Source organism: Pieris rapae, chromosome 17, assembly GCF_905147795.1.
Source record: "Pieris rapae chromosome 17, ilPieRapa1.1, whole genome shotgun sequence".
NCBI lineage: Eukaryota > Metazoa > Arthropoda > Insecta > Lepidoptera > Pieridae > Pieris > Pieris rapae.
This window is the reverse complement of record NC_059525.1, coordinates 7774199-7831279: the sequence shown is the minus strand read 5'-3', so window position 1 is coordinate 7831279 and position 57081 is coordinate 7774199. Positions and strand designations below refer to the sequence as shown.

Sequence of the window (57081 nt, the reverse complement as noted above, 5' to 3'; positions counted from 1 at the left end):
AATACCGAACTAGCACGCCAATGGGCAACGTTGCTACTTTTGGCTGTCGGGTTAGTTGTTTATGAATTTGCTACGTTGTTAAATTTTCGACAAATCTTAGTAGGATTTTTCGTATGGAAAAACAAGACTTTTATTACTTATACCTTTGTATAAGCAAACATAATATAGTCAAACTAGTGACGTAAATATTTTTTTTAGGTTCCTGACACCTGGGCGTGTACGAAGATACTGTATGTTCCGCGATTTTTAATGCTTCAATGATTCTAGCCTATCCACCTTAAAAGGCCGATTACAACAAACAAAAACCAATTGAGTACCATTTGTTTTCTATGATTTTGGTAGCAAGCTAACTTTGCCAGAAGCTATGGAAACGTCTTTTTGTATTTATAAATTGAAGTCGAATGTTTGCGCAAATCCAGCTAAAAAACTAAACTCCTAACTTTAAAAATTTTTTGAATAGCTTTAACTAATTTTAGGAAGCTGAGTTTTTTTTGTTTCAACATCATTTAAGAAAGTTATTTCATAGAAAAAAATTCGCAAAAAATATAAGGTTTTAAAACCTCGCAGAAAACATTCTATAAAACACTATAAAATATAACTCGAAAACTAGAAGAAATCATGGAAGATACATGTCAAGTCAAAATTTATTTATTCATATAGATAACATAATGTACACTCCTCAACTTTAAAAAAAGAAATATTAAATGAATCTAATTTTACATTTACTGCCAGTTCTCAAATCAAGGGCGTAGAACGGAAGAGAAGAACTGGCAATAATCTCTCCGCCACTCTTTTTCTTTTCACTTTCATTCACGCCCAGGTGTGAGGAATCTAAAAGAAAATATTGACGTCACTAGTTGGACCACTCTGTATATTCCTAATACAATTTTTTGAAAATATTCATATACCTACTCGAGGATAGGCAGGGATTGAATGCTTGAACTCAGGGTCATGAGTCACAACCTGGCTTTAGCCTAGTTGGATAAACTGATCCGAACATTTGGGAACAGTTGGGAAACTTTTGTCGAAATACTAAATTGGCAAATAACCTCAACTCCCCAGGGATAATATAATAATATAAACATAAAATTGATATGAAAATTATGTTTTGTATTTGCTTTGAGTTTGTTGAATCTATGTTTGGCTGAATTAATTCACTTCACAATAATGATATTCAAACATAAATACAAATGGAGCGTTCGTTATCTTTCGTCGGCACCCAATGTAATTAATACTGCGTAATTTAAATATACAATTGTATACATAGTCTTTATATCAATATTATATTAGATAGTCTCTAGGTTCTGTCCGTAGATGCACGTCTTGATGAACGCACCAAATCATACTCGTAGGTCGCGTTGGATGCGAATCATATAGAAATGTCAGCACTATAGAATCTTTATTTCTGCTATTTTTATTTAAGTATAAGAAACATTTTAACTTGTAACTGTAGTACTACATAAACTGTATATAACAAAAGGTTTACAACATTAAGGTCCTGTTTCACAATGTATGGATAAAGTGCCAAATAGCTATGCAACACATAAATTATTCGAAAGATAAAGGTTCTAAATAAGATACTTCGAATTTCATGATGTATAGCGCTATCTAACAGTCGTGAAACGCAAAAATACTATTTATTTTACCAATAAGTAACAAATAGCTTATTTGGAACTTATCCGGACATTGTGAAACAGGCCCTAAGTTTAACACTTAAAATTCGATTTTTCTTTAACTTAGCAATGCCCAGTGAAAGGTAGAAGGATACCCGCCCTTGACGCACGTCTTGTTTTAATCATCGACAGTGGTTTGGTCAAAGCACCAGATCATTGCTAAGAAGCACCGTTTCAAAATCATATTGAAACTTTTTAAAGATTTTGTAGCCTGGTTAAGTATTTTTTTGGGACACTTATTTTTAATTGCGTGTAATGTCACTTGTTTTTCAATGTATATATAATATGTTTTTTTCAGTCATCCTTACGGTATTTAGAACATATTTATATAATACACTGGTTTTTAATACCTTTGTTATCTGAGCAAATCACACCGTGAGTTAACTGCCATATATTTCAATATATATTGTTTGGATACGTAGCCAGCGGTCGCCATGGCAATACGGCGAGTAGTTGCCAAGCCTAGTTGTAACTGCGTCGCAGATTTTTTTTATTCATAGAACAGAGGGCGTACAGCCTGGAGGCTTATTGAAGTTCATTGCTACGAGAGCGAATACTGATTAGACTACAAGCACTGATTAACAAAAGTTAATATGAATCATATTGTCGAAAGTTAAACCAGTACTTTGCCGGCCTCTGAAGAATTGATTTGCTTTTCTTGACTCTGTCAATCGTTTTTGGATTTCAATCTTATAAGTATTCTAGTTGTACGTAGTTTTCAGGTGCTCTGATAACGCTATTTTCTAGCAACTTCGTTTCGTCCGTTCGTTCGTTTGGGTATCTCTCCCGTTTAGTAGTATTTTGAGTATTATGGAATGGTGTGTCTGCGCAAATTTTGGTGCACTATATCTATAAAAATAATCTCAACAGAGATTGACTGCTAGCGAATCGCCCTAATGTTATTACTTTTTCAATAATGCGAAGAAAACACTTAACAAATTACAAAAAAGTAAACGGATATTGTAAGCACTTTAAGATAATGATCTGAATATACAAGCTCCCATTTATCTTAATATTGCTGTAATCCAAATATAGTTTTACGTTCAACCTTGTTATTACATGTTTTATGTAAATAACTAATGTCCCAGAAATAAATTTCAAGCCGAAGTCAACAGAATTTAGGTAACTTATCAACATTGCGTAGTGCATTTTTTATAATGTACAAGGCAACGTGCCTACATGACAATCATAAAAAGCAATCACCGCAGCCCATGTTTATCTCTTTTAATACAGCATCGATCGGCCTTTGAGGAAGGAGAAAGACCTATACCAGAGTTCGTAACTTTGCTAAGGAAAATGTCTTTGTTAAGAAAAATCCTTGAATTAAATTATAATTTAGGGCGTGGGAATATCTTCTCCTATTTACTCGGTATCTTCTTGGATTCGTTACAGAGTGCTCCCTCATGTATTGCTGTTTCCTTCTGTAATCAGTATGGCCGCTTAATTTAAAAGCTTATACATAGCAAATATTACTATATATAAATGAAATTAATAAAAAAATAACTGACTTCAGATGTTTTTTAATTAGAAATACTCTTTCTACCACCGATGGGTTATTTATATTGTACTTGATGTTTGTGTCTTTTTTTCTGATAATTATTTTTTCGTTTGTATGTTTAAATAATGATAACTAATGTTGCTGGGTTTATTCAATGGTTTTATATATTACAAAAATCAAAATGGTTGTTTGATTGAATTTCTTTTTGTACTTGTTTTGATTGTATTGTCAAGTGTTTGTGTTTCCTAATTTCTTTACCGGACTCCGGAAGTCCGGTTAAAAAGTGTTTTCTTTTAATTACGTTCTCATCATAACTAGTACGTCAAATTGTCCACGTTTTGTTTTGTAAGGATTTATCGAGTTAAAATCAACTTTAGTAGTCTGTCTTAAATTAAAGGCTCGTTACATATATACCGATAGTTTGGTTTTGTACACATTAGTATAATTTAAATGTAAAATGAATTAAAGTGACCCTGTTTACTTGATCTAGCTTTATGACCAAACTTATTATTATTAGCAAACCAAATTCGGCATGTTTCGGCACATAGTACATAGAATACTAATTTGTGAAAAGTATTTTTAAATTCTGAAGAGTTTGAACTTTAATTTTGTACAAATTGATGAGATTTCTTTTTATGAGCGCAATAAGCACATCAAAAAGCAACAAATGTCTAAGTCCAAGAATAAATTATTACCATATTTTTTTTAAATTTCGTATCGGTTTAGTATTTTTTAAATTATACCTAATACCTTTAAATTCTGCTTGACGGAAGCTTAAGTCAATATGTAGTTTTTTTATATTATTATAATGGTTTTAAGTATTTTTAGAAAAGAACTAAACCTTTTTCAAATAAAGCACAAAATAATCTATGACGTTAGTGATTTTTTATAGAGGCTTACTTGGTGTTAAATAACTCATTGGAAAAAATACAATAAAATTTATTCTAGTATAAATTCGTGCCAGACAGATGTAGAAATGTTTCTAAACTTTCTCTACTTAAGGATTTACAAATTCGAGTGTTAAAACGGAGCTTAAAGCTCTGACGACTCGCATAAAAAGGGTTGGTCAGTCATAATTATTGAGTCAATGAACTTTGGTGCTTTGAACTGCAATGCACCAATGCTATGATAAATATGACATGGCACCTAAAAGTTTTTTGTAAGATTAAATTTTAGAAAAAAATATAATATTGTCAAGTCTAATACAAAAATCATTTGAATTATATACGACTTTTTTTAACTTTTGCGAATCAATGTTATATGAAGTTACATAGTTTATATTTCAATATTTGCAGACCAACTAATATTTGTATTTTATACAGCTTATTTTTTAATAATTTGATAACCTTAAATTCGAATTTTCTAACCAACCTATTTCCTAGGAATTACGTGGTTTGGAGAAACGATATAATAATAGAGACGTAGCACCTTCGTATGAAGACTTCAAACAGTATATGAACTACGCAAGCACGTACATCCTTAAAATGGAGTTAGTGTAGAAAATTAACGAACTATATTATCGTTTAAAAGTTTAAGAATTCTTGAGTATCACTAATGGTAGGTATAAAGAATCAAACGAGTTTTTTAAATTACCCAATCAGTACTTAACACTTTGTTTTGTATTTTTAAAAACATTAAAGTCAGTAAAGTATTTTTCGTAATACTTGTGGTAATAAATTAATTTTAATAATAAAAGGCTTGTATTAAAAGGTGAACCTTAACTTTTGACTACAGCAGCCCCAAATTCGCGTCTTCAATACTCAGTTTCATTTAGCAATAACGAGTTCTCTCACTCAATTATAATTAATTAAAATTGTAATTGAGTGAGAATAATGCTTTATATATAATATTATTAACACGGGGTACTTTTTATATAGTTTTTAATTCAAAGAAAATATAATGGAAATGACAGATGTGTACACGTAGTTTTAATCTCTAAGGAATGACAGTTAACGCAGGCAATCTTAGAGAATAAAGAAACTGTAGCCATTTTTCTTATGAAACAGAAGCCCATTGATCTTCTTTTGTTTATGCGTCGCTTAGATTATAAAATTTGCATATAAGCTACTTATATCACTATGACAATGTGAAGCAAACTGAATTCCTAAATTAAATATCGCTGCAAGAAGCGCGGAACTTAATTATGAACACTATCACAGAGTTGCGCGTGTTGAAATGAAGTGTGTAATAATGTGGGTATGTTGAAGCGCAAAAAAATTGCATTCAACGGACTGTCCAAAACTCGGAGGAAGATTTAAAAAAATATTTTTCGTATGTCGATTTGCCGGAAACGTGACTGTTACGAACAGTATACACACATTTCATTTCAAAAATAAAATAATTGTAGTTAATTCTAATAAACCTAATAACTAATCTTCAAATTTAATAATTAAAATATATTATTAAAGGAGTCCCTTTAGGCAAGGTTCCGAAGATATTGGCAGCGTTCCCCCTTTGAATAGTTAGACTAATTCTTTGTCCGAGGTAGCTGCCAGCTGTTCGGTCTCCTGTGATGTTGACTGTTGTTGTTTGTTGTAACCTTTTTGATATTTCCCTAAAAAGCCTTATAGCGCTAAGAAATAATATAATATTAAGTCCATACATGTGAAATTAGCATTTTGTATGGGAGGAACAAAAAATTGTTTTTTTAAAATAGAATATATTTAATTATTCAAAGTAAATATGAACCATTGCTAACTTTGCACTTTTGCGATTTTATATAGTTCATTAATTACAAAAAAAAATATTCGAACAAGAATAAATAAATTATTTGAAGGCAGTTTCGATTGGCCCATCAGAGTTGAATTTTGAAGTTGCAAGAAGTTATGCAAATTTCAAAAACATGGTTATCCGTCGGACCAAGCATAAGGGGAGTAACGTGGATGTCTTGGACATTCCAATTGAAGCTCCTATAATTTCGTAGCAGTTTGTTGTGCAGTGTGTAGTCTAGCTTTGTCGTGAAGCAGCAGTGGCCTAAAGCTAATATTTAAAGGACCGAGTTTGGACCGCTAACGAACCGTGAACGATATTATAGTGTCCAACCAGCCTTACACTTTCATGTTTGATATTTTTTGTGTAACTATAACTCTTCACTCCGTGGTCTGACACGTCCGTTGATTAAAAATGTCGAATAATTTCACTCAGCTACAAATTAATCCCAGAAATAATATGTTTGACCGCTACAATCACTGTGATGACGTCATACCTTGATACCTGCCAACAAACTTATTCCAACTGCTAATCTATATATATAACACAGCCACTGGGGGGCAGGTGGCTTATCTGATTTCAAGGGGTACCGATATAGGCTCGCACTTGCGGTTATTAAAACCCGGCAACCGGTACCAATTTTACTACTTACTACTACTACTTATTATTGGTACCACTCTTTATAGCATTATCTCAAAAGCTTCATCGTATCTTCTGTCATTTGCTTTACAATGAACAAGAAACTCTCATTGAAACGTGTGCTGTGGTTACTTATCTCTAACTACGAGTTTAGAGTATTATGTTCCACAATTGTCAGTATTGCAGTACAATCAATTTGCAGTTCAGGTGAAGTTGTGACCCGACACTTCATGCTCGTTTGTCAGAGCCCCCAACACGTAATGGTCAAAGGCAAGTACCGAGAAGCAATCATGCAAACTAATGTCATAAAACTTGATTATTATCTTGTCAATTGCAAGTACTTCGGAATTTAAATTTGGAACTTCCGTTATAGCAAGAGAGAGATAGAGAGATACATTATTAAGTGCTATATTGTTTCTGTAATAAGAATTTTAAAAATAGAATCACATAATATAATATTTGGCCTAGTGAATTCCTTCATTTGTTTCTGTCCTCGGCAATCTCTGACCAAACATTGAGGTTTCCAGATCTTTCTTCTATCGTTTGACTACCTCTTTTTCTTATATGAAAAGATTTCAGAAATCTTATCATGCACAATTTTCATATAATTTAGAACATTACATTGATTTAAAATAAATCATTGGCATGACCTTTTTAAGTCAGGGTCTTAGTTTCCTGTATCTGTTGCTTGATGGTTTGTCAATCTAATGGACAAGTAGGTAATTCGCGTTCCAGCGAATGTTCATACATATAATAAATTGCAACTATATGTTTTTGTAACACAATGGGACCATATTATCTTAGAGTAAGAGTTTCAACACTAGGCATAATTAGCAATGTAATTATAAACATCAACCACCAAAACAACCGACGAAAATTCTAAAAGGTATCCTTGCATTTTATCTTGAAAGACGTTTTGGATGTCGCAGATAGCTGGTAGCGGGTTGTTCCAGCGTTCAGTAAGCAATATTATATGAGTGTTAAAAGCATTAATAAAATTACGAATTCTAAAAAAACAAAAGAATAAAAGAGATAAACATATATATGTATGCAACGATATATTAAGAAGTCTTAGAACAATCTTCACCCAGTGTCTTCGGAATGGACACTCTACTGTATTTACACCGATTTATACGCAAAAGCATTGTAAATTATATTAATAAGATTTTTACGCACATTCGCTAAAGCTTGAGACATTTTCTTGACAACATATCCCCTGCGGCATTTCAGGTACGGTGTCAGGACACTTGTTCCATTTGAGGAAGCTGAAAAGTATTTTTTTTTAAATCCGCAATACTTGTGTTGGTCTAATTTATTGTGTGATTCTCAACTCCGTTGTTGTGAGTTCGAGATCTGGTTGTCAAATTCTTAGCTCGTGTAACATGTGTTCACATAAAAGATCGCGAGGAAATCTACATGTTTTACTACATAGACATGTGAGACAGAAAAGATCCATGATTTACAAGCTTCTGTAGAAGAAAATATCAAAACACAAACACCTAAAGACAAACCCCTCCAACAGTTTTATAGTAGTTGCATAATTATATTAATCCTAATGTTGATTCTGATATTAAAATAAAGTATCAAAAGAATTAAATAAAATAACTCTTAATTATAGAGAATTTACATTATTAAAATAAACTTCTCAGTTTTTCTTTGACTTGTATTAGAATTCTAAACACGCGTTTAGTTTTCAAAGGCTACTTTGTTCAATGTATAAACTTCAAGTCAATTCTAAATTAAATTAACCCAGAACATTTTGAATATTCATAACTTTAAAATGTTAAATGATCCGATAATCCATTTACTAACGAAACAATAATTACAAGTCCTTAAGCTGTCCGACTAGCATACGTTTTAATTACAAGAGAAACTTCTTAATTTCCCTCTGGGGAAGTGTGGAGCTTCCATTGAACGTCAGGCTAAATTGATGGGCTCGCCTTGTGACCAGTTGAAAGCTAAGCCCGCGTCAGTTGAACGTCCGAACTCATAGTAGCCACACGCTCCTATTTTTCGGGGACTGATTGCCACGCGGTCGGGCATGCTTTGCCGCCTGCGCACACAATAACATTTTTAAACAATAGAATATTTTGCTTTTAAATTTATTTTGAAGTGTTTGGTTTGAGTTCGTCATTATGTTGATTGCAAATGGGTTAATTAGAGTGATTTACCGGAAGTGATGTTTGCCAATATGAGAGCTGCGATAATACTTGTTTATATATTTATGGTACTTCCGGGACCTTCGTACACTGCGGATAGTTTAGGTTTGTTAAATTATACACTATGTTTATTAGTTTTAAGCCTTTTAATACAAAAGTACTGTTAATAATCTACTGAACGTATTGTGATTTTAGCGTATAAATATTGTCATTTTGCAAAGATTTTTTTTAAACTAAGCAGACAAAGTCGTGAGATAGGACGTATTTAATATAAGAGTTAGTGATAGAAGGATTCAATATTATGTATTTATTTATATTTGACGCAATGCTGTTATGATTACGTAGATTTTTTGATGTATGGCTCTCAAAGGTTTTCTAAAAAGAATTTTTCGTTTATGCAGCGTGTGTTATTTGATTCAATTCAATTTTATATTTCACAACTTTCCGTTTAGTTGGAGCGTTGTTTGCCAGAGCATAATGGTACTTATGCATTGTTTTTAAGCTTATGTTTTGACCTAATTTTAGTTATGATAGTGCATTATTATAATAATATGTACGTCTTTGTTGATTTAATTGGGATAAGAATTTTATATCTGCGTTAAAATATTATTCAGCTGTGTTACTCTATGGTATGAATAAACATTTAGAATTAGTTTTATATTTTTTTCTCCTATAGATCCATTACAATTAGAAGACAAGGAGTTTTTTTTTAATTTCTCAAATGGAACCTTTTTATATAGTAACCGTTGCTATGGTAACGAAGCGTTTTAGAGAAAACGTATTAATTTATCGATTAAAATTAATTTACTTTTTAAATTATTTGAGTTTTAATTCTTTTCATGTATCTTTTAACCAGAAAGCTTTGATACGCATGAATGTGGATTGCATACACCTATAAAAACTGTATCTTAAAGAAAAAACACATTAAAATTATAATAAATATTGCGAGAAATTAAAAACACAAAGAATACACATTACACACATACACATTCATATTAAGATTTTATTATAATCTGTATAATCTAACTGTCAAAGGTTATTTTATTATAAGAATTTAATAAGCATACATTGGTTGCCATGGCAACAAACCTCAGTCCCTTTGCTCAAATTTCGACCGAAAGACCGGAGTATAGATTGGACCTCTTTCAACAATACACAAAAAGTTCGATGGTTTTGTGGCATTGTTGTCATAAGCATTTCGGAGTTACAATACTTCTAGTATTTGGCATTGTTATCATCAATCAACATGAATATTCCTATGCTTATATATGACCATGCACCTAAATTTGTGCTGCGATGCAGAGCTTTTTGTATAAAAATGTAATTATATAGAATAGATAATTTTATTTTTCAGGTTACGAAACAATATTTTTATATCATTGTTTCGGAGATTAAACTAAGAAAATTATATAATATACACACTTCAACTGTATTTTTGTAAGTTAACATAATAAATCATAAGAAAAAAAAATATAACGAAGATTTACATTTTTACTGTGTTACATCGAAGTAATGAAATACATAGAAATAAGTACATAGAAATTTCTCAAACTCAGAACTCCAGCGTAAATAAATAAGAACGTTGCCGTAACAACTAATATTAGCTGAAACAATTTACTCAATTTAATATTATTCCTAGACATAACTATTAGCTTATTCGAATTAGAGCGAATCAATCCTGAAATTTTCGATTTGTTTCCGGCTGAGTAGTTGCGTTAATTAAACCCTAATTCAATTTCGTGTTCATGCCACTGGTATCACTGATATTGCATAAAAGGTAGGAAAATACTTAAATCATCCCTAATTAAATTTTCCTTTCGCGTTTGAAAGGATTTTTTTAAATCTTTTTGGTTTTGTTTTTATAATCTAGTATAAGTCACAGCAGAAACTAATGATAATTGCCAATTATCAAACTTTTGTGGTCTTAGTGTTGGTCAATGTTTACTTTAAATGCTAACTTTAAAGACTATGGTTGATGTTAACGCCAGTGTTAGCGCCACCGTCAACGTCATATTTGGCAGTTTGTATTGCCATAATTGATATTTTCTTTAGGTCCAATGGTCTAGTAATAACCTACATAGTAGGACATACATAAACATACATAAATTATGTGTAAGTAACGTGAAGGTAATTTAAATCTTATAATATCTTGATATGACGAAAACTTTTTACGTGTTTTGATAAATAACCAAGGTTATTTTATTTTAGTAACAGTAGAGAACCAAATGTAAAGAAAGACAGAATGAACAGAAAAAAATCTAAAAATCTTTCATGTTTAAATAAAATTTGGGTTTTTTTAAATACTTCTTAATTGGAATAGATATCGATAATTGAGCGTTTCAAATTCCTTTCAACCAATGTTAACCAACCACAAAATAGTTCCAGACAGATTTATGTATGAAAAATCATGAACGAATACGCAGTACAAGAGCGATTCCTCACAGTTCAACTCAACCGAATAACTAGATCACAGATGGTTGACTGTTCGTTATATCGATAAAGTCTTTTGTCTATGACTTCATATTACATCAAATATTTCGTTTACCTATTGCCGTGTTCAGTTTAGCCTGTGATTTTTAGGGTGAGCCATGGCACCTCAATATCCGTCATTCCGCAACTGTGGCAGAAACGGTCTTAAAAAAACATAATGCAGTTTCAGCCACGCACCTACAGTATATGGAACTAGCTACCTCCTGAAGTATTTCCGAAAAATTTCGCCTTAAGGTCCTTCAAAAGCGTAACATCTCTTAAAAGGCTGACGACGCATTTACGAGCCTTGTACCAATGTGAGTCTATGGGCGGCATCACATTACATAATAAGCCTGCTTTCCCTTTGCCTCCTGTTATATAAAAAATCTATGTACATAATCAAATAAAATTAGACTTCAAACTTAGGCTATATCTATCTATATCTATGTAAGTATAAATTAGTTATATACGCTAATATTTTGCTTTAATGACTGGCACTAATGACGATTATCGACCAATCGGGCAAACCTGCATTCTGTATACCTAATGAAATCCGTTATACAATTAAACCTGATCACTCTATGGCATTGTTGTCAAGGTTAATTTCGTAGTCCCTCGTAGTGTTATCGGCTTTACGGCTGTATCTGAACGCTTGCACAGATGATAGACTATAGTAAAAAAATATTGAACGTATCTTTTTTTAAGAAGGCAATCGGTCAGGAGACTCACCTGATGTTAAGTAAGTACCGTCGTCCATGGACAATCACATTGCCAGAAAACTTGCAAGTGTGTTGCCGGGTTTACAAAGTTTGTTACAAAAGTAATAAATTAATTCTACAGTCCACTAAGCCATGTAGATTTTGAGGTACTTACGCTTAAACTGATGCACCCACATTGTTAAGATGTAAAGTCTTGGAGCTCAATTTCGTTAAGACGCATTATGTCCTGAATGTACTTAAAGCTCCATTATCTTTATTACTACATACATTATACTTTGTCCTAGTCGAGCTTATATAATAGACGTTCGTTGTAAAATAAACTAGGATTAACGATGTTTGTACTAGGTATTTTTATTATTTTTAAGTGGTTAAAATTGCAGTGACATCTACAAAGTACGATCATTTAGTCAGGATATTTTTACCCTTATAAATTGCGTATTTTTAAAGTACGACTTAAAAGTACAAAATATGCATTTATTTTATTTTATACGCTACAGTTGAGATCTAAGTCAAAATGTTTAAGCATTATATTTACGTCTGTTAATTAAAAATTCAATGGAATTTCCAGCAAACTTGGGTTCTTGACAAGTAGAGGTTACGGCATGGCTGCTACGAAATGCTACGGTAGCTCTACGAGGTTAAGGCTGTTTTTCGTAGCGCTATGGTTTTATTAAATTGTATGTTGCAAGTTGTTGAGATTTAAGAAATCTTAAAAGTATATTTGGGAATTGTCATAGTAGACTTATTTTATGGACAAGAATTTTGGATTAAGTATAAAAACAGTAAGAAAATTCTGCCTTTCTTGCTGTTTGACTTGGCTTTTCGCCGATCTCAACAGCAGTTTAAGTTTATTTTGTACTTTTATAGTAAACAATTTTAGATTTTCATTTAAGGATTATTGTTATATTCTTATACTTAGGTAGGAGTAACATTTAATATTATTACGTTATATACAAGTAACGTAGTTAACAATATTTTGTTTATTTATTATCATCTTTATTTCTTTTAAATAAACATAACCTAAACCTTTTCGTTACGAGTAATAGACAATTCATCTTATATAAATTCCATGTCAGTGTTAGGGCCTGTTTCACAATGTCCGGATAAGTTCCAAATAAGCTTTTTATTACTTATTGGTAGGATAAATAGTATTTTTGCGTTTCACGACTGTCAGATAGCGATATACGTCATGAAATTCGAAGTATCTTATTCGGAACTTTTATCTTTCGAATAATTTATGCGTTGCATAGCTATTTGTCACTTTATCTAACTTTTTGGAACTTATCCGGACATTGTGAAACACAGGCCCTTAATCTGTTTATAAAATTGATGTGTAGATTATTATACAAGATGTCTTAAAACAAAGTTAATTTTTTTATTAAAAAAAAATATAAGTCGTGTATCAAAAAAGTGTTAATTCATATATGAAAGTACGTATTTTGGGATTTTTTTCTTAAAAATATTACCCTACAGACGTAGACCCTCGCGTACGCGGCACTCATTTAATCGAACAATAAAATGACGATGGCAGGTGGACTCAGCGATGGCTGCCATTTCGTGACGGATTTTTCTTTCAATTACGCCAGAGCAGTCGGCTAAGAGATAAGAAGAAGAGATTGTTTTGTGCATTTTGCAGTACTTATAAATACGAATTAATTCAAGCTAAATTTAGTTTTTGAACAATTGAAAAACAATTACAAATTTAAAGAATTACTTATATTTAGCATTTCTTTTTTAATTTAATTTGTCATTTTAATAAATTGTACTAAATAACAGTGTCATATTATTTCATGTGTACCTATCGAAAAAAAAATTATCACTAGTTGATAATGCACTATGTACTTTTACGCGGCCCGCGAACGTATTTACACGCTAAAGTTTGACCCTCAAAATGTCAATGGTTGCCCATACCTGGTTTATAGGGTCAGATTTAAGGTAAAGCGGTAGGTAGCTCCCGTACGTCAAATTCCCGTTTTTGACATATAGAAGTCGTAATTATCGACTTGACTTTATTATCCAGTTATCTTGCACATTGAGATTAACGTTTTTATTTATTATTAAGAATATATTCTTATGAAATCGTTCCTTAACAAGGATTAGGAAGTGACAGTGTATTGGAGCAATTTATCTTTATCTCAGGTGACTTAGCCCCGTACACGGAGACACTTTAATATCGGGATATCTAGGGCTTACACAAGGATGATTGTACCTACTATCTTATTATAGTAATTTATAATATAATCGAGTATATAATATAACTTTAAATTTATTTTCACACTTGTTAGCGGCCATATTAGTATTTTTTTTTAATTTAAGAGCCGGGCTTTTGTCTGCGTTATTGCGTCGGTGTCTTGAACTCCTGGTACGTCACGACCTTTTCTTAATCTGATCTTTGTAGGCCAATCGTGCTCTTCCTCTTCCTTCCCCTTCCTCGTACCTTCTATCTTCCCCTCCAAGATGGTGTTAAAGAAGTTGACGTGTCGCGCCAGGTGTCCAATCACCTTCCCTCTCTGGTTTTCAATGGTACTCAGCAGATTCCGTCTTTCTCCGACCATACTCAGCAGCGGTCCAGCTTATCTTCATCATTCTTCTCCAGCACTACATCTCAAATGCTTCAAGTTTTTGTTCTTCTTTTTTGTTAGAGTCCATGTTTCGCTACCGAGCAATACTCCAGACGTATGTCTTGTATATTTCCATGTATATTTTCATTTAAAGTCACGGACGGAAAGTAGGTACTTTGTAATGTAGTCTATATTAAAATAAAAAACCTTCCTTATTTTTCTTGTAATGCTTTTTTTTTAAATTTTCATTCAGACATAATAAATATTTCGGAAATATAAAAATTGTATATATTTATTAAACTTCACATCATATATAATGATATATCTACAGTATATGTTGCTATCTTTTATAAAATATATGATAATTATGGTAAACATAAGTGTTAAAAATCAGTTTCAGTTTTAGATTTTACTTAAGCAAAAAATTACTAGCCAATCAGCGGATTAGGTATCAAATAGTCTTTTCGCTAAATGTTACCAAGCGAGTAAGGAGTGAGGAGTGACGTCACAACTGTCACGTTTTTAATTATAATTTATATAAAGGGTGCGTCCCTTTGTCACTCACGACATTCATCAATTACTGTGAGGTTAAACGGAATAATTTTAACAATGCAGTGCATTTTTATGTAACTTATAAGGTATATATTTTTTGTATTATTTTAGATTAAAGTTGAAGTTTCTTAATTTTTTTGTAAGATTTGTTTATGCACTTCTTGAACTTTACCTATCATATTTCTTGTTACTGTTTTTTTCCTTACTATTTACGGTTGCCTGGAGGAGATCGCTTGTAGACCACCTGTTGCATGCCTTATAATTTGTATGTATTAATGTTATTTGGTTGTATCGCTATATTCGTTATATCGCTTTCCAACAATATTAAATAATTAAATCATATTCTATCAAAAAAACATTTGTCTATGCTAGCTTACGATTCAGGCCACCTTATCAGGTAAAAAAATATTGTAAAGAAATTAGTATGATGAAGTGTGGCTAAGCAACGTACAGAAATCCTCTGAACGATGAGATGGCTCCGTGAAGCCTGTGAAGAGTCCAGACTTCTATGCTCCCTGAGCTAGCTAGGACTTAAGACACTATGAACCAATTATGTATCTTAGTTCGGAAACTGATTCCACCAACCTATAACCTGTAGTATGATAAAGAATGCCTTGCGTAAAGAATAATCAATGTAACGAACGCAAATATGTGTTCCATTTCTTATTGAGTGCTAAGTGGTGATATGTCAACAAGCTCTAATAATCAGTTGACGGGTCTTTATTAACCCGTATATATTAGAAAGATGTCAATGACTCCTAGTGTTAATTTCGTATGCCCAAATCACATGACAATTTATTATTAAAAATTTTAGGACTGTTACGGTAAATCTGCTTAATACGATGAGCTTGGAGAGAATATTTTGAAATAATATAACTAATACATTACGGGTGAAGTCTTTTATTTATTTACACGTTCTAAAACAATGTGTATGTAAAAAAATATCACATCACAAATTTAACACACATACGCTATAACATCAATTATATTAGAACATTAGAAATCTGTGAAAAGGAAAAAATGAAAACAAACAAACAAAAAAATAAAACTAAAAATAAAAAAAATAACTAAAACTAAAAAGATAAAATAATAATAACCTTAACTAAATGAAAATTTTAACCTCATTAAGAGCATGATAAACAAAGTTACAGTAACTTGGCAGGCTATTGGAAAACACATCAAGATTTTTATCGATGTCAGTAATCAAGCTGTAGTATTAGATAAGTACCTACATCAATTCCTTTACAGTAATCGTCCGTAAAATCTTTATGTTAATTATATTATTTTTTCGCTAAAGCTTATCATGTTGGAACTGTCATGTTTGTGTCGGGTATTGTGTCAGTTAAAGTCGATGTTTTTGTTTAATTGCCAATTATTTTTTTAGGTAATTTTTGCATGCGATTGTCCTACTATTTTATTAATCAGTCTTTGCATTTATACTTCTCTCTGGGCCGGTAATTTATGTTTGAGGATCGTGGTCAGCGCGAAAAAATTTTCTTCAGCAATTTCGTCAGTCTTTGATTTGATCAGTCTTGATCGTCGGTGTTGTTAATCACAATGAGCTTCATTAGGTTCTCGTTGGCCCTACGCATTGTATGTAGCAGGGTTGCATAATATTCCTATATAAGTATTATAAATTGAATAAATGTTTACTTTATTCTAATGTTCATAAATATGTGTACTTTTTTTTGCATCAGCACGTGAGTATGCAAATTAGAATTTATGTCTATGGTTAAAGAATCTAACAGAAATTTCTATTAGATTTATTACTTTTAACAAATACATTTATATACTCATAATTCATCTCTTTGCACAATTAGCACATGTAATTTAACAAATAACACACACATCTATAATTACGTAAAAAATTAGCGTATCTTTTCTACAATAAAATACCAATTGCCTCCTATAATAAAGATTACATTAAGTTGTATGTTATTATTGTATTTAATATCAGTACACGACCTTCGACGGAGAGAACGCCTCTTCTAAATTGTTATATTTGTTTCTCATCTTCGCTGAGGGTAGAATGCAATTTTAAAAACAAAACAACACGCTAGCTAAAGTCGCTATTGATCGATCACAAATAAGCGACGTGATCCTTCGTTGCATATTCCATTCAATTGTATTCTAAATCACTATATCTGTATTTTGAAAATATGTAGCTAATATTTTTTTTATAGAACAGGGGGCAAACGGGAAGGAGGCTCACCTACTGCTAAGTGATACCGCCGCCCATGGACACTCTCAATGCCTCAGAGGGCACGCGAGTGCGTTGCCTGCCTTTTAAGACTTATTATGAAACGTTTACATGGTACAGTTTAGCTATATTTAATCTGTTACGCTCACCTGAGGTTAAGTAAAAAAAGACATGGACACTAAGATTGTCCGAAGAGACATAAGTGCATTTTGTTTTTTTACGAAAAAACACAGTGTAGGCACACTGTTTTCTTGTCCCTAATTTGAATTGTTTCGGAAATACATAAGTGGGCAGCTGGTTCCACATAGCGGTGGTGCGTTTAAACTGATTTTAGAAGGAGCTGGTACTGGGGAGCTCCCACCCAGAGGTGAGGCCATGTGGACCAAATTTGCGCTTTATAGAGTTGCAAACGGTAGCCCGGAGTGATGTACTGCTTCGCCTTACTTAGCGCAAATGACCTGAAATCTGTTCAAAGCAAAACTTATTTAGAAGGTTTTTTGCCCTAATCTATATAATCTTTCATTGGGTTTTCACGCGTGGTCTACACAACTTTTTAATGGAATCTCGGTCCATTTACGTAACTTAGAAAACTACTTACTGTTCGTAAACTATTTCTTATTCTTGTCTTTGTTTCGATTAAGATGTTGGAGTAATCTGTCTGATCTTTTTTGTTTTTCTTGAAACAATGTAATGACATTAAAGTTAGTAAATTGTAATCTAAGGGCCTGTTTCACAATGTCCGGATAAGTTATAAATAAGCTATTTGTTACTTATTGGTAGGATAAATAGTGTTTTTGCGTTTCACAACTGTCAGATAGCGCTATACGTCATGAAATTCGAAGTATCTTATTTGGAACTTTTATCTTTCGAATAATTTATGTGTTGCATAGCTATTTGGCACTTTATCCATACATTGTGAAACAGGCCCTAAGTGTATAAATATTAAACTTTGGAGTAGATTCTTTTGCGGAGAGTTCAATTCACAGACGATAATTAAAGACTTAAGTTGGCGACTGGTGGATAGAACCAGTGACCCAGGATCTGATGTTTTCCTCGCTTAACGAATAAGTATCGTAACGAGGAGGTACTACCATCGGTAAAAGTAAACCGCCATAGTCATTTGATTATTTTTATTATTACTGTGTAGGTTAAGAACATTGTAAATACCTACTGTATATTTGATTGCTATGTTTTAAATAATAATAATTTTATTTTGTATTCCTGTTACTAATTGTATTTCATTTATTAGAAATTTTTACTATCTACTACAATCTCTCGCCAACTAACATTGCGCTCTTTTGTTTGACATAGTTTATCTGTTTAACTTACATTTAATTTAATGCGAAGTATTGAATTATGTTTCAAGTAATGTCTAAAGTCCTTATTGTCGGCAGTACTCAACATATGAAATATTGATCTATTAATTGACACGTGAGAAAGAGAAATTCGTGTGTTGTCTGTCTGTGGTGTGTTTAAGTTTGAAAGACTCGCATTGCAGTATAAATCCATATCATGGTACAGTATATGTATGGTTGAACTTTATTTACTTTTATACTTTGTATAAATAAATCACAATATTTTGTAGGTCCTGGCCTCAGATTTCTGTATCTGTTTCATGTTTTTTTTAATAGGCTTTCTGTGCCTACCGTTTTGGGTCTAATACAATCTGGTTTCCTCACGATGTTTTCTTTTACTGTTCGAGCGAATGTTAAATACGCACATAAAAAGTCCATTGGTAGTAGCCGGGGATCGAACGACCTCCGAAATGAGAGTCGCACGCTGAAGCCACTATGCCAACACTACTCTAAAATAATAATGATTATTATATAATTGTTGTTTATATACTTCGTTGTAACCATGTGTATATATTGCCAAGATGTCACTGACGTGACTACACGGCGTTAGTACGGTTCATGGTACCTAAACACACAAATTTAGAACACGTAGGAGCGCAAACAATCCCAAAACTAACACAGATATTGCGACACTAGCGAAATTTCATGCCTGTTATTTATCTTATGTATCGTGTGACTCCCCTTACCGTGAAAGGAGAGAGTTCGAATCACGACTGTACACCAATGGACACTTCTATGTGCATTTAACACACTTGTACATATAAAGGTAATATCAGGATGGTATCGGCATACTATATCATAAATCGACATCGTCGAGTCAAAGAAACTCTTCGGACCCAGTAAAACAACATATAGCCTATGTTGACGATGTTGATGATGACTATCAGTATAATCGTGGCAATTTGATGGAATATCATTGATCCCTTGGAAAATGGGGCAGGCTTTGGTATGGACATGTTTGCCCCATCCCATCTCCTTTGGTCAAGCAAAAAGCTGGGGCGGCCGCAGACCAGGCGGAAAGTAAAAAATGGCGCAAATGTGAGAGTCATTCCTCCAACTTCGATTTTCTTCCCTTTGGAGTAGAGACTCTTGGGCTGTGGGGTTCAAGTTCATAGGCGCTTATTAAAGATTTAAGTTGGCGTCTAGTAAATAGTACCGGTGACCCCAGAGCCGGCTTTTCTTTTCCGCTTTCCTATCTGCGTTTAAGCTGCGTCTGCCACAGGGACCAAACTATTTGTTTTGATTTTCTTTTTAAAAATTTTTATTAATACTTTGAAGGTTTACAAAACATAAAATACTGTATTCTTGATTGTATACTAATAACAATATTTTATTTTAATCAAAATTTAAAAAATATAGTTTTTGTTTAACCTCGAAAACCTATATCTTCAAGAGGTCAAGTTCCAACAGTGGGATTGTAGTGACGATGACGTTAATTTTATGCCGATTGTAAGCCAGACAAATCAATAGCAGAAGCGATAAGCATAGGTGAACGGTTACACTGAAAAACAAAACACAAACGAAAGTCTTTCACTTGTTTAAGATAGTTCTAGTCCAATCACAGATATGCGAAACGACGTTCCGTTGGTCCATTTCGTCTTTTGTTTCAGTTTCTCCGCTTAGTACAATGGGATACACAATTCTAAGCTATTCTATCTTTTTACTCAGTTTAATGAATAGCCAAAGGTCACAGCGTTAATAAAATAAATAGGAAGGTCAAGTTTCAGTTGAATTTCTACATTAATTTTTATTTTATATGAATGGTCATGAAAGGAGGTCTTTAAAATTAAAATTTAACTTAGAAGTGGTTATTTGTGAGTGTATAAATTAGTTGTGTATTTATTCATTTTACACTTTTAAGGCATTAATGCATGTTTATTTATATTTGTACTGTTAAAGTTATATTTACCAACGTGAACACAAATCTTCGATACTTCTAAGAGTTACTGCTTTCTGAGAAGTATTACTTTTTTATAAACTTAGCATTATGAGCTTCTGAGTAACAAGCCTTATCTCGTAACTATTATCTTATAGAGAATTTTCGTCTTCGCAAACATGAGAAACTGACATTTAATAGTTGTAAAGAGCTTAAAATTCTAAACGAGTAATTTTCTTTAGAATTTTTTCAGAAGATGTCATCCAGATCCAGATCCAGACACTAATAAGAATGAGACAGCAAATTGTGTGACAACCGTGTTTATTTGTTGCGTGATGAAGTGAGCTTTTCGCTTTAATAAAATTACCAAGTCGTCCGCGGAGAAACGTCAAATGAAAATATGTAATAAATTTTGTTTTGTTCGCTGTTAATAAAAAAATTGAAACGTCGCTGGGGATGACAATCGTAGTTTTTGGACGAAAATTGTTGTTTTTGTGGTCGCTCGTGACTTTCCTCTCGATCTCATTATGTCAAGCCATTTACGATTAATTTATAAGGGATCTTATTTGACGTGAATTTCTTGCTACGACGTTATTGTCAGACTTGTAGTCATTTTGTTTTTCTATAAGTTATTTCACAATATAGAGAGCAGTGTTGGCCTAGTGGCTTCAGTGTAACTCTCATACCTGAGGTCGTAGGTTCGATCCCCGGCTGTGCACCAATTGACTTTTTTTCTATGTATTTAACATTTGCTCGAACGGTGAAGGAAAACATCGTCAGGAAACCGACATGTCTTAGACCCAAAAAGTCGACGACGTGTGTCAGGCACTAGAGGCTGATCACCTACTGGCCTATTAGATTTAAAAATGATCATGGAATAGATTCAGGTTCGTTATATGATGTTAGATCCAGAGAGGGGGGATTCGGGGGGAGCCCACGATGCTAAATGGGGATTTACAGGATTTACTGGCGTCATAAGAAATATCAATTAATAGTAAAAAATGAATTTAAAAGTAATTTTGTCTAACATATTCACTTAGCATTGATTTGCATTAATTGACAGAAGTATTTTTTTATATATTTGTGGGTAGTTTATATTACAGCTTCGTACGTAGTTTAGGTAATGCAAGTTAACTAGATCGACACATACTTCTATGTGTCACAGGTTTCGGTTTGGAGAAAATTAGGCAGGCATTCTAATAGTTAGTTAAAAAAACATATAAAATTGTTCCTCTTTTAATTAAAATAATACCTTTAAAAATCTTTTGTTTAAGCCTGATGTATTAATAGAAAGTTTATTCGCTTGGAAATATTGCATCGGAAAATCTCCATACGGTAAACAAGTTCTCGTCTCTCTCAGAGGAATCCGTCGATAATAAAAATTGATCAAGTATGTCATAGTTGCGAGAAGTATGGTTCCCTAGAAATTATTATTTTATTTTAAACGTGATTAACGCAAATTTGGAAATCGTGAATAAAATTTTCGCAAAAAATATCTTATTCGGTAGGGACACTAAAAGCTTGTCTTTGTTATTTAATGACACATAAAAATATACGTAATTACGGCTTATGGGTACTGTAATTATAAGCAATACACAATATTATTTTACACAGCGTGATTCATTATGAAATATCTGTAGTTCATATCACAAAATATGACGTTTAATACATCTGCGTTAATCTTATTTCTTTAAACAAGCAAATCTTGTATAAATATAATTGGAATCTCGGAATCAATTCCAACGATTTCATGAAATTTAGGAATCATTTCTAGAAAATGTCATTTTATTCGTGTTTTATCAACTTAAACATAGAATTGCTCGTTTAATGATATAAGATTAAATAAAAACTTAAATATGAATATAACTATATTTATTCGATAATTATATTCATATTTCATCATTTTATTAGTGTGTAATTCGTACTTAAATATTATTTCCAAAAAACACAATTTATAAAAATAAAAATAAAATACCGGTCATACAGTTACTTACTATTAAGGAATTATCGCGCTTTTGTGGTTGCATACAAATATTTTATGATAGATTTTATTAATTTACATTTGTATTACCCCGACAGTTTTAGGATTTTCCTAAAAATAAGCAAACGTTTAATAATTAGAAAAAGTTACATATATTTATAATATTAGTTATATTATTTCAAGTAAAAAAAATACTTGTTTTCAATATTTAAAAAGATATACAATGTACGCAAGACTGACGTAATTTAAAATAAAAGGGCCAAAACGTATCTGCACGTTTCCCAGGATCCTAGTCTGCGGTTAGCTGCATTTACTAGACATGCTCTCCATGCTTGTTGTAAAATACAGGGTGTATTATACCTTATTATAAGGAATATACCAATTTCAAGGTTGCAAACAATTCAAACTTGCTAAAAGTAACATCATAATCGTAAACTTACCCGATATACGTTCACAAAGCTTTATTATGCATTCACGAAACTAATATAAAAATAAAACAAAGTTTTCTTTTATAACTACAGAAAGTTTTTAACAAATCCTAAACTAGCACAAAATAACATTGTCAGGTGAAACCACTTTCTTTCTTCTTCATTTAATAATAATAAAGCCTAGCCTTATTTCCATATCCTTAATTTACATTTCAAATGTTGTTAGTTGTAAATTGAAATGTAGAACGAATTCTATATATCGATGAATTATTAGCCTTAAAATATAGTGATTAAATATTAAAAAAAAATATATTAAAAGGAGTCCCTTTAGGCAAGGTTCCGAAGATACTGGCAACATTCCCCCTTTGAATAGTTAAATTGTCGTATTGTTACGTATAGTTAAAATGCTAGTCACTCGTGGACATGGGCCCCTCTAAAGTAAAAGTATTCTTTAACCCTTTCCAGATGGCTCTATCTATGGCCATAATATAATATAATAGTCTGCCAGCCTTTTCCTGCTATTTCTATAAGTCAGCAGCCTATCATCTTCATACCTACATACTCTTCTTTTACTTTATACATTTGCACTATTGTAACTAATGAAGGTTTATTTTAGCGTTATTGTACTAAATCTACCTGTTACACTAAGCCGTTCCAAGCGGCACAAAATAACTGAGGCATTAAGAGCATCGCATACGATTCCGTTACGGAACACTAAAACTAAGTGTATGTCAGAAAATTATGCAGATACAGTGGGGATTATTGATTGCCACACGACCTAGCCTTAATACTTTTTCCCTACATAGATGACCTACTTGTTAACGTATAAAAGATACTGAACAGCTCATTGTAAACAATACTGTTTTTTATAGAGATTCATTAGCATGCCCATGAACTTGATTATAAAATTTTATTACATTATAAGATTTAATATAAACATTCTTCATGTTAATTTAATATGCCATTTTTCTCACCTTTGTTTCTTTAATATATAATCTCCTTTTTTATCATTTTTCTTCTGCTTCACTTCTATTTATATAATTTAATTGTGTTTTAATTAACCTTTTCAATTGCTTTTACATATTATTATTTATATTTTTTCTTTAGTTTTATTTCATTTTAGTTATAGTTGCATGTTATTTTTAGTCTTTGTTTGTTAATTAATTATGAAGTTCTTGTACTTTACCTTCTCTAGGTGCTTCTTTTTTTATTGTTTCATATTAGGGTAGTCTGTATGAAATCGCTTGTTAGTGATAGGGCCGCCCGTTGCTTAATAACTTATGTAACCAACTTACTTATTTATGGTAACGAAGTATAAATAAATTCATGTCATTCGCCTAGCTGTTTGATCAACTGGCTGAACATCTTTCAGGCCGCTATTTTAACGGCACCGTTTAGTTACACAGCTAGCCTGTTAATTGAACGGCTGATTAAGCTAATTCCCTGCAACACATACATCAAGAACTTCCATAGAAGTTTTCTTCGTTAAATAAATAAAATCTAAATCCTCATTTAAACAAATTAAGAATGTTTTTAACTATTAAGTATTAACATCTTAACTTTCCTCTTAATAAATATCAACAAAATTGCATAAAATTGGTAGATTCTTTAGTAATTTTCAAATAGCATGTTTAAGGAAACGTTCAAAGTATGCACAACTTTGATCCATATTTTCTCACAAAGCTGTTTAAAATTTTAAAGTATTTGGCTTTAAACTTGAGTTTTATTTTGCCTTAACCTTGTATTTTATACATCTGTTTGTCTTAGATGTTAAGACTGTTTTTTACTATAATTAGACACTTTTGATTTGGTGTAGCTTGCTGGCAGGATTTACTCGCTGTATTTTGATGCTTATTCGTTGAGCGTGGAAAGTTCCAGCTTTTGACTAACCACGGGGGTGCACTTGTACCTACTATTAGTTTTTTAACATGTTTTGGATAAGCCAATTTGTTATAAACATATTTCGCAAAAGCATTTTCTATGCACATTTTAATTTGTTCTAGTAGATATTGAGTTAAAATCGTGACAATCATACAAAACTATTTGATTAAAACATATTATAAAATTATACTTATCGGGACTGCTTGCCTGTATCCCAATAATAATACATGTGCGCAGTCGCAAATTGCTCAACAGTTCCGTACGCTTGTATTCATAAACAAATGTATTGCCTAGGCTAATTTTTTTACCTTTAATTTGTTTATATTTATTGTTGATGTTGGTACTAAAACTAGTCTTTCAGTTGTATTTACTAACTAAAATTGATCTGTGTTATGTAATTGCAATAAATTATTATTATTATATATAATGGACTGGCGTTTATAAAGGATATTTGGTTAATTTAGCAATGCTAACTCTAAGCACTATATGGCTTTAATTTTCTTATTTTTTCATTACGTCAGTAAATATTTACTTTTTTTACACATATTGCCCACTCATTGTCTATGCTTGAAAACAAAATGCATTTTCGAGGATTCCTACAAAGAAGGTATACTTTTTTGATAGCTTTGGTTACTTTTGCCGACATCGGGGCATACTTTTGCTGGGGGATAAATAGCGGTAAATCTTGAACAGCCCCCCTCTGCTATTCAGGGTATAATTTTTTACCCTTCCAATTAAATGTGTTCAATTAAATGCACACCGTAATATTTTTATTAGTTAGGCAGCCCAATTATATGTAGCCCTCTCACATGTAGGTCAACTAAGACTTTGTGTTTTTAAAACTAAGAGTGGGGTCAACTCGGTCAAGAGATTCATGAATATTTTGTTTTTCATTAATTTTATTCGGTATAACCTGAATTTAGTTATCTTCACTGTGTGCAAGTCAGTCATATGTCTACACTAAGACAGCATGGAACATTACGATCTAGCCTAATTTACGACTAATAAGTAATTTAACTCTAACCTAATTTACTTAAAAGGATTTTTATCATAAGGAAGACACTCTGTTCTTGTTCTACTCACTGTTTAGCACGAACACTAACACTAATTCACTAGTTCAAATAATTTTGTCCTTTTCAGTCTTCTCACTAAGCCCGTGGTGTCAAGGAGTAGAATGGCTTCGACATCCACGTGATGGTGGAGGTGTGAGGAAAGGCACACGAACATAGGCTCACTCGTGGGGTTTCCTCATGACTTTTTGTACTGTACAAGCAAGTGCTAGCGCTGAGATAGAATAATCAATTGATGAATAGGTGATTTAATTTTTAACCTCATGGTTAAAAGTTGCCCTTTTAACAACTTGCAAAGGTTGAAACTTTCCCGGGCCAACTCATAAATGAAAAATGACTAGTAAAATGCATGTGGCACCCACACCATTATTATTAACGCAATTATTGATTCAAAAATATCATCAAAGTTTAAATTTAAAATTATTATATTTTTTTAACTTAATAACTTAACTTTAACTTAATTTAATAACTTATATATAGCTTCAATCCGTTAAAAAAATGTTTTCTTTAAATGTATAAGAGTTATGTTAATATAAGACAATACTATCTTCAAAGTTATTACAGGCTTACAGGCAATATTTGCTAAAGTCACACATACAGAACCGCGTACACCTATTATCTCCTGGTACTCACTCCTCTTATCGCTTCACTGCGTCAGTATTTCTTCTTTTGTATCCTAATGTAGGCATTGTTTAGTTGCGCCATACACACACATATTTTATTAGTTGTTTTGCTGTTTATAAGATAGGACCTGGATGACCGAACTTAGCTCAGTATTTTTTTTTATAAATCGTGTTTTTTGGAAATTTTATTTAGGTACGAATTACATACTAATAAAATTATGAAATATGAATATAATTATCGAATAAAGATAATTATATTCATATTTAAGTTTTTATTTGACTGACATCTTTCAACGAGCAATTCTATGTTTAAGTTGATAAAACACAAATAAAATGACTTTTTCTAGAAATGATTCCTAGCTAAATCGATTCATCGCCCCCGAAACCCTCTGATTTTCGAATTTCATGAAAATCGTTGGAGCCGATTCCGAGATTCCAATTATATATATATTATATACAAGAATTACTCGTTTAAAGATATAAGATAATCTGAGGCCCAGACCTAAAAAGGTCTTGGCCTCGATTTTATGTGACAAAATTATCACAAATGGACGAAGATACATAAAATTATAACTAGCATTTGTATATAAGATCATTAGTAGATGCAATATGACGTACATATAGCCTTTTCGATCTCAATATAAGAGAAAAAATACTTAATTCTAATCAATATTTCCTGAGATTAAATCCTCCAAATTCTTCAGATTAAATATAAGTGTAAGTCTAAAAATATACATTTATTTATTATTTATTACATTTATAAGTATTTTTTAAATAATGCAGTCGTATTGTCTAAGTTATATTTTGGAAGACAATTGGAAAACGTGGCTTGGAAGATCTAAGTTATTATCGATAAGTTTTACTGAGAAAGAGTCTATCTCTCCGCTTAAAATATCTACCTATTTGGGTAATACCTATGTGTACTAGTGACGAAACTATGATTATACTTCATTCGTTTCATATATTCTATAGATATTGCATTGTAGATTAAAATAGCTTGTGACACTATAAAAAGAACACTGCGTAGTCGGAATTATATTTATTTTAATACGCATTTCGCTTTATCTTTGAAAACACTTGCATGCTTCCTGTCTGAGATAAATTACATTTGTATTTTAGTATTTAAATGATAAGTACTGTTTTACGGGCGTGTATATTTAACGCGCCATGCGGCTACAACTGTATCATATTCTGTACATAAACAATAAACGTTACCATGGCAACCCCTTAGGTCGATTGAACTCAAACCGCTTGAGCAACTAATTAAGCGAATTGTTTAAGTACACAGTAAGTGGTGACAGTGAAAGTAATTCAATATTACATTGCAGGAAAGCAATTGTCTGAATATTTACAAGCTTCATTCATAATTCTAACGTCAATTTTTCTCTCTATTCGCGTCTATATAATACACATCTGAAAACAATTTATGAAAAAAAAAACGTTTTCGTTTCGCGAGTACTACATTTATATATTGCTCTAACGCTCATAGTAAACAAGGTTGGTTATACATAAAAAAGTAATCGCGACATAAAAGCCATTGTAGAAAATGGAGCATTAAAGACGAAAGTAGAAAGTGTGCGTTGGATTCTGATTGGACACACATATAAAACCCAAAGCGGCCAACAACAACATCTAGCGAGCAGGCAGAAGGCTCATTTGATGTGAAATGATACTGCCGCCCATGGACACTAACACTGCCTGAAGGAGCCTAAATCGAATTGATTCGAAAATGCTTCAGTGGGCAACTGGATCCACATGGTAGTGGTCCGCAGCAAAAAGTTGCTTAAAAAGCTTTTACTTCTTGAACAACGGACGTAGAGTTGATGAGTGGACTTTCATAATCGGCCACTACCGATGATTACCCGTATTAATTAAATCTTTCGTACACTCTCTATACGAGTAGTTAAGTATGAAGAATCACTGCTCGTTTATACGAAGTTTAAAATACCTATTTGACATTTACATTATGCCTTGCGAAACAAAAACTATTCAAATAAAAAATGCAGATATATTAATCATGAAGGTATCGTTTTGCAAACTGTTTCGGCGCACAGTTGCTGTCATAAATCACTTTACACCTTTACCTATTGATTTTCAAACGTTCAATCATACTATGCTATTAAAATGCAATTTTGTTGTTGAAACAAGGTTTGGATTGTTAGCTTGATATAAAACATGAATAGACCTATAAATTTATTAATTGATACTTCGTTGCATCTTACCCTGAAGGTATTGTAACTTGTCCCTCTAGAGTAGTTTTTATAAATATTTCTGTAAATGTCTCAATATTACCGCTAACAAAAGAAACATTCTAATTACAAGCGATCAGTGAACACATAACTTATAGATTAATTGCATAACGATCAATTTGCTAATAGCTTATGTCGGCATCCGAAAATTATATATCTAGTACAACCCTATATGAAATGATAATGGATTCTTAATGATGCATTAGTAATAATTATATTGCTTATTAAACAGAAATAATATTTCTTTATTACTTGAATTTTAGACATATAAATGGTAAAGACCAATGTTCTGTAAAAAAAAAAGCATTGATAAAGTATTAAATAAAAAATTCTCTCCGGCGGGGAATCGAACCCCGGTCTCCCGCGTGACAGGCGGGGATACTGACCACTATACTACCGAAGACTTCTTTAAGGTTTCAAAATATAAGTTCAGGATTTAGTAAGGCTATCGAATATCGAATATCGAATATCCAGAATATATGTAAGTTTGGTACATTTTAAGTGCGAGTTTATATGACATAAAAATATACAAGAATTTTGGAATACCCCTTTTTACTGGAGGCAATCATGCGGGATCACTTAGAATAAAGCTAGCCACCGCTTATGGACGCCTACAATACCTACTGGAAAACTTACTGGTATTCCTAACGTTACTAAGGAGGCCCGTATATTAGTAAATTTACAAAACCTTTAATTACATTCTAAATTACGTTTTTATATTTATTTATTCTTCGTTGCAGAAACATAAGACATAATTAAAAGAAAAGTTATAAAAAATATCTGGCGGCCTTATCGCTTTCGAGCGATCTTTCCAGGCAAATAAAAATTCACTCTAAGTTTCTATATACAGGGCTGCTAGCTGGCACTCTAAAGACGATACAGCGGGCAGCATGTTACGACGAAGATGTGTCATTGTCCTGTGCTAAAGGGACCTATATTAGTATACAAGTCGCTCAATATGGGAAGGCATCGCCGGGAGGTTATAATTGCAAGACCGAACCGCAAAACGTATCTGATGTTGAGAAATGTCTCCGGCCCACTGCTATGCAGGTTGTATACCTTTGATTTGATTATATTAGAAAATAAGATATCATAAAAGTTCATATCAGTTGATTTATTATGAGATTTATTATTATTTGGCATGGCAAACATGGCAAACCTTATAACAAACAGTTTAACCAATTTCTTAATGACACTGGAAGTAACTAGCGTTTAAGGTACAGGCCAGGCCTACTTTAAACGCTAATGGTAATAGATGTATATTATGTATAAGGTTAACCACACTCAATATTGTAATATATATAGAATGTAATATTTGTTTTGAGTCAAATGAAGTAAATTTTCATTTATTTTAACACAATTCTGTTTTCATTTATAAGGGCTAAAGATGAAATATGTCTATACGGACGCCAGTTTAATTGATTTGCTATCAACCATTGAATATGAAACCTAATTGATAAAAATTACTGTAAATTAATCTTGAATCTTCTTAACAGTACTCAATCCTCCAAACGGTTGTGGTAGCTTGCCAGAAGAAACCAAGTTGCAAATTCAGCACGAAACTGAAACCAGGTACAGCGGACCCTTGTCCACATGCAAGAAACTTCGTGGAAGTCGCTTTTAAATGCAGACCTCGTAAGTATTATTATTACCTGAAAGTTCTATGAACATTCAATTACAGTTTTGGAAGGACGGTTTTAATATATAACATATTCAACTTCTTGAACCACCACCTAGTGAGAAGATTGAAAAGAACAAAATCTTTCGAATTACTGAATTAGTTTGAGTGCGTTAGTTTTAAGACTAAAGTAATTTAAAAACTACCGTAATTTACAAAACTAGATATTTAATGATAGTTTCCAATAGCACTACTTACGTCTCTTCTAAGAGGAAGACAATGTTGTTGAGTACTATTTATTTCCACATACCATTAGGTAAGTAGCTTCGTCAATGATGTCTTTGTGCAGAGACGATTTACAAAAAAAGTGCGTGCGTTTGTACACGAATTAAAGTATATAAATTAATTATTACTAAGGTTAAAGCCGAAATAGTTGATCAGGTACCAGTATATTCACACTCTTTACCCACTGTATATGTACTTATAATATAATGTTCTATTTTTTATTTTTATTTTATCATTATTTTTTTTATAATTATAAAATAAAACATAAAAAAAATCTGCGTCTACTGCACAAGATGCGACAGAATTGCCATCTAAATTTCTAATATGTAACTACCCTTAAAGAAGTTTTGAAGATGAGATGTTCGAATGTCGCAAACAGTAATTTACACAAGAAAAGAAATAAAATATTAATAACACCTAGCTTCTCAGTACCATACTCTTTATTTGATAACATTGCGAAAATAAAACATTGAATAACTGAGCTGATATTATTCTTTCATTCAGTAGGGGTCTAGTCGTCACAGCCATTATGGGAAAGTTATTGGCTCTTTCTTTTTAGTTCGCGTAAGATTCTGCTAAAGCCGGCAGGCGATCCTGATTTATCGTTCGTTTATTTATTCATGTGGGTCTTAAGCTTCTTAAGGGCTTATTATTTCATAGAGACCAATATGTAGTTACGACGTTTTGAAATGACTATATATTAAGACAAACGATCTTGTAAAACGTGGACACACATACATAATAAACAAAGCTAAACGGATTGTATTGTTAAATAAACTATACGAAATATATAAAACGTCGAACAAATTCGACTTAGGGTTGTTCAAGGAAAGAGAGTACCAATTCTTAAAAGGCCGGCAATACACACGCGAGCCTGGCTTTAAGAGTGTCCATGGGCGGCGCTTATCACTTAACATCAGGTAAGTCTCCTGCCTATTTGCCCCCTTTTCTACTTAAAAAAAATATATTTCAACGAAACAGGAAGTACTACAAAGTCAAAGTCGCAACCATGCTCGGTTTCTTATGGAAATGCGTGCGTCATGTTTTTCGTGCTCGCAGCCGGCTCCATCGAATTATAAGCGCAAAACGTCGGATAAATTTAAAATTATGTTAAATAATTACAATTTTAAAATAATACATAGCTTTAATCCGGTTCAATAGTGTTTTCTTTAAATGTGTAAAAGACAATACTAACATTTTTAATTTTATTTTTTTTTCTATAAAGAATGTATAATATGTAGTTGCAATATTTGTAAATGTGGACACCGTATATAACAAAATCTGAGACCTAAGGTTATAGCTCAACTGAGTTTTTTTTATTGCCCTTAACAGAGAATATATTTCAGAAAAAGGGCTATCTCGACTGCCATTTTCTAGACTAATTTATTTAATCATAGACTAAGAAAAAAGTGATTAAATGTAAGCTTCTCTGTATCATGCCTTATGTCGAAGACTTACTCATTGTATAATCAATAAATTTAACTAACTTATTGGTATGGCAATATGCATTTCCAAATCACGCAAGCTTCCTCAAATACTGTTTGAGGGGTCGGCAATAGTTTTACGAGGGCAAAGCCAGTGTAGTGATTTATGTGATGTTATTAAATTCCGGGGAGAGGTCACCGGCCGGCCACGCCCGGGAGTGGCCATAGGTGTGCCGTATTTGTTGCTGGCTAGACTAGCGTTAAAAACGCGCGACTTTAAAGTCAATAATTTTACTTTGTCTTCATTTGTTAGTATTGTAGAGTTATCGTTTTAAGGAACTTTGTAGTCAGCATAGACATACTCGTGTCTCGTACGATTAGTATAATTTGTCCCGGTTTAAATTATATTAATTTTAGTATCAGTAAACTTTTATCAGCGATCAGTCATACAACACATTGCAATACTTCAAGTTTCTATTCGTTGACTTAAGGCTTGAAGAAGCAGTCACTATAGGTATCCTTCTGTATTACTGTATTTGACACACACTAAAAAACTTACCACTCTTATAACATTGCTAGAAGCTCCTGATTAGACTTGACATAATATTGCATTTCTATTTATATAGTAAGCTATAGACAATCGAATTGTGATGTAATTAAACGCCAGTTTACATATAAAGTAACGAATCCATTAAGGTTCCTTCAAAGTATAAATGAACAAAGAATACTCGTAGCTTTTATTTTGTGGTTTTGGATTTCTAATGGAAAGGGTTCAGACGTGTTTACATAGAATATGGCCAATTATGCAATCTAATTAGTTAATTAATTAATACTGAACAGTTATGAATTAGTTTGAGCGGGTTTCCTCGTTGATTGGCGTTTCATATGTTTTGTATTTCGAATAACGTGTATAATTAATATACATTAGTTACGAGTGATAAGATTGAAGTTATTTAAATAATTAAACACAGGCAGGAAACATTATGATATTATTTATGTATACTTGAGGGTAGTTGATGATGAATCAATGTTGTGTGAATCGTTGCAAAGAAAATAGGCTAAATTTAAAGATAAAAGGTAATAAGTGTGTGCCTAACACTGCCTTTTTGAAGTCTAAAGTGTGCCAGTATTTTCTTGCAGTACTAAGAGTTTGACAAAATACTTGCAGTATCTAAGCTATAGAATGGTGTGGTCGTTAATCATTCTGCAGTTCTTTTGTTTTTGTTTTTTTTATATATAATAGAGGGACAAACAAGCCTGCGGGACGTCAAAAAGTGCAGTTTTCGCAGCCCATAGACACCCAATTTTAGTGGGTGAGTTGTCGGCTTTTGAGAAAGGAGTACGCAAACGTAACTTATAAGTATCTTCAAGCCAGAAATAATTACTGATAAGATGTTTAAGATATTTTTTGGATGAGCCGTATATTGGTAATTCCATTCGTTATGGCTATTAGAAATAGTAGATATCTACAGAAGCGCTATCAAGGGCGGATCCAGCTGTGGCGTCAGGAGGGGTCACATAGTCTTGCTCAAGTCTACTGATACGTTTTCTATCATACAAAGTTAATATATTATATTAAATTAATTAAATATTGATGGTATGCAGTTACATAAAATCTGTGTGGTGACAAAATATTGAAATAAAATCATAATGTTTAATTATTAGTGGTCCTGGAACCGGATCAGGAGGATCATAATCCCTATGGACCCCCCCCCCCCCTAATATGCCCCAAATATGCATCTAGGCATTAAATTCACATAAACAATAGAAATTCATCAAATACTACGTCAATTACAGCTAATTATCGAAGTCAATCCCTCGTTTTTCTTAAAAGAGGAAAATAGCCGCAATATAGCCTATCAATTAATTACTGGATGAAAGCAGTTCATTAGGATCATAATTCCCCGTCACTCTTTGACTGTGATATATTACTATTGTGTATACAAGTACCTAATGTTTACATTCAATGTTGACTTGTGGTGACTAATGTTCAGTGTAATAACTTAGTGCTATGACAAAAACGTATTCCTTTTACATACTGGAGTCTAAAATCTGTCTACTGTCTTTGGGAATCCACAGTCAGTAGACTTACTACATCTACTACAATGTAGTAGATTTTAAACCTTAATTAATTGAGCATTTATAGATATTTCTTTGAGACAACTGTAAAATTTAAACAAGTCGACTTACACTTTTGTAACTAAATGCTACTGCTCTAATTCTCTCTGCACCCAGGCTCTGTGACAGATATACCTTTGTGGTTGTCTCTCAATATCGATAGCGCTGATCTCCCAACCTTGGAATCTCGGAAGAAAAACTCGATATTAAAATAGGGCTCTGTTTATAAATAATACAATTTCTTCGTTCGTTCCAATAGCATTTATGTGATTTAACAACATTTGTAATGATACATTAATACTTTTTAGAACAGATGTTTTGAATTATAAAAATAAATACTTAATTTTCAACAGATGAATTCCGGAGTCGAACGGCATGTGAGGACGACATAATAAAGTTAAGTTGCAGCCCCTACTCTCGGCTGGCCATCTACGAAGCTCACTATGGAAGAATCGCGTATGAGGCCCACTCCATGACATGCCCACAAGCTCAGGGTGTGGTCGATGAAAGTAAGTTTAGGGCGATTCCGCTATAGACGATTTTTGACATGAATTTCTAAATCACGCTATTTGTTACTTTTTTTTATATCGGTACAAAGAAAAAGGTATAAATTTATTAAAACATTTTTTATTTTTTATTTTACTTCATATTTAAATTTTTGGCGCGCTTGGAAACATTATCATTCGAAGAATTGGCTGAATCTGCAAAATCACAACGTGGCAACACTGGCACGAAAGAGCTGTTACCGACAGTTTCAGTTTATGTTCTACCGGCTAAATGTGTAGTGAAAATATTGTTTTATTCTTATGTGCAAAAAAATGTAAGTACTTGTTGTTATTTTTTAAGCATTATTGAATATAAAAAGTCACTGTTAGCTTGTTGCACCCGCGATACAAAAGATATAAAAGTTTGTGTTTTTCACAGAAATGAAATCCTATAGTTTTCAAACTTTGTAAAAGTAAAAAAAAATCAAAGGCAAACGTATTTAAATCGTTTTTAGGAGTATAATGTTAGTTGGATTGAAATTTACTTAAACTTAAATTGGTTGCACCCGCGATCGTGATGTTAGGATCGTGGGTGCAACTCTTTGACAAGTAACCGTATTGCCTGATTTATCACATATTTTATTTTTTTGTTATGCTTTAAATAATAATAATATGGTGTGCATGATTGGTGACAAATATGTAATGTGTGGTTATATTATATTCCGTATTTTTTTACAGATTTGGCACGCAGTCTGTCTAAAAACATTTTCTTTATATTCGTAGCAAAAGAAGAAGTTAAAGAAAAGATGGCCATGTTGGATGCTAAATGAGAAGCACTGAAAAATATTCCAGGCATTCAATAAAAACATTTCTTCCAACCTGAAGTTGGGAATGATAGTATTTCCGTGGCGCGAACTTCACTGTCTCATCTCATATGCAGACTAGTTTTGAAATCTCCGAAAACCACTACTGAAACAAAAAGTGATTGGGATGACGATGACTTGGAACCTCTTACAAATAAAATACAAGAAGGAAATCTCTGTCCTTCAGTATCAGATCAGAGTAAATCTTTTGTCCCACTTAAAACAAAATTGCGCATTTCAGATGTTTTCAGACGACGAATATCCTCTTCAACCCTCAAAAATACTCGCAGAAGCATGCCCTGAAACTGGTTCTGCCTGTGCTGATGTCTTACCAAGAGATATTAGCGCTGGTTTTTACGTGCTCGTGTAATTGCTCTGTAAGTCTGGCAAAAAAAGTACTCAATACCGCTATGTAGGGGTGTGTCAGAGCGATATGGACGAAGATGGAGAGGTTAGAGTACAATTCCTGACGACGGTTTATGGCAAGCATTTCACTGAAATTGTTAATGACATAGCAGACGTACGATTTTAAGATATTATCGCGAAGTTGGAAGCGCCAAAGAAAAAGATTGACGGAAAAAATACGTTTGTAGAATATTCGGCGAATATAGACGTATTTGAAATGAAATAATTAATATAAGTGACAAAGAAGTGTTCTGATTAGTAATAAACATTGATTGATATCTTATTTTATTCCTGTAAAGGTTTTATTGATGTTTGTATTCACTTAAATTAGACGGGTTGCACCCGCGATAATTTGATGTTGCACCCGCGATTGCTTTAAAAGTGAATAATTCTGTGTTTATTTTTGTTTCCTATAAAAAAATATATTTGTTTACTTGGTTAGTTTAACGCCTTACGAAATACGAAGGCATAACATAATAAAAGTTTCACAATTAACAGACTTTTGTGTTTTTGTTTAATGATCTAGAAAGACTCGGCCAACTTTGTTGCACCCGCGATAGGACTTTGAACCTCATTCCTGACTATATTAATTATTTCAATAAAATTCTTTTTTCGAAATATAAAGTGAACTTGTTGAAACGTAGCACTTACAAGAAGATGTTTATTTAAAATATTTTTGGTTTTATTATTATGAAACTTAACATGCGTCAAAATGTTGCACCCGCGATAATGGAATCACCCTTTAATTAATAGTTTAATAAATTGTTGGTGTAATTAGAGTGGTTTCTATAACCTTGGGGATTCCAGGCGAGAGCTTATGCAATATGGCTAGGATCTCTCCGGAACGTTCGGCTTAACCACTTCCATTTCCGGCAGTCAATTGTTTATACATGTAACATATATACACACAGTAATGTATATACATATTTTATTCTAGCGAGAATGAAAAAACATCATTTTGTATTTATTATTGATTGTGTAAAATTTATATTATTCTTGACATACATAGTATATAATAATAAAAATATATAATCATTTATAATTATAAATAAATTGAAAATTTAATTTAATTACTGCACTTAAACAAAATAAAAAAATAAATATCAATTTTGGTGCTATCTAAAAAAAGTTAATTAACCCGAATTAGCTCCCTATTATAGCTGGAATATATGAACAATCAGATATTATAACATCATAAAGTCCTACTAAAATAATTATTCAAATTCGTTTTATTGAACTTTTTTCCATTTCGGTATTTTTAGTTTTTCATAACACTTTCACGTTTCAAAGTGTTTTGATACTTGACGTTATAAAAATGAAATGATAAATCTTCTACTTTAGTTTTAAATATTAAAAAAAATAGTTTAAAATATATAAAAAAAATTAAACTAAATACGTAACTTTATTTAGCTATATGAGGACAAATACTAAAATGTCTAATTTCAACTATATTGTTTTTTTGCTTGAATAGTAGCGGGCCAGTCTGCATCATAAATCCCACTTCTTAAAATATACTTTTACTGAGTTCACAGACCATTCGTAGACAAAACAGCATTTTAATATTTTTTAAAATACTGTGGCAAAATCGCCTTATTAGCTATATGTGTATTAAATATAATGTATACACAGGTTGCACGGCCCCCTACGCATTGGAGACCGTGATGCAGATATGTCACGGAAAACGGCGATGTCTCGTGGTGGCAAATCGTAAAACGTTTGGGTCCCCCTGCAATCCAACTTCCAGGCCGTACCTTAAAATTGCATATGCGTGTGGTATGTTTTATGAAGATTCATAAATTAACATATTGGAAATGAGTCTTTAAATTGAGGACAAGAACTTAGTATTGATAGTTATATACCTACAATATAGTTATAGTGAAGTACGTATATGTAAATGATAATGAATCGCTAATATGTTGCTAAGTGCAAAACTCGTAGATGGCTGAACCAAATCGAGAATCTTTATTTTTTTTTATAGAACAGGAGCCCGTTCACCCCCTCACCTGATGTTAAGTGATACAACCGCCCATGGACACTCACAATGCCAGAGGGCTCGCGAGTTCGTTACCGGCCTTTTAATAATTGGTACGCTCTTTTCTTGAAGGACCCTAAGAACTGGGAAGAAGATTTTATTGGTAAAATATTGTTCATTTAGCACTTAGGCTCAGTAAAAAAGCGTATTAAGGTGAAACGAAGTTCGCGGTGTCAGCTTATAAGATTAATAATACTAATTTGTGACTGTATTTGGAGAAAAATTAAAAGTGGACCATTTAATTTATTTTCCACTGTTTGTAAGCTACATTGATTTTAAAAATGAAAACCGCAGACTTTATTTTATTTGCGACTTAACTTTTATGTTTCAAAGTCAAATTTTGTGTTGACCCGTGTTATTTTAAACTCAAGTTTTAATTAAAACCAAATTTCATACTTAGAAATAGCAGTGTGCTTCTAATATAAGCAACAATTTGCCCAAATGGAGAAACCAACCCAGTTTGTACTAACATTAGACTTTTGTTTACAGTGCCCTTAGGTGTATTGATAGAAAGATACGAGAGTCCGGCAGAAAAGGATGAAGTAATACACACACAGGTTATGAATCAAGATGAGGGGCTATTTGACGATTCAGGTGAGTAATAACAAAATGTGCAATAAGTTGAAAATCTCTATGAAAACTGGTAACCACTGAAACAGGTCTTTGTGTCTAATAAAAAAAATGCGTAGAACGCTCAAAATCAAACATCGTCCAATCGTTGTTCTGCGGTGACAATGTTTTATGAAAAATGAACCATTGTAACAATGTATCAGCCCCGATTGTTCGAGCGATTGTTATTTGCTCACATAGATAGAAAACCCATTAGTGCACAGCCTGGGATCGAAACTACGACCTCAGCGATGGGAATCGCATGCTGAAACCTCTAGACTAGCGCTAAAAGGAGTTTTAAATAAAAGTTTTTTTAGATACTGGCGAACATTGGGACGGGAATGTTGCAACACCCATTGCTGATCCGGCGTTGCAACCTCCGTCGGATGACATTCATCTCTTGTTAGAAAAGGAAAAGGCATCGGAAGCCACCGCCGGTTCTGTAAATAGGACAGGTACGGAGAACTTAAATCTTTAAAAAAATATACAATTACTAAATATTAAATATATGACAAATAAGTATCACTGTCTTAGTGTAAAGAAAACTTTATAACTCATTAAGTTGAAGCTTAGTTTAAATTAAGTTCATATTCGAAAGTTAAAAATATCCTTCACTAGCAAAGTGAGACCCAATATTTGTTGTTGATTTTTGATCGTTTTCTTTGAATTTGGCGCTTAAATGACATCATGTATAGAGATGTCAGATGTCACACGTTTCGTCAAGAGGTTTAGCTTTATCTCTGACAAATGTGTGATCAAGTGTTAATAGTGTTCTTAGTAAGAAAAATATTTAAACATACGTAATCTCACAATTTACATACAATGGAAGTGAAAATGAGGACTCAATTGGAAATATCTGTTTCAATTATTACTTCTAATTTCAAGGATATTATTATTTCAATGTTAGTAAAGATAATGCTGATACAAGTACACATTCAAAATGGCGGATCCCCAGATGATAGTCAACTCGACATAGCAGCTATTAAATCTCGCTCAATTACGATCACACGATTAGGGGTTCAATTATTGCTAAATATCGGCTCAAATTGTCGATATTTAGAATGTTGGGTGATAATAATTGCAGGTGAAATCGGTTAACCGCTGAGCGCTAATGCGTTCATGATATCCGAGATCTGAATGTAAAGGGACTTTTGTAATGAAGCGCGGATTTCTATCTAGAATTAATGATCATCAAATGCTTCATGTTTTAATAATTTATGCTATTATAATGGTATTAATCACTTCATACACATACAGCGAACTCCACATTATGTATAATGAAAAGCAATTGTAATTATTAAATGCATTTAACTAAGTTATGCCTAATTGGGCTGTATTGTCAGGGTACGTGTGGTTGTGTGTGTAGTTTTCAAATAAATATGATTTAATTTAAGTGTTAAGTAAGATTATCATTACCATGATTATAACTTAAGTCAAATCCGACGGGTTAAGTCGGATATTTATTGATTTTATATTGTAAAAGTAAGCCAAAATATTTTCAAAAGTTTCTATCATTTACAAAACGAAAACCTCAATCAAAATTATGAAATACATTTAAGTAACTGAAACTTAATTCGGATGTATTGTGTGTTGTGAAAGTGATACACACATTATGTAGCTTTCGAACGAATATGATAGAGAAATACAAGGAAGAGTTTACTCGCGTCTGCGATAATAAAATGCACATTACAATTACAATATTAGCCAGTCTTTATGAATATAAAATTCAGTCAGATATATTCAATTTCAAAATTGAAATTGAAGTCAGATATATTGATTATATGTTATTATTTTTCTTTAACACTTTATCCTTTCAGGTCGTTCGAAAGCCAACGAAAACCTTTACTTCTATGTCGGCGTGGCGATATCCATTTTTCTAATACTTACTCTGTGCCTCATAATCGTCCGATTCTATATTAACCATAAACGGAAACGGAATGCAAAAAACGGTAATATGTTTACAACAGAGGCGCCAAACATCTTCAGTGATGCAACATCTGATATAGATAACGACGTGAGCCACATTTCTGGAAACTTCTATGATCCAGGCCATCCCGATATGCTGTATAGAGAAAGTACGAGGACATTGAGACCCATGAAGCCTTTATCCACAGTTTATCCAACCGCTGGAGCAAGTATGTATGGCGTGGATTATGTACCTCCCCTCGAACCGTTGAGGTTTGAAAGTGACCCAGAGGTGATGATGAGCCCCAAAAGTTTAAATGGATATACTAACACTGAATTCCATTATGGCTGACGGTATCTTGGAGGCTGCACCTCCGAGCAACGTGGATAAATATAACTGTATTTAAAATTATGAGTTATGACAGATTAAAATATCGCATTGGAGGTAGTATGGCGGTTAATTGACAATGAACTGCTCAATACAAGTTGTAAATTTGTGTAAATTTTGTTGGAATTACAAACCTTAAAATCTTCAGATTTAAAACGAACCTCCTTTTTTTTTTACTTGGGGAAATGCATTGCGCATTCTTATGTGGGACTCGCCATTGTGCATACCCACTAAAACCCCAAGGTGCCACCAACAATCGCCTTATGCGGGATGCGGTAACAGCAGAGCCTTATCCGAACCGAACCTCCTGTTTTAAGAGTTATTGTGAACTAGGTGACTATGTATATCTTGATTAAAATAACACTGTTAGTATATCTTAATTATAACTGAAGTTCTTCGAAAAAATGTATGTAAAAGCTATCGAAGAGATGTACAATCATGTTTTAATAATTTTCTCAATGAATAATTAAGGTGCTGAAATCAATCCAAATTTCTATGTAATTTTAACATCGGCAAATATTTAATATATATATTAAGCAATAGGATCAGTGTATGCCTAGTGGCTTCAGCTACTCTCATCCCTAACGAGGTTTGATTCCCGGCTGTGCACCAAAAGATCTTTCTATGTGCGCATTTAACATTATTTCGATCGGTGAAGGAAAACATCGTGAGGAAACCGGATTGCCTTATCTCGATGTACAGAGCCGAAATAGCGTCTGTAGAAAAAGCTAAAAGTCGACGGCGTGTGTCAGGCACAGTAGGCTGATCACCTAATTACCTATTAGATTGAAAAATGAAAGATATAGAAATCTATACCTCCCTAATATGAGGCCTAGGTTGTAGTAGAAGAATTTTGTGACAAAATATTGTAATCGATTATAAGTAAGCAACGGGATGAGCAGAGTTTTAGGGGTATATGATATGTACTATACTTACTGTAATGGAAATCAATTATCTTATAAAGTTTAATAGAAAATAACTAAAATTCTAATTGGAAAAAACATCATACCCGTGTAGTGTGATCAAAAATATTTGAACTGCATCTGCATCGTTACTGTGTTTTTTGTCACATAATTACCCCCAGGCGCCATACTCGAACTATAAATAGTTATTGATTAAATCCTTTATTAATATGGGAAAAATACTCTCTAAGACTATATTTTAATCTGTGTAAACATAAAATTATTTTATGTCTAAAAAGCTGTATATATTTTTATCTTAAAAATCTAGTGATCTAGGTTGATAAAAAAGACCAAAAAAGTAAATTTTAAAAATACGCTTATCAATGTATAAATTAAATAAATATTTAGGTACAACTAAAAATTAATAGAGGTTAACTTTTTTAAGAATGAAAGTTCTCCAGTATTATAAGCAAGAACTCCAGGAGGCATATTTGTATGTAAAATCTGGTAAAAAAGTGTGTATTCAGAATTTCATTATTAAACTCTATCAATTTCAGTCTTAGATTTTGCGTGTTTTTAACAAAGTAAGAATTTTCACACTCATATTTTGCGGCAGCATTTGTTGTATGGCCCATGAATACCTTAAAATATATATTTAGGGAAAACTAGAAAGGAGTTCATATGTTAATTTTTAACAGTTACATTAGCTAGATTGAAATGATTGTGTGCCTTTGATTTTCCATTTAATGGTATGTAAAATTACAATTTTAGTTCATAAGATTTTATAATCTTCAACGTTTTAATGTTATTTTGGTATTTCTATTTAAAATACTTGTAAATAAAGCTTAAATATTAGTGTTGGTAAATCTTAATAGATTCCTAAATGCCATATTACTTAATAATTATGAATGTATAAGTACCAAAAACTTGCACCAAATTTTACTAGATTATCGCTTCTAACACTTACATTATGCATATTATGCACTAAACAGTCAATGTAATTTTTATAATTTTTTAATAAATAATCTAAAGACATGTGTTTTATTTCATACGGCCTATTAAAATAACCAACATTTAAATTTACGTAAATTGTATCATATACTTAGTTTATATTGTTATTTTAATATTCATACAGTTTAATTTTAAAACGATTTAAACGGACTTCCGTCAAAATGGAATCTTTTCAAAAGTTTTCCCAAATCGTTGTTCTTTTTCGTTAGCGATTCCTTGTCCAATTTATATTTTTAGCGTGGTAATCTTGCGTGACGCACCGTCATTATTCAATAAAATTAGGGGAAATTAGGGGATATGACTCCTCCATTCTTCAAGACGCTAAAGAGGGGCCTGTTAATGTTAGGGAAAGTCAGTCATATATTATGTACATTAAGTTATTTTTTACTAACAATGCCCGATGATAAATCAAAGTTATTGATATGCTGATGAGTTTGTATATATTTTTTATTATATTGTATTCGTTTGTTATTTCGCTGACTGTTGTTAACTGGATTCTGGGCGTTTTTTATCAAAGATTTACATAAACTGAAAAAAGGAAGTGGAATAACTTAAGAGAAGAGTAGAGAAGTAGTAGTAAAAAAGTGCGTGCGTTTATCAGAAGTGAAACTTGTTTGAAAAACCCCAATAGATAAGCTTGTACCAGTATGTGATCACTCTATGTATCTTTATATCTATATTTAAACTGGATATGTGCTAACGATATTAAAAATAAATAAAAAATCTGCGTTTACTGTACAAGACGTTATGCAACAAAATTTCCATCTAAGGTTCTAATATGTATCTACTAAACGAATACATGAACCACTAGCGATTCTCCCTCTGTCACTCTCTCTCAATCGCTCAATCTTTTCTTCAACAAAAACGCTGCATTTTAGTGACGTTCCGTAAAATAATTAGCCTCATGGGCCTAAAGAAGTTTCACTTCAAATATTATATTTTATTAATTGAACCTTATTACATCGCCATATAAGAACCTCAAAAAAAAAACAAATATTCTATATTTGTGGTTTTTCACCCCATTGGTGCTACACCTCTTGGTACAAAATCAAGACTCTTAGGGATCTGTTTCGTGATAATTTTTTTTCTTCTTAGTAGATATGTGCTCCTCCTATACCTGAAACAGAACTTCCATTAGTGAGTCTAAGGCATCCCGACTATTTTAGTCATCTACAGATGTACATATAGAAATTTCATCGTGCCTTCTCCATCTACACGACACTGGCGAAGTACCTTGTGCCCAATTGGCACAAAGTCAAAAAAAAATCATACGTCAATATAGGTTATAGTATTATAATATAGATTACAAACAAATCGTACTTTAAACCTTATTATATATTCTTTATTTGCTATCTTTAGCCTAATTTAACATGTTGTTAACTGAGAGCAGAACCTAGTTCTCAATAAACACTTAGGAGCGATGTTTATCGGCTATTGATCTCAAACGTCAAATTGAAGGGTATTAGGACAGCTTAGTGCCAGTAATCCTCAACAAGTTTGTTGTCCAAACAAACGGTTCGCTTATCTTTGTTTATGGCTAATTTGATAACAAAAACATACCTATTTTTGACTAAGCTTTAGAATATTCTGGAAAAATAAACAAACAATAAATAGTCATGGATGAATAGGCAGGGAGTTCTGTGGCTTAGTAACGTTCACATAACTGAGCCTGTTTGTTTATATTTTGTTAATATAATTACTTATATGCTTCAATGTCTGTATGAAGTTATTTAGTAGTAAGCGATTATTCTTCAAAGAGGATAACCATGGTAGGTTTGTGTGAACCCGCAATAATGATTATTTATTGTCGTATTGTGTCATAGCCGTGAAGTATTTATTACAATTAATTTCCCGTAATTTAAAAGATTTAAATAAATTTTCAAATATGAACAAAGTTTAAAGTATGGAAAACTCAATTACTACTGGGTTACTGTGGAAGAGTCCCGAGTTTATTTTTTACATTCAAAGCCAAAACCGCTGAACTAACTGAATAGGAATTCTCTCGCCGATCTACATAATATATCAGAGTTTCCTTTGAAGTGTCTCAAACATGTAAAGTAATCTTCGAAAAGAAATGCAAACCAAAACAATCGATACAAAATCCAGCCCATTTGGACTCAATCCATGTCGTTAGAATAATTTATTATTATCGCCGCTTGAAAATCTTTTTTTCATTTTACATCCCACAAAAGAATGCTTCGGCACGATTGATGATTCACTGATCATGCTAGATTTCGTCTTGATAGATTTCATGCCAAGTTTTTTATTTTTAGTTCACTATACCTATAAAATAAATATATTAGAATAAATAATTAACTCTATATTATCCAATCAGAGGTAAACAGATGTTAATATCGTAAAAAAAAAGAAAAGTTCGAATTAATAAAACAAAAGTTATACTTTCACTTGCAATTGAAATGTTATGTTTCTATCTTATGTTATAGATTCTACTTAAATAACATCCGAGCATAGATACTTACATACACTTGTATACACAAAACACGTTCAAACAACGTTTTAATTCCTTTTTTTTTTTTTTTTTTTTTTTTAATGAGGTGGAAATGCACTTATGCAGGCCCGCATCAACGTTTTAATTCCTAGCCTAACCCAACTTGACTTGACGACGCAAGACACATCAATAAAATCCAATTCCACTGGCATTCAGTCCGAACACAAGCCATTTCCCAAGCCGTTAGGTGATATACAATGTGGCTACAATAGTTTCAAACATGTGTCCGGAAGGTATCCGATAATGGGCACTCAATGGCGTCACATACGTCGACACCCAACGCTTGGAAGCCAGCCAATCGATGATATGTGGCTTTGGCTTATTTACTGTAACTCCTTAGTTCGTTAGAACAGAAATCGTAATTTTTATAAGGTTAACAGAAAAGCTTTTTCTATCCATTAATCTTTTCCGAGTACTTTTATAAATCATAATATATTACACACACAAGTCTCGCAAATAGGTCGCTCTCCGGTAAAGAATCGAGAAATCTATTCACTTATTCAGTTTTGAGAGTAAGCAGGGAGCTTGTTGACTCTGGAGAGTGCATACATCAAAATCACGTTAATGTCCGAAACGTACACACAGTCTCTTAATCTTTCCAGTAGTAATACGCTATCCATTTCGTTATACTTAAATAGAATTAAGTTATAAATTTCGCATCAAGAACTTCGTTGGTAAGGAAAAAAGTTGTACTCGCTTGTATAAGGTTCTAACTTCTTTTGTACCCTTTGACATTGCTCTATAGTACTTTTTATATGGAGACCATATGACGCAGCTGGGCTGCATCATTGTTGCACATATTTCATGTAATATACGATTGACCTATGATGCGTACTATTCGGGTTTCATGTCTACATAGAATGTGCAGTTCCTATAATACTCGCTTTTTCAAAGTTGATATATCGTTATACGTGAAGCGCCTTTTAAAATCGTTGGTGTAATTGTTTTTTTGTAAATCTATCCAAATTGCTGTTTACATTTTTGTGCTAATTATTGTATGTATTTATTATTTTAGTTGTTACTATTACTGTTATAAAAAATCTGTGAAACAATTTAAAGATACTTCTTGTCTATATATACTTATCTTATTTTTGTGAATGTCATGTTTCTTATTGATAAATGAATAAATAAATTTGTAATGAATTGAAATTGATTGAAATCTATATATCACAAGTAAGCGTCTTACTTTTCTTTAATTATTATTGTTATTTTGTATGATTCTGTTTGTGTGTTTTGTTGTAATGTACCTCTTTCCATTTTAGGTATTAGAAACCTAGCGCGTAGTAACATGCTAGGATTTAAAAGGAGGACGAAGAATTGAAAGGGCATAACTACTTGGACAGTGTCACGTCTCTTTGTAAAACAAGCGTGGGTAATATAATACTTTTTAAGTAGACGATAAAATTACGGGCGAGTTTATAATCACCGGCTCCCGTACTCTGTAATTTACAATACCAGCGATAACGACGTTTTGTACGGAATTTCAGTGTAGTTCTCTCTTTTGAAACTTTACACATTCGCTAACAATCTTAAAAAACATCTTCTCAAACTGATCCATGCTGACAACGATTTTATTATTTATTTTATTTATTTATTTATTTATTTACACTTCGTTGCTAAAGAAATACAAATAACACAGTATATATATATTACAAGGGATGCAACGGGCGGCCTTATCGCTAACAGGCGATCTCTTCCAGGCATTTTATTTATTTAATTATTAACACTTCATTGCATTACATACAAGAAAAAAATATTAAATATAATTTAATGAAAAGCAACTGTCGGCCTCATCGCTTTTGAGCGATTTCTTCCAGATAACCACTGTGAGTAAAGGGAAAAAAACATGGATTAAATTACATAAGGTAGGCAAGAAGTGCAAAAATACATATTACAAATACAATAAGAAGGAAAAAACATACGTAACAGAAACAAAAATAAACTGATACATAAAAAAAAAACAAAAAGTAAAATGTGCACATGAATGATGATAATCTAATTCAAGAGAAGTTATTTAGTGTTATGTAGACATTTTAAAGTACCTACCGTTGATATGTCAAATAACTAGTTGCTAACATTGAACTTAAGATCTTATGAAGTGTGTGTATTGGAAATTAGTTAGTAGGGCTTAAGACATTAAGTGCTTTTTTCTCGGATCCGAGTGGATCATTCCTATTTTACATTTTAATGCCTACGGAAAGACTGGCTGACTCCACCAATTGTACGCTACACACGCAATAAAAATGTATGATGTACATACATAAACACATGGTTGGTTGGCGATAATTTTCTTTTTTTGTATTCTTTCCTTTATACGTTGTAATTACGAACTGCTTAGTCGATATTCGATATTCAAAGGATATTAAAAATGGTTGCCAATAAATTTCTTAAAGTTCGAAATTTTCTCAAAGAAGAGGAATCAAGATCTTTTTTCTTTTAGTTCGAAGTCGGGTTGACGTCGACCTTTTGCTGTTGAAACTTCGGCGGCTTATTACTTCGCGAGCAAACGTGGCAAGAAAGATAACATGATAAATTAGTGTTATTGGAATGAAATGTGAAAATTTATTCGATTATCGCAAATAAAATAGATACATATGCTAATGCCTGTATTGACATACTATATTACTAAAGAAGGTTTTTATTAAAGTTGAAATATTTTAAACGTGTTTTGTTAATAAGGAACTATGAGGTCTTGGCTTCAATTTGGGGCTTTGGTTTAGTAGACACACATGACATAGGTTTAGGTATTGTAACATATATGTAGTATATGTTATGTAGTATATTTTCTGCTAGTATCTTCGGAACCTTGCCTAAAGGGACTCCTTTTAATAATATTTTTTAATAATTAAATTTTAAGGTTAGTTATTAGATATATTTTTAGTTTGTAACTGTATATAAATATTTATTAGATATAAAGTAATATGCAGAAATTATAATATAATAAACATATATGATATATATGTGTAATAACAAAGTTTTTTATTATGTTTGTCTAATATATATGTACGTAATAAATAAGGGTGGAGGATATACACAGATATTTATTGTATATCTATCATATTCCTATTACATCAACTGTAATTAAAAGTTCTTCAAAAAGTTATACCTAACAATTTAACATTCAATTTTTCATTGTTAAATTCTAGGAAAATAAGTTTTGAACGTGTAGCAGTCATAATAATCTAAGTTTCCAGAAGCATCTTTCATAGAGTAATGGATGTTAACTTAAGGACGGAAAGTTAAATCAGGTCAAGCACCTTGTACGCTCTACAAAGAACTGTCTTGGGATTTTTTAAATTATTCAAAACTGGATGAATAGATAATGCCACTTCTACTCAAATTAAATCTCATTTAAACCATTTTAATTAATCTACAATTAAGCAGTGTTCGTCCAGAAAATATAGCCGATGCGGACAAGGCTAAGCTGTTATCGTGTCCTTCCTCGGGCGATTGTTGGTGGCTCCGTGGGGTTTTAGTGGATATGCGAGTCCCACATAACCCTTCACAGGCAACCGTACCGCAGGAGGGTATGCGTAACGCATTTCCCCACGGAAAAAAAATATAGCCGGCAACGCACTAGCGAGCCCTCTGGCATTGAGAGTGACCATGGGCGGCGGTATCACTTAACATCAGATGAGACTCCTGCCTATTTGCCCCCTGTACTATAAAAATATGTTTCCCGTTCTTTTTTGTACTATGGCCCATCTTAGTTTTTCGAAAATCCTTATGCTTATGTTAGATACATAATTATTATATTTAATTTTTTTAACAGTTACTTAAACTATAGCTTTCAGGAATAAATTATTAGGAAATTATTAATGAAACACAATACGTAAATTTTCAAAACTTAATGAAAAAGTCAAATTGAATAAAAATTCTGATATATATACATCTAGATACAAGTAATATTTGAAGCGTCACTGAATTTACAGTATAAAAACAATAATCATTTATTTGCTTGAATGTTGTGTAATATGATACATTATTCAATTGTTCACATATTCTGCCTGTTACAAATGGCGTGCCATTTAATGAAATTAAGATAAATACACGTGACCAAACTACCTGTGATCAGAATTTTAACAATTTTTTGGCGCTTAATAAAATAGCTGTGACGTTCGTTACATGTACCAATACATGTATTTCGATTGTAATTTATACGTTAAAATTCAGACACAATAATTACCGCGAACAACATGATAATTATGTCGAAACGTGTTGGATTTGACATACAGATGTCACTTCTGGACCTTAATTGTTGTTTATGGCATTTTCTAACATACCAATAATATTTAATAATAATAATAATAGAAGCCCTTTATTCGCTGACCATTTAGCTTAATTGATATTCTTATCAAACAGTAATATTCTTAAATCTAATTACATAGCAAAAACAAAAATTTATTCTTAACCGCTCTGGTCAGGTGGTCCGTCGACATAGGCCTCCCCCAATTGTTTCCATGTCTCTATCCTTGGCAGACCTTCTCCATCCTTTTTGTAGACCAATAATATTTAATTTCATATGAATGCCTTTAAAGATTAATATAGGAATAAGCTCTAGAATCATTTCTATTACTTTCTGAAGTCTTTTCACACAAGACAACCCGTGACAATCCATCCTATATATACAGAAAACAATTCTGAAAATACAATTTACCACCGAGTTTGTTTCTTATAAGTTGGACCAACAGGTTTAAGGGAAAACATCGCTAATATCTATAAAATAATCTTTAAATTGTCGTTAGATAAGCCTCAACAGCCTCTAAGGTTCAGCTTTAGTAAAATATTTTCCAACAAGCCGGACAGAGATTTAAGATTAGCATAATATATTCAGGGACGCAATATGTGAACAACACAGTACCAGCAGTAGCTCGTTGATAAACACATAAGCCTTACTATTACAAAGGAGTTATTATAGGAAATCTGGTACCTCATACAAAATGTATGTAATAGTAATTCATTTTCTGCAGTTTGCCTTCTTGAATCGTAAGTCACGCTTATTATTTAGATAAGTTTGTAAAGAGCGCCATGCTGTTATGTTGCATAGAAAAAAAGAAGGGGTTCCATAACATAGTTGTGAGAAGTGATGAGCAGTTTTGGGTTTGATACCTGTTAAACAAAAATTCTTGAACAGAAGGCTTAATTGCTCTATGGAAAAAACAGATCTTTTTGCATTAACAATTTTATATATTTGTATGTATTACATTAAACATTGTACCTGGATGACGCTCCTGGACGACGTATTTTTTTGTGTTTTTTGTAAATTATATTTAAGTACGAATTACATTCTAATAAAATTATGAAATATGAATGAAAAATAAAAAAATAACTGGTTATTTAAAGAAAAAAATCATCATCACTCCTAGCTAGATCGATTTATCGCCCCCGATACGGCGGGTATACTAAATTTCATGAAAATCGTTGGATCTGATTATGTATGTACAAGAATTGCTCGTTTAAAGATATAAGATGTAATAATTATTTTTTACACCTATTCAGACTCTTAGACCCAAATTTTTGCACCATATTACACAGATTAAAATGAGACACTCGTTTCTAATTGCACCAATGAAACAATTCCATCAAAACATTCCGTTTGTCGCCGTAAAATTTGTGAGATTGATGCCTGTTACAAATTTATTTAAGTTTCCTGTGCCTAACACAAGCCGTCGACTTGTTGTGTCTAAGGCAAGCCGGTTTTCTCAGGATGTTTTCCTTCACCGTTCGAGCAAATGGTAAATGCGCACACAGACAGAAACTCCATTGGCTTGGATGGAACCTACGACCTCAGAGATGCGAGTCATATGCAACTAGATCAACTCTGCTTATATTATTAATAAATTCTTATCATGAATAATAAAGGCACTTCAATTCCATACTATAAAAAATCTGATGGGCGTTAGTATTGTTATTATTTTGTGGTCTTTCAATGTTACTTTTTTCTGCGTGAAAGCTGATGAACTAAGAAGGAAAAACATTTGCAACAAATGCAATCTGTGGACACAAAGGAATTGATATGCACTGAAATATCACTTCTAATTTTATTTGTACATACTCATACATATGTATGCAAATGAAATTTCCGAATATTGGACGCACTGTCTCCCGACTATAAATGAACGGCAGATGATTATCTGTTTTGCATTTTGCTTTGTATTTCAAAGGAGTTCTTTATTTACCAACTCTGTTATTTTGGGGGATGTTTGAGATATTCTTTTAAACATATATTTTTCTGTAAAATCAGTTTTCATTTTTAAAATTGCTTTTAAGACATGAATGCATATTTGAGTAAATATTGTTCACATTGGAAATATGATGTATACACTGTTATTAATGTACATAAGTACACACACTTTTTTTATTTATGTTTTGTACACGCGTTAGAAGTTGTACTTCTTTGGCGTTCGAAAAAAAATAACTAAAATGCAGTAGTGGATAAATATTAAAATTAATCAAAAATATTTTATTTAAATAAGTAAATTATTAGTAAATACTATCACCGACATATGAAATTGCTTTTAAAAAACCAAAATATTTTTTATTTAATCACACTGTTTAATTGTTCTGTTACGAAACAATTGTTCTAAATATAAAATACTAGAATATACAACTTGAACATAGTTATCGATTTCCATGCCACCTAGACCTAACTTTACCATGTCGAATTAAGGTGTCGGTGTGCGCGCGCATCGTAAAAATTCACTCTCAACATTTTTCTCCATCGCGCCAAAAGAAGTATAACTATATAATAACATAATAGAATACACGACACTTGTTAAGACATGATTTCAATTTTTTGAAGTTATATATATAGTAGGTTGTGCAAAAAAAGCTCTAATTAAGGGACTTACTATCCAAGACTAAAATGATTATGTACACGTTGCCTTTTGTTGGAAATACCTTCACGGAGCAGATTCAATAGGAAATCTTGTTAAAATCCTGGAAAAAAATACATAAATTTGATAGAAATCCCTCAAACAATTTTCATTAATCTCATTATTCTCTAAACGTTTTTAACATACAAATTCACCAAAATTCGTGGAAACTTAAGCAATTATCCATTTTTCCAATGAAGAATGATTTTGTGATTCCAAAAGTGTCGCACATTAACCTTAAGCTAATCAGAGTTGGGAAGCGACAATATAACTTTGCTTATTGGAGACAATAGGGTGAAAGGAAGCCGGTCAATCGTGTAATTAGAATTTCTGGAACAAGTTACGAATAGGTGATACGCCTCTATTGTATGAATAGTATTCGAAAGGTTCATTCATTTGTCTTTTTTAATAAAGATTTTTAGTAGACCAAGCAGACTTGCCACAACAGAGAAGTGTTAGCCTAGTGGCTAGAGCGTGCGACTCTCATCCCTGATGTCGTAAGTTCGATCCTCGGCTGTGCACCAATGGACTTTCTTTTTATGTGGGCATTTAACATTTGCTCGAACGGAGAAGGAAAACATCGTGAGGAAACCGACATGTCTTAGACCCAAAAGGTCGACGACGTGTGGCAGGCACTGGAGGCTGATCACCTACTTGCAACAAAACAGATTTAGAAATCTGAGGCCAAGACCTAAAGAGGTTGTAGCGCCACTGATTTATTTTTGTTTAAGCAGACTTGCAAGACGTTTTAGATTTTAGGGACTAATAGATAGGTTGAAGAAAAGTATTTGATGTCTTAAATCGTTTATGACATACTGCAGTCACACTAAGGGTCTGTTTCACAATGTCCGGATAAGTTCCAACTTCCAAATAACCTATTTATTACTTATTGGTAGGATAAACAGTAATTTTGCGTTTCACGACTGTCATATAGCGCTATTTGTCAAGAAATGCGGAGTATCTTATTCGGAACTTTTATCTTTCGAATAATTTATGTGTTGCATAGCTATTTGACACTTTATCCATACATTGTAAAACAGGCCCTTAGTTCTTAATGTTAATTAGGTTAAAAGTGAACCCCCTACGCAAGGCACAATCATGAATACTCCTAATACAAAATATATTCTGATAAAACATGTTTCCAGTCTTTTAATTGTAGCCAGAAAACACTACATGATTTAAATTACTTGTTTGACGATAATTTCGCCATAAATATAAATTTTATAGATCAAGCTATATAATATGAAAATAAATATTTTTTAGATTAGTTTCTTTTTAATCATAGTGTTATAATGTTTTATTTAGTTTGTTTTTAGTCTGTGGAAAAGGCTAATTATAATTATTCGAAGTTAAGACTTTATTACTTAATATTAAGACATTTTGGATTATGAAAGAAATATGATAAAACTGTTTTCAAGTAAAATAAAAAAACTCTAAATATTTCTTACATATTTCAGCAACTTATTTAAATTTTATTTATATATAATATGTATTTGTGCAAGATGATAAAAAGTTAACTTAGTAAATTTGTAAAAATTTGTAGTACAATTTAGTTGTATCAAGTTTTCTATTTAAATGTTTTTTTTTATAAAATACGAATAACAATACATTTGCAAGTATTTAAGTTAATATAAAAAGCCCTTTTGCTGGCCTTCTCATGTTACTACGATCAAACTACTTTCGTAGTTCTACCTTACGTAAGTTGTGGGTAAGGTGGGTTCTTCAGGCCTGATTTTATGCCTTCGAATCCCGACGCACCCCGGCGCTCAAATATTTATTTGACTAATTAACACCGTTTGGTACCGGAACCGGCATATCAGAACCTTAAATCAATGGCGAGAAAAACGCAGCCAAATGTTTATGTGTATTTTTTTATAGAACAGGGGGCAAACGGGCAGGAGGCTCACCTGATGTTAAGTGATACCGCCGCCCATGGACACTCTCGATGCTAGAGGGCGCGCGAGTGTGTTGCCGGCCTTTTAAGAATTGGTACACTTAAATACTTCAGTGGGCACCTGGTTCCACAAAGTAGTGGTGCGCGGCAAAAACTGCCTTTCAATATAATATAAAATATAACAATGTAATACTACAGCAGATTAAAACTTTAGTAGTCTATAGCAGATATTATCACAGTTTACAGCAGCTAAATGAACCATTTACGTTTATATCCATCATAAAGCTCTACCCACATTTGTCCTCCACTTTACGACAGCTGACGGTGCTTCAACCATTAACGCAGCATTAAAGATTATGTATTCATACCTTTATAATTGATCTTGCGAAGCAATTTCCCAGTCTATTGAAGACATGTAAGACGATCCATCATTATTTCACTTTGAACTAAATTATTTTATTTAATAATCTCGTTTCTTTTGGACCAAGTGGGAGTCGATTTTTTGACAAGGCTTTGAGACGTGAAACTTCACTTTGCTCGCCGCTTTTTTACTATAAAAGTATTTTATTTCAATTAAATATCGTAGTACACGGCATTAATCATTCAAAATAATATGTTAACTAAGCCTTATTGGAAACATCTTTAAAAATTCTGATAAACAATCTTACCCGTTCTACGCCCTTGACTTGCGAACTGGTTGTAAATGTAAATTTACAATTAATTTAATTTGCTTTTTTTTGACGTTCATAAGTGTACATGTTTACCTATATGAATAAAAATATTTTTGAGTTTGAGTTTAATAAATGCTTCCACGGGTATGGGATAGATTTGAATACAATGCAGTCTCCACAAAATGGTTCGCTTGCTATGTTCTAATATATATTTTAGTCTGTGTTGTAAAGCGATACGCTTAGGCGTTTAACACGTAAATCCCAGTTTGGATATCCGATGAAATAGTCACTATTTCATATCGCATCGTACTTCTTGTGTTTACTCATATCATATATATATATATATATATATATTTTTATAGACTATAATACAGACAGAGCTGGTGGGGCTTGTAAAGCGGCTAAAAAGTTTAAACATACAAACACATCGGCCTAGGATCCGAATATGATTTTATCTTATGGGGTCCTAGCGCTATGAGGCTTTTTAAGCAAATAAGGTTAGACGATATCACAGGTTAGCGAAGAGCTGGCAGCTACCTCGGATAAAGAATTCGTCTAGAAATTCAAAGGGGGACCGCCGCCAGTATCTTCGGAACCATGTCTAAAGGGACTCCTTTAAATATTTTTTTTAAAGGTTAATATTTTTTATATGATTATTATATCAAAAAGATTTATCTGCATAATTCCCCAATGTTTCGAATATTAGCTTTACAATACAGTTTTTAAACATTTTAGGGTAATTTTGAGAAGAGGGAAGACTGATTTTTTTTGCAGTAGGAACAAATTATTTCTTCTGTATGTTAAGTTGTAGTTTGTTTAGTCTATATGTTTAATTTTTACAATCGTGTACTTAAATGACATAAGTTTTGTTTAGTATATTTTAGACTGTAATCTATTTTGGCTTTAGCTATTGTATTAGTGCTTTCTTTTTATATGTAAATGTGTCTATATAAAAGAGGCGCTGGGTAGAAACCGGTGGAAGCAGATTGCCTTCCAGATGCTTCCTTGCTGATCACGATGACGACATGAGCTGCTGAAGAAGAAACCTACTTATAAATAAACAACATATACAAAACAGGTTATAGTTAGACACTATTGCACCCACTAGTTAAACATGTTTCGTAGATATTGAAGAAAAGCGGTCACTTAACACAAACTGTCTAATTGAAACTAAACTTACGGTTTCACGGATCGATAATTCCTCACCAATTTGTCCCGGGGGACAAAGAGATTTCCCGGCTTTATCGGAATTGTGAGGAGCCGTGCGTATAAATCTTTAATTTGATTAAATTGTCGTCGTATTCTGGAGGCTTTTGCATTGTTTCTTGCGTCGTTTATCAAGTTAAAGACGTAAAAATTCCATGTCATGCAGAATGCTTATTTTCGTCGTACTTTTTCTAAGATAGGTTAGATTAGTGATAAAGTAGAATTAAATACGAGCTTGTAGTATTGTACTTAAAATTAAAAATGAAAAGCGAAAAAATAAGGCCACAAAAAAAGAGATAGATGCCTTATGCCCTAGAACATAAGTGGCAATTGGCAAGGCATATAGCAAGATTCACTGTATCTAGAATCACTGTAACGAGAAGAGGTTCCCAAAAAAGATGTATAGAAGGAATAGAAGCGGTAAGAAACGAATGCAGAAAGCCACAGACAAAGTTTTAGAGAGTGTTTAACATAAGTTGGAAAAGGCTGGAGAAGGCCTTTACCCGTGAAGGGGTTCTGATCGACGGCACTGTGGGATGCTAGATATAGTAATAAGTAATCTATGTAGGTATATCATTTTTTTATTGGGTTTATTATTATTATTAGCACTAGTCTAGTCTAAGGAATACTGTTTACGCATATATAATATACATTACAGGAAGTAGAGCATGCCCGACAATTGTCGTCGCATCTATTCATCTCCCTCAAATAAATACACCCCGGAGTAATTACCAAGCGATGACACACATAAAAGAGTATGTGTAAAATGTTGCATGGTCACTGCGCAGAGCCGGGAAAAAATATGAGAAATGCTCAATACGATGTTCATTCGGTACGTATTGGTTGGGGAGAAAGCCTTTTCGCATTATAGTCTGTATGAACTTGTAATGAAATCTCTTTGGCTTTACTAATTGTACCTGGCTGATTTTGGTATCATTAAAAGTTTAAATTTTAAAGAAAATCATTCAATTTTAAATTTGGTAAATGTGAGTCACATACACTTCCAAATGTTATCATCTTAGTTTGATCATTATAACCTTGTATGTATATGTGAGAGAAGAAATAAAGATTATTTTTATTAATTTTTCGAACTGTCAAGATAAGTGAATCTATCTAATTAGATATCTAGAATACAGGCCTAAATGAAGATGTTCGATAAATCTGCGGAAAAAACGATAGGCTGTCGAAATATCTGTGTTGGTAGATAGACCACATAGCCCGGACATGGACCGATGGGCG

The 57081-nt window shown here is 32.5% G+C and overlaps 1 protein-coding gene and 1 non-coding gene across 2 annotated transcripts; one reads left to right on the top strand and one right to left on the bottom strand.

The window, feature by feature from the left end:
• The first annotated feature begins 8506 nt into the window (after positions 1–8506).
• Positions 8507–41183, top strand: LOC110999539 (protein eva-1-like). Its single transcript, XM_022268636.2, has 8 exons — positions 8507–8783; positions 29493–29692; positions 30139–30277; positions 34441–34596; positions 37470–37613; positions 38362–38466; positions 38799–38936; positions 40299–41183. Exons 1-8 carry the CDS (start codon positions 8699–8701, stop codon positions 40736–40738), a joined length of 1407 nt encoding a protein of 468 aa, XP_022124328.2. The 5' UTR covers positions 8507–8698; the 3' UTR covers positions 40739–41183.
• Trnad-guc lies at positions 28974–29045 on the bottom strand. Its single transcript has one exon. It is a non-coding gene; the product is annotated as a tRNA-Asp (tRNA).
• Positions 41184–57081: the final 15898 nt, after the last annotated feature.

Bases quoted from the DNA above. Each gene is read 5' to 3' on its own strand.
- LOC110999539 (XM_022268636.2), top strand. From the start codon at position 8,699: ATGTTTGCCAATATGAGAGCTGCGATAATACTTGTTTATATATTTATG. The intron at 29,693-30,138 runs GTTGTATACCTT...TCTTCTTAACAG, and splicing joins TCCGGCCCACTGCTATGCAG to TACTCAATCCTCCAAACGGT. The intron at 37,614-38,361 runs GTATGTTTTATG...TTTTGTTTACAG, and splicing joins TAAAATTGCATATGCGTGTG to TGCCCTTAGGTGTATTGATA.